At 41.4% G+C, this 60987-nt stretch overlaps 7 protein-coding genes across 8 annotated transcripts in view; all 7 read left to right on the top strand.

Annotated features, from left to right (window-relative positions):
• Positions 1-2365: 2365 nt before the first annotated feature.
• On the top strand, positions 2366-3621 carry LOC146567208 (uncharacterized). The gene is made up of 4 exons (XM_085285951.1): positions 2366-2603; positions 2790-2894; positions 2995-3096; positions 3221-3621. The coding sequence occupies exons 1-4, from the start codon at positions 2406-2408 to the stop codon at positions 3308-3310; spliced, it is 495 nt and encodes a 164-aa protein (XP_085142077.1). The 5' UTR covers positions 2366-2405; the 3' UTR covers positions 3311-3621.
• A 1100-nt stretch (positions 3622-4721) lies between these two features.
• LOC146567207 (uncharacterized) lies at positions 4722-7240 on the top strand. Its single transcript, XM_085286890.1, has 4 exons — positions 4722-4956; positions 5989-6099; positions 6183-6284; positions 6482-7240. The coding sequence occupies exons 1-4, from the start codon at positions 4765-4767 to the stop codon at positions 6566-6568; spliced, it is 492 nt and encodes a 163-aa protein (XP_085143016.1). The 5' UTR covers positions 4722-4764; the 3' UTR covers positions 6569-7240.
• Positions 7241-7574: 334 nt separating this feature from the next.
• LOC146567206 (uncharacterized) lies at positions 7575-11575 on the top strand. Its single transcript, XM_085285949.1, has 3 exons — positions 7575-7781; positions 9594-9758; positions 10021-11575. The coding sequence occupies exons 1-3, from the start codon at positions 7590-7592 to the stop codon at positions 10105-10107; spliced, it is 444 nt and encodes a 147-aa protein (XP_085142075.1). The 5' UTR covers positions 7575-7589; the 3' UTR covers positions 10108-11575.
• A 2394-nt stretch (positions 11576-13969) lies between these two features.
• LOC146567205 (uncharacterized) lies at positions 13970-17879 on the top strand. Its single transcript, XM_085286887.1, has 4 exons — positions 13970-14309; positions 17096-17206; positions 17304-17405; positions 17590-17879. The coding sequence occupies exons 1-4, from the start codon at positions 14010-14012 to the stop codon at positions 17671-17673; spliced, it is 597 nt and encodes a 198-aa protein (XP_085143013.1). The 5' UTR covers positions 13970-14009; the 3' UTR covers positions 17674-17879.
• A 141-nt stretch (positions 17880-18020) lies between these two features.
• LOC146567204 (B-type lectin plumieribetin-like) lies at positions 18021-19648 on the top strand. 2 transcript variants are annotated; one of them, XM_085286888.1, is made up of 3 exons: positions 18021-18824; positions 18979-19072; positions 19175-19648. In XM_085286888.1, exons 2-3 carry the CDS (start codon positions 18983-18985, stop codon positions 19436-19438), a joined length of 354 nt encoding a protein of 117 aa, XP_085143014.1. In that variant the 5' UTR covers positions 18021-18824; positions 18979-18982; the 3' UTR covers positions 19439-19648. The 2 variants fall into 2 exon arrangements, with proteins under 2 accessions (XP_085143014.1, XP_085143015.1); XM_085286889.1 differs by lacking the exon at positions 18021-18824 and having other exon boundaries at positions 18831-19072.
• Positions 19649-33674: 14026 nt separating this feature from the next.
• On the top strand, positions 33675-34794 carry LOC146567203 (B-type lectin plumieribetin-like). The gene is made up of 3 exons (XM_085286886.1): positions 33675-33765; positions 33868-33961; positions 34055-34794. The coding sequence occupies exons 2-3, from the start codon at positions 33872-33874 to the stop codon at positions 34316-34318; spliced, it is 354 nt and encodes a 117-aa protein (XP_085143012.1). The 5' UTR covers positions 33675-33765; positions 33868-33871; the 3' UTR covers positions 34319-34794.
• Positions 34795-57039: 22245 nt separating this feature from the next.
• The window catches only part of nrbp2b (nuclear receptor binding protein 2b), a 43142-nt gene continuing 39194 nt past the window's right edge, over positions 57040-60987 (top strand). Inside the window, exon 1 of the mRNA XM_085286885.1 lies at positions 57040-57733. Within this exon, the coding sequence (XP_085143011.1) occupies positions 57614-57733 (120 nt within the window). The 5' untranslated portion in view covers positions 57040-57613. The remainder of the gene's footprint in view (positions 57734-60987) is intronic.

The raw sequence follows: 60987 nt of genomic DNA, 5'->3' as shown, positions 1-60987 counted from the left end.
TTTGTATCATGTGTTTATAAAGAAACAATGGAAAGTTTGGAATCTTTTGTAAGACACATTTTCAAATTATAGCCAGTAACAAAAAATAAACATGTATAATAAAAAGTAATATAGTCTCCTCTTTCATAAGCCCACCAGAGGTTGCCACACACTGGTTCAGCTTTTACTCGTGACGGTCTGTAAACATGGACGACAGTGGCTGCATATGGAGGTTTATTTCCTTTATTTACACTGATGTTAAGGGCTTTGTGTTTATAATATGATCCAGAATATTCGAGCACGTTTAGTGGAAAGAGACAAATTATACTTGCACATAATTTTTCATTTTGGATACAGAAATAACAAAGCATGGAAAACCTGGATCTTTTCTTCCTGAGTCATTTTAATTGGTTACTGTCCAAAATAATAAATCACTGGGTTAAAGTGAGTAAACCTGCGTCTGATTCTGTTTGTTTCATGTGTTTCCAGGGATGTCCCACTGCCATTCAAACACATTTGGACTCTGACGTGTTCCTGTGTTTTAAAGGGACTTTTTATAATTACACAGAGAATTAAACTAAAACTTTAACCACCAGGGGGCAACATTTTATCAGTTGAGTGATCCCCGTTTAACGTCATCTTTTCTTTTTAGCCTAAAAATGTGTTGAAAGCTTACACAGGCCCACTGCATCATCTGGTGGTACAAATGGAAATTGCATGAAATCGCAGCCCAGGCCTCGTTTAACTTTAATTAGGTTCTTTACAATATAATGCACAAATCTGACTTTAAGCTCTCAAAACTATGGTGAACCTATTAACTAGTAAAATTCCTTTATATGGTCACTGAGTCATACAAAACAGCTGCGGCTGCCATGAGACAAATATCTGTTTTTGAATTTGCATCAATTCACATCTTTGCATATGGAGGTTTTGCAGGCATGTGACCCCTAACCATGTGACATTAACCTATTTGCCATTTTGGATGTGTTACAATCATGGTGACAATGTCAGGCCTAAGTCACATAGGCCTAACGACCAGTCTGCACTATGGTCTAAATGTCTAACCCCTGATTGGTCGGTAAAAATTTCCTTGCAGTTTCCTGCGATCGTCCATTGTTTCAATGGAAGATGATGACTTGTCTATGCTGAAGAAATGCTGAAGAATAATTATTATGCACATAGGTGTTTTAACATGAAAACACAGTGGATAGTTACAACAACATATGGTTAGAAAGGCTGGGACTGAATACCTGTCCACTGGGTTGCAGAGGTAGAAGAATCAGGCTTTGACACAGACAGCATCTCTTCTGTCTTCACTCATGAGCTCATCGGCTACCAAAGACAAGCAGCTAGAATGAGGAGTGAAATGGTGCAATGATGATAACATGGAGCAGAACTTGCAGGGAAAGTTTCCAGGTTTGAATCTGGCCATCTTCAAGCAGTTTATCAGCGAGCAGGATATTTTTACACATTTAGTATTTTTACATGTTATTCTCCGCTTTTTATTTGTATGGTTCTTAAAGTATCTGTTTTCAATTAATTTCAGTTCCTGACTTGATCTGAAATTTTAATAGACAGGGACTGAAGATGAGCTTTTTTTTACCTGTTATGTGAGGAAATTATAACACTCATTTCCACAGACTGTATATAAAGGATGGATGTATGCTTGCTGGTCTGAAATTGGTATCTAATGCAAAAGTACCTAAAACCTACATTCTTTTTAATTGCAACTGGGGGGGGGGGGGTGTGACTGCTGTGGCGCCATAAAGACTTTGACTGTTTTTTAAAAATGGCTGTTTGGATCCACTGAGCTCAATAGAAACCTTCCCAACGAGTTTGCAACTTCACTCACTTTTTCTAAAATGCTCAGATCAAAACCTTTGAAAATGGGCAAACAAGCCAGTAATATCACAATGGTTAGTCAATCCTTTATATACAGTCGGTGGTCAGTTCAGCTAATATTTACGACTAACATTTAAAATTATGCCAAGAATTATTATATTTGTTTTACATTATTTATAGTACAAAACTATAAAGTTGTTAAATAAAATGAGGACCAAGAATTGAACCCTGTGGAGCGCCAACAGATTTCCCTTCAGTAAAATAATGTAAATCAGTTTAGTATGTGTTCTCTTTGTTACTTTATCAATCCAACTTTATTTTGTGATTTTCTACATGAAATTCAGTACTACTTTATTATCATTGTGCTGATAGAAAACTAAAACTACTTTTTAAATGTCAAAAATCTTTCTGATAAAAGAAAGAAGTTGGGAGGATGCAGACATCTACTCTGGATCAACACTGAGGCATAATCAAAACAGAAACGCCTGTTTTTCTCCCTTGTAAGGGCAGGGTGTTCTTCTGTCTTTGAGTAAACAGTACAGAAGGGGGTGGTCTGTTGCTCTTTCCACATCACCCTCACTCTTATGGCCACAAGGAGAACAATGGCTGCTCTGTTGGTTTGGCTGTTCAGCGTCGGAGCTTTCTTCTTGTCCTCGAATGCACAGGAACTCCCTGAAACGTATAGGAAAGGAGTAGATCTGGCCTTAGCGAAGCTCCACTCTCTCGCTGGAATCCAAGATCATTATGTCTTCTTAAGAAGTGTCTCAAAGTCGGACTATGAGGTACTGAACAGCAAATCCAGTTTTATTGCTCAATTTTTATCATTTATTTTGTAAGACCTGGTTATTAGTTTATGGTTTATGGTGTATTTGGATTAAAATCATCAGGAAATGTGCTATAAGCAACAAAGAATATGATGCTTTCATGAACTAAAACTCATCTGGGTTGCTTTGCTTCTTTCTTCTCAGATGGGTTTTGATGTAAGCTTCTTCTATCACCACTTCTACCTTAAAGCCACCACTTGTGAAAAAGGGACCACTGACTCCTCAGCGTGTGAGCCTAGAAACGACAGAGTAAGTTTTTGGCAAGTTACTCGGCTCAGGACTGTGGAATGTGAGGATAATGGCCTGCCCTAACTTGTCTATGCTGTTTTGCTCTTCTGCATTCATGCAGCCGCTGATGGACTGTGCAGTCTGCTACAAAATGCACAGAGGAGAAATCGAACCAGACCCCAAACCGTATATTCACTGCCTCCGTAAACCGGCCATCACACAAGTCAGTATCTCCTGCTTTACCTTTAATACAGTCTCTCCCAAAGTTCTAACTGTGGCCTGTCATAAGTGATGAAACCGCACTGCAATGATAAACATGTTTATCTTTACTTGGTTATGAATGGCAGGCAATGACAGCAGGCAGACTGGAGCACTGCAATACACTGGGATACAGCAGCGGGTCAACAGTTCTTCTGGGATCAACAGGCAAAGAGTGAAAGTTTTGTTAGAAAACATGCAGCATTTAGTGTCTTTGCTTCTGAAAATATCTAAAAAAACTACAATCAGACAGGTAAATTCTTGTCAGTCTGCACTTAACCTTTCTGTAGTTTGGTAGATGTACGTATGATGTTTGCATCTTGTCTTTTGAAATGTTATTAAACTATTATTATATATTCTATTATTCACTCTGAGAGGCATTCATCATGTGAGGAACATATTTCATTCAAATGCAACCTTCCTAGCTCCCTTGCTAAGTAAATGTATGCATTCTTTTTATATTCTAATAAACTTTGAATCCAAAATTTTATCTGCTTTACTTCTATCTGATTATTTTTTAACTCTCTGAAAATGGGGGGGGGGGGGGGGGGGGGGGACTGTGTATAAAAATGGCTCTAATTCATAAACAGGTAATATAAAACTTTTATTAGAGCCTCTGAATTAAAGCTAGAAGTCTGTCCTTTGATCACATCTTACTTTTATTATTTTTAAAACCCACTGTGGTGGTAACAACAGGCAAAACTATAAATATAAATAAATGCATAAATAAATTATTCTGTCAGAACAGTGACGATTATTTCACTTTTTTCCACTCTATTGATCTGATGACATGTATTTAATCTTCTGAACTGTTCAACTAGTCATTATTCTTGATGTTAAAGTTTTGCATTTAAAACAGAGGATATTGGCAAGTTATTAAACCAGTACTTCTCAACCTTTTTAGCCCACGAGCCTTTGAAAGGTCCCTCAGTGGGGCCTCTTGTCACATGGTGTCATTTGTGGTCCAGAAAAGTTACTGGATAAAAGCAATCTAATCCCCATAAAATGTTTATAAACATTTGTTACTTCTCTCCTTTACTATATTATTATGAAGCCTCTTTGGGAACTCTGATCTATGTAGTATATACGGCTACAACAGTGTAATACCTGTGCATTTACTTTTTCTTTGGTTTAAGTAGAATGAAATGAGTTTTCTTTGCTGTGATAATTTGCTGCAATGTGTGTGACTAACAAATGTTTATGAGTTGTGGTTTCATTGAAATGAAGTTGTTACGTAAGCATCCCCAGGTGTTATGTAACCCCATCCCTGCAGAGAATGTTTCTGCTCCTAGAGCATAAAAGCTGAAGATGGTCGTCTTTAAATGTATCATTAGATTGTCAATGAGCTAATCCACAGCTTTAATCACACTTTAGATCGTATTCTGGATAAGTTAGTTATTGTAAGAACAAATTCTTATTATGACATTGACCATGTTTTCCATCTGAAAGTTTTAGTCTGTGGCCTCCTGGGTATTACAGGAAACTGGGGGATATAAACAGTGAGTGCAGCTGGTCTGTTGTTGATAGGTATGTTTAGTTTCACTTGTCATTCCTAAAGCCATAAAAGGACTTGTTTTGAACGCGGGTCTTTATTCTCCAAGCTGCCCTGCTCTCCTCCCAGACTCAGAGAAACATGGCTGCCGGCTTGCTGCTTTTGGTTTGTGCAGTTGCTGTGCTGTACTCCACCAAAGCTCAGGATTCTTACAATGGTCTGCCTGAAATCTACAAGAAAGGAGTGGATCTGGCAATAAAACAGCTCAGCACCCTCGATAAGGTCCAAAACCATTATCGCTTTTTGAGAACTGTGGAGAAGTTAGAACAGGAGGTAAGCATCATTTAGATTTGGCTGTCGACTCTTTTGAAAACTCTTGACCAGAATCAGTGTTATCAGTGTTTTTGCTTAACATTCTGTATAAAAACATCAGTATCAGATCTGTAATAGGGTGAGATAGCCTTGCTGATTGCAGCAACAGTCTTCTAAAGCTCTGCTGAAGAACATAAATGTTTCTAGCTAAAACTTAAAAGACAACATTGAATTATGTTAATAAAGAGAAAAATACTTTAAATTCTGCTTTCAGTGCTTTCAGCCGCAGTTCTCTGTGGCTCCGGAGAATTCAGGTTCAAACTTGTTTTCCTATCTCTATTGGATTATGTGAACTTTGAAACTTAAAACATTCACAAGCATTTAGATTTATGTGCAGAAAAACAAAACAGTTACAGTCTGCTCAAAAAATTAAAGGAACACTTTGAAAATGCAACAAATCTGAATGGGGCAAAAATCATGTTGGATTTTTAGACTGATATCAGGGGTATGAGTGGTGTACATGTGGCTGCATGTGTAAGGTAAGATGCAGGGTGCTTTGGGGGCCAAACAGACTAAACAAAACCAACAAAGAGTGTACAGATGTGAGACTGAGAGAGTAAGAAAGATAACTGAACTGCAGCAGATTTCATCCCCGGCTCCCCAGATCTGCTGATGACTTCAGCTGAGTATTGTTGCCAAGAAGACAGTGATGTTTGCTACGTATCTACAGACACTCATAATTACGCAGGGGCTCATACAGTAAACATGTATCTGTTTATCTGTTGATGCACGCCAAGGGGCACAGCTGCAGTAGATTTAGTAAGCCTGAAACATACTAAAGCTAAAGTGTTTCCTATTACTGTAGTCTTCTTGCTTGTTTACCACTTTCTCAGACTGTTTTTGCAATTTGGCCCATAATTGTTGCCTTCCTGTACATGACCTCTGCAGTGCTTTGCGTGAGCTGACTACTACAGAAAAATCAGCGATGAAACCTGCTAGGTTTTAGTCCATGTTGCAATTGCACCTCATAAAATTTACCTCTATTTCTTTCAGGATGTATTTCGTGTGAAATACTTGTTCCATCACGTTCACCTGAGACCCACCAAGTGTCCGAAAGGAACAACTGAGACTGACCCTCAGAGATGCCCCTTCAGGAATGATCGAGTGAGCGAATGCTAACATTAAAAAAAAAAAGTAGTTTATTGCCTATCAGAACTAAAGCTCTTTATGTTGTCATTGCTCCACAGCCTCTGATGGATTGTGCAATTTGCTTCAAAGCATTTGAAGACCAGATACAAGATGAACCCAATCCATATGTTCACTGTATCCAGAGACTGAGACTCACAGAGGTAATTTTACTCATGTGTTTAAAAAAATTCTTTTTTTTCCTTACATTTTATACTTTTTGCTGCATAAACCTTTTTTTTTTTTTTTTGCTGTTGATGGCTCAAAAACCTAGATTAGATCTGTATGGTCTGTGGTGTCTGTTTAGTTTTCTGAGTGTGAATAATCACCAGACATCTTTTTGTGTTCTATCTTTATTCAGGAGATGAAGCAAGCCAGGCTGCAGCACTACAGAGAGATGATCTACCACACGGGCTCTCCTACACTTTTGTCTCGTACTAGCGGCTAATAAGATCCTAATTGCAGCACAAATATATCCACAAAACTATAAAGGCAATCTTTAATTACCTTAGTTAAGAGGTTGCATGTATACTCATCTGTAGTGTCACTTTTTTAATATTCACTTACTCACTTGTGATAAACACGTGAAAGGAGGCTTCTTTCCTTTTAAACTAAATGTATTCCATGTGTTACATGAAATAAAAAGAGTAAAACAGCATTGTGTGTGCAATAAGTCACCCCTCTGTTGCATTACCCAACAACAATGCATGACTGTGTTGTTTATATTTGTTGGAAATTCAGATTCTTTACAGGCCAAATTTTATTTTCAAACAAGCAACAAGAAAGATAATTGCAGCAAAGGTAATTGCTGCAAATGTGCTTCAGCAGAATATTAAGCAAAGGCTGAGAGTACATAAGGTACATATTAGTACATACATTTGCAAAAATTTACATGCAAACTTTTTTCACTTTGTCATTTTTTTGTGTGGAATTTTGAAGTGGAAAATGTGTTCAATCCATTTTGGAATAACGCTGTAAAATGTGGAACAAGTGACGCACTGTGAATGTTTTCTGGATGCACTATACATGGATCAACGTTTGTTAAGTGTTCATAAGGCCTATGTTTGACTCTGAAATCTTCACGAGTTTTCATTTCATGGAAATAAAATATTTAAATGACCATCCCATTTGCTTTCCTGGCCCAAATACAACTGTTTTTTGGTGCAGGTGACAACAAAGAGCCATCCAATGAAGTCGAAACAAAAAAAATTTGTACTAATTACTGCTAAACTTTATATCCTGTCCTGGTGCCAAAAGCTTGTCACCACATGTTGGGCTTGTTTCCAGGATCTGGATTAGTGAACCAGGACTTAATTGTAATAATGCATTAGGATGTAGTCTAACTTCTCATTTGACAACCGTGGTCTTCTGTGATATTACCCACTGAGTGTGTTTTAATCTCCTATAATAGAACTTGGTTTGCACTCAGTGCTTGGTTTTCCCTGCTCTTCTCACGCATTTGGAGAAATATGGCTGCTGGCTTGCTGTTTTTGGTTTGTGCTGCGGCTGTGCTGTATTCTGCTGAAGCTTGGCGGCCTTACAATGGGCTGCCTGAAATCTACAAAAAAGGAGTCAATCTGGTACGGCAAGAGCTCACCACTCATTCTAAGATCCGACACCGTTATCAGTTTTTGAAAAGTGTGGACAAGTTAGAAACTGAGGTAAGCATCTTTTTGGTTTGGATGTTTGCTCTTTCACCAACTCTTCCCCTTTTTCTTTTATTTTCTAATGAAACCTGTAGCTGCCTCACTGATGGGGTGTGATAACCTTACCGACTGTGTCAACAGTCTCCTAAAGGTCTGCATAAGAACAGAAACAGCTAAAATTTAAAAGACAAATGTTAAATCCTAATGTTAAAGAGAGAGAAAAACACTTGAAATGTTGGTTTCAGGTAACACCGATTTGACGCACTTTCCTCTCTCTCTTCCTCTCTCCTTTTTTTTTTGCCAAATAGCAGCTGTACAGAAAAAGGTTTGATAAAACTGAAACTGTTGACAGTTTATGTTTAGATAATGAGGTGCAAAGACTGGAGTGCTATTTAACAGACTGATGTTTCCACACAGCTGTTCATTAGAATCAAAACTGATGTGTATTTGGTGAAAACTTGCAGGATTTCACGTTTCTTCCTGCAGATAATGAATGAGTTGCACAGCCACGACAGCATAATTAGACATTAAAGTTAAGAATAGCCAAAGGTGGCAAAAGTAGAGACATTCTTTGCTTAAGTAAAAATACAGAAAAAAATACTCCAGTAAAAGATTAAATACTGAATCAACTTCTTTACTAAAGTAAAAGTGAAAAGGTCCAGGCTCCGAAATGCACTCAAAGTAAAAAAGTAAATATCTATTTTGTGTTGCCTACATTGTAGAGGGTGAATTTGACTCTACATCTAAACAGGAAAATGAGTACAATAAGGGGTTAAAGTGGGATTCAGCAAGTGGGGGAAACCTAAAACTGGCTGTAGGGGCTCAGTGTGAGGAAAACCAATAATTTCTTAGTGTACAGACTGTGATCAGCTGACCTGCTGCTCTTTGTGGATTTACACAGCTGAGTTCAACAAGATATAAGCTTGATGAGCTATCTTGGCTGACTGCCATTTCCCACTTTAATACTGTTACTGTAGTATACTGTATATTGTCTTTATACTATAGACAGTGTTCAGTTGTTATTAAGGTGGAATTAAATGAATTAGTCTCTGAATCATTTGATGTAGTCGGACACTGACCATGAGCATCACAGCCTCTGTGCACCGGTCAAAATCACTGTTCTATATTTTGAGTTCACCACGGTGATATATTTTGGAATTTGGCCCTTGACTGTTTGTCTTCCTCTGCGTGATCTCTGCACATGAAGATTCATTTGGACTTTTATTCTCCCTCCTGGCATCCTGCACTTGGGTCCTCTTTCCAGAAACGGTCTCATATTTTAGGAGGTGGAGCCATATGGAGGCCACAGCCCCTGCAGATTAAAGTGTGACCACCACAAACAACCAAAGAAAAGCCCTGTAGGCTGTTAGTGGGCTGTGGGCATAGACCTGGAGTTACGTTGAGTAACAGTTTTTTTCTGGCAGATTTCTTTGTGGAACTTTTTCTCTGTGGTTGCATGAATTTGAATGTGTTTACCTTATAAAAACATTTCATTAATTTAAGCATTAATGTAAGCATGCATCCATTCTCTGGGTTGGACTCCTTTTTGCCTTCAGATGTGCTTTAAAACTTCATGGCATAGATTCAACAAGTTGCTTGAAACATTCCTCAGATATAGTGGTCCGTATTGCAGTGATGCGTCGACCACAAAATCCCAGTACACGAGTAGTTTCTTAAATAGACCAGCCTGTCTGGCACCAACAATCATGCCATGTTCAGTGTCACTTAATTCCCCTGTCTTCTTTCTGATGCTCAATTTGAACTTTGGCAGGTTTGCTTGACCATGTCTACCTGCCCAAATCCATTGACTTGCTGCTTTTCTTTCAGAGTGGATTTGACGGGAAATACATCTACCACCACTTTCTCCTGAAACCCACCATTGCTCCACAGCTTCTGATGGATTGTGTCATTTGCTACAAAGCAATAGCAAACCAGATAAAAGGCAAACCCGAGCCATACGTTCATTGCATCCAGAGACAGAGACTCACAGAGGTATTATTGCTCAAATGTAAATGTTTAAAAAGTGTCTTACATTTTATGTTCTTCTCCTACATTAATTTCCTAGATATTTGACCTGTTATCAAAAAAATGTTGCAATAAGTCAATCTTTTTGTCTCAAACTGCTCTTCTGATGGCCCCCAAACCATTGAGCCTGGTGAAATGGCTTCATCGGTTTGGAATAAAGTTGGATCTCTTTGTTTAGTTTCCTTTGTGTGAATAACCAAATGTGTTTATGTGTTCTTTCTTGATTCAGGAGATGAAGAAAACCAGGTTGGGTCACTACAGAAACATGATCTACTACAGTGGCGCTCCTACACTTTTCGCTTTGACTGCCAACTAAAAATAAATTCCTCATTGCAGCACAAATATATGGTTTTTTTTAGCTGTAAGAAAATATTTTAGTTACTAAGTTACCTTAGTTAAGTGGTTGCTTGCATACTCAACTGTAGTGTCACTTTGATTGCTACTATTTACTTACTAATGATAAATGTGTTGAAGATAATGATAATTGTATGCTTTCTCTACTACACAATGAAAAGAAAATCAGATGTGTGTGTTATTTACGAGACAGGGGAAGCTAATCTGAACATGAACGAGTGACTATCTAAATAAAACAGGACATAAGACACAGAGCAAGATGTGAAAATGTGATACAGGGAACAGACATGGAGACATGACTGACACAAAAGAATGAAACACAGAGAGATGATCAAGGGAACAGGAAGTGATAAACACAGGGACCAGGACTTGAGAGGGAAACAAGAAAACAAAAGACACAGGGCACGGAAAGACCAAACAGAGAAGAGACAAACTGGGCACAAAGAGGTGACTAACATAATCAAACAGGAACCAACAGCTAACTCAGAGGTATTAGGAAATACTAAACTCAAGACGAATTCATAGCTAGAACATGAAAATCTCTTGATTCCAAAGAGATGAATAATAAGTCCAGAGCAAACTCAAAACATTGGGTCAGCGACCAACAATGCATTAGTGTCTGCAAGATTTCCATGATGAGACCAAAATCCTTGTCATGGATAGCTGCCCTGGTTTGCACTGGTTTGGTGTTTAACTAATTAAGACTGCAGATACTGTAATAACAATAAATCCCAGTAAATCAGATTCCATAATAACTCAAATACTAACCCAGGTCAGGCTACCATTTCACTTACCTAAGCTGATCTGGCTCATGGCTGAATCCTGAAAGTTTTCACTTTTTAACATCATGCCATTATTTCAGCAATTAGGTAGAACAGAACAGTAAAATATATTTTTTTTAGAAAAAAGGTAAAAAACTGTCATGGTCCTGAGTCTGTGGACTCAGTGGTTTTGGTTTTAATTATTATTATCTTATGTTTCGGGTTAATTCTTAAGATTTTCTTGTTCTTAGGGTTTGGCTTCTGTTTTGAGCTCCGGTGTTCGATCCCTGTTCCCATGTCTGATGTCTTAGTGTTAAGCTCATGTCTGGGTGTAACTGTTATATTTCCTATTTTACTTTGATGGTTCCTTTCCTGTGTGTAGCTGTGTCTGGTTTTCCTTGCCCTTGTCTCTTCAGCTCTGATTCCCCCCGTCTCCCATTCCCTGATTGCTCCTGTGAATATTTAAGCCCTGTGTTTTCCTCTGCTTGTGACTGGTCCATCTGTGTTACCTCTGCGTGTTATCCTGCATATCTTTCTGCATATAATTTCTGCATTTTCTTCTGCGATTCATGGTTTCAGGTTTGTTTCTTTAGTTTTTGCCAGTTTAGGTTTATATTAGTTTCTGTCCTTCCCATCTTCGCTCAGTCTGTATTCTCACCATTTTGAAAATAAAGCTTACTCACATCAAAGCTAGTGCCTGCATTTGAGCCCTTCGTTCACCACTCTGCCACCGCAGCTGTGACAAAAACTGGAAACCCCCCCCCCCCCCCCCCCCCCAATTCTTTTACTTTAATTGCAAATACTAAGTGCTAATTTAACGAGGTTTAGCAGCAAAAACTTGAAGTAATCATCTTTGGTTTGACTTTATCAGCCTCTGACATCATTGTGGAGGAATTTTGGCCCTGTCTTCTTTACAGTGTTGCTTTGGGTCATTGAGGTTTTGTCATAAAACGGCTGTGTGCAGGCAGGAAAAGGACCCAAACCCAAATCTCGGACCCTTCAGCAGAGACAGGCAGCTGGAAGGGCGCTCCAGAATCCCTAGCTGACGTGGCACGAGTCTGGAGAGGTTCTCCTGAACCCCCAGCGAATGAGAAAGGTTGCTGGAGGGGCTCTTCTGGGCCTCCAGCAGGAACAGGCGGCGGCGTGGAAGCCACAGAGTGCTGAGCAGGTGACTGAGCAGCAATATTCTCTCTAATCTTTCATGTGTCTGAGCGAACACACAAACTCCCTGAGCGATCCCTTGGACCACTGTGAGCAACATTGGACGTGTGCACTGTGGTCATGCCAGCATCGAATCCATCCAAGTTACATGGTTTATTAAAATAATCAAATTACAGCATTTACATTTATGTTAGACTTTTAATTAAGTGCTTTAGCCCACTTACAATGAAAATGTAAAAAAATCTTGTTCATGACCTGTGTAGTATTTTAACACTATTGGAAGTAAAAATAACTTGAACTCCAATTTTGAAAAAACTTTTTTAAAAAAAAAAATAAAGCTCTGACTTATTATGAGTCTGTGGTCTGGGAGAGAGTCCAGTAACTCTCTGTTTGCAAAATACAGTAAATAATGACCAATGTTGGGCAATTAATTATATAGTTACTTCTTAAAAAAGTTACTGAGTTATGCAAACAAAGTTTTTTGCAGCGGATTACCTAAAAATGCAGCCAATGTGTTTTTTTTTAAATAAACATTTCAAACTATTTACAGAACAGTAAGGCCGTGATTGACAACGTGGTCAACAAGTGTTGCCCTAATTTCATTAGGAATCGGCCTATGTATTTGGCGTCTTCTCCCTCTTCCCCTGTTTTGTCCCCACCGCATCCTCACCCCTCTTCCACGATGCTGACCTTCCATTTCTGTGTCACAGAATCGTAGAAATGGTACACACTATGTCCTGCTCGGTTCATATATGCTTGCCAATTGAGGGTTCATGGGATTGATTGATGAGTGACTGTGAACAAGTGGCTTATCATTGATTACAACTGATACTTCACACACCTCCTCGTCAGTGAAAGCTGAAGTTCAGCATTTAAAAACTAATTCACCAATTTTGTATGCAATGATTGAAGACTATTAGTTTTATTGGGAACGACTATTCAGCATCTAAAAGTATAGTTCATTTTGACTGACATGACATAAGCGAATGATAATGTTGTCGACGGCAGAGAATTGTATGAAAGCAACTGATACATGTCCATGAGCATTTACAATTTGTTCAGAGGAAGGAGAAATTGCTACTATGATGTGCACAAATGACTAAATGTTGTGGAGGTTGCACTAATGGCTTTGAGAATTTTCATTCTGATCTGAGAAAAGCACCAAAGCGACTGAGAAAAACTGTAAAAACACAGAGAATATTTAATCCGTGAACTTGTTAAACCAGTGTTTCCCAACCTTTTTGGTCCATCAACCCTTGAAAGGTCTCTCAGTTAGATCTCTTGTCACATGATTTCTACTGTGGCCCAAAGAGGTTACTGGAGAAAAATAATGTAAAAATAATGTAATCCCCACAAAATGCTTACAAACTGCTGCTTTTTTTTCTCCTTAACTGTATTATCATGAAACCTTTTAAGGAACTATATTTATAAAGTGTGTAAAACTGGCTCTGCTACACTAACAAGGACATTTTTCTGTAATACCTGTGCATTCACTTTTTTTTTTTTTTTTTTGATTTAAGCAGAATTTTAAGTACTTTTCTTTGGAGTACTGAGCCTTTGATTTCTTTTGCCACCAATGTCCAACAAGGATCATCATGTTTTGAAGCCACCACAAGGCCTGTTTTGTGTTCTGCTGGCAGAAATAAAGGTTTTATTTTTTTGTTGGTAAAAACAAAGAGCCATCTAATGAAATGAAAATAAAACTTTTCATCTAATTACTGCTAACCTTTAGATTTGTCCTGGTGCTAAAAGCTTGGCACCACATGCTTAGCTTGTTTCCAGGATCTGAATCAGTGAACCATGGCTTGATTGTAATAATCTAAGTCCTCTTTTGGCACTGAGCATGTTTTCTGTTGGAAAGTTTTAAGCTATGACCTCCTGAGTGTTACAGGAAAGCGGGTGGGATATTAAGTAAATAGTGAGTACGGCTGCTGGTCTGTCAATGATCAATGTTTTTAGTTTCACTTGTGATTCCCAGAGCCATAATAGGACTTGTTTTGAACTCGGGTCTTTATTCTCTAAGCTGCTCTCCTCCCAGACTCAGAGAAAAATGGCTGCTGGCTTGCTGCTTTTGGTTTGTGCAGTTGCTGTGCTGTACTCTGCTGAAGCTCAGGATTCTTACAATGGTCTGCCTGAAATCTACAAGAAAGGAGTGGATCTGGCAATGCAACAGCTCAGCACCCACGCTAGGGTCCAACAGCATTATCGCTTTCTGAAAACTGTGGGGAAGTTAGAAACTGAGGTAAGCATCTTTTAGCTTTAGCTCTTTTACAAGCTCTTCGGGTTTTTTTGTTTCATAATGACACCCACTTTGAAAACATGTAGCGTCACTGATGGGGTGAGATAAAGACCACACTCTCCCAAATGTGTGCAGGATATTTTCAGCCTAAATTTAAAAGACAAACATTGAATTGTAATCTTAAAAAGAGAAAAAAACCCAAAAGTCTGCTTTCAGTTAACACTGACTTGGCACACTTTTCCTCTCTCTTGCTCCGGGAAATTCTGGCTCATACTTGTTTTCCTATCTGTACGCAAGATGTTAAATGTCAGGGAGGAAAATGTTTCCAGCAGAGAAAAAAACAGGATGAGGTGTGTCTCTGTGAGAATGTACACATTAAAGACTGCTTTCACTCCTTTCTTTTTCAAATATAAGGCCTTACAGAGGAGGTTTAGCTAAAACTGAAAGTGTTGAATGTGAAACTTTCAAACACTGGAGCCTTTCACAGTCTGCATACCAAAGTGTCCTTGTGCAAGATACAGAAACCCAGAGTTGCCCTATAAAGGATTCATTGTGGTGTGAATGTGTATGAATGTTAGGAAGAGGCATAGAATAAAACATGCTTTTTTGAATAGGTATTGTTGTATAGAGTGCTCTGAGTGCTCAAATAGAGTAAAAAAGCACAATTTAAGAAACAGCCCATTTACCATTTACAATCAAAAAAGATGTATATCTGGTAAAAAGTTGTAGGATTTCACATCAGGATGTACATGTGGGGACATGTGAATGGTGAGATGCAGGGTGCTATGGGGAGAGAGCGAGGCAGATAACTGAACTGGAGCTGGTTTTATCTCAGATCTGCTGATCACTTCAGCTGAGTATTGCTACTGTACCTGCACGTATACTGAAGAACAGAGAGATATTTGGTGGATATCTCCACACACTCATAATAAAGCTCTGGCTGTCACCAGCGTAAGTGCAATTTATCTGGTGATGTACTTTCAAGCCAAGAGGCTCAGCTGCAGTGGATTATCTGCTATTTCAGGCAAATATGTTCTTTATTCTCCAAACGTTGATGAAAACGAGCTTGTGCATAATAACCTGCAATAAACAGAAAATAAAATCAGTAGTTAGGTGTTGTTAGTTGCTTTAAATTACCCATATGCTACTATTTAGTACGCCAGTTTTCCATTTCACTTGTGTTTATAACACTCATCACGTCTTCCTCGTAGTCCTTGGTTCCCTTATGTTCCCTTTGGCCTACTTACTTGTTTATCAGTTTGCTGTTTTTGGAATTTAGTCCTTGATTGTTTGTCTTGTTCTGCATGACCTCTGCGCATGAAGATTTATTTGGACTTTTATTCTGCCCCCTGGCATCCTCACATGTGTCCTCTTTCCAGAAACTATCTCGTAATTTAGGAGGTGGAGCGAAGTGGAGGCCACAGCCCCTGCAGATTAAACTCTGACCATCACAAACAACCAAAGAAAAGCTCTGAAGCCTGTTAGTGGGCTGTGCACACTGAACTGGAATTACATCAAGAAACTACATTTCTAACAGATTTCTCTGTGGAACCTTTTCTCTGTGGCTGCTGTTCCCACACAAACACATTAAAGATTCAATTTATTGCATTTATTTTATGGGCTTTATCAGCCATTAGGGATGAGAAAGATGATAAGGATTTTGTTATCGAATCAATAATTTTGTTAGAATTATTGTTACCACTTATTGATTCTCATTGGGATGGCTCTATTTTGAGAGTCACCACAATTACTAGGCAGTATATTAAAGACATTACATTTGTGCAAATTAATTGCCTGCTGTGTAGTCGAACACAAAGCTGAAAACACAAAGCAAAAATGAAAAACAGCACACAGAGACTTTAAAACTATCAACTTTAGAAACATGAGCAGCTAGAAAAAGAGGCAGCTGACTGCTCATTGGTTTGTTACCTCTTGAAGTTCAGGGTCTGGCTGCTGGGCTGGGGTCGGCATTCAGTCAACTTTAAAATCACTCTGGGTTTTTGGCTAGCTTAACGTTAGCATCCTGTCTGGCTAGTTCAATGTTAGCATGCTGTGTGCAGATACTTGCAAAGAGCTGAAGTTGTCCTAGCAGTATAATGCAGCTGTTTCTGTCCAAGATGCAGTTTCCACTTAACCATCGTGCTTTCGACCTTTTCAATCCATCAATTCTCTTCCATTTATCCTTATCAGGGTTGCGGGGTTTCCAAGCTAGCATAGAGCAAGAGGAAGGTCAGCAGCCTAATGTTGGGCTAACACTGAAAGACAAACAAAACAACCCAACAACATTCACTAGGGCAATTTAGAGTCACCCAAACCCACTAACTGCATGTCTTTAAACAGTGGGAGAAAGCAAGAGTACCCGCAGAGAACCCACGCAGACATGGGGAGAATATGCAAAGTCCACACAGTGCATTGTCCTTTTGATACAAGACAGGATGGATCCATGGTCTCATCTAAATGTTGAGGTTGCAGGATAGTTTCTTTTTTTCAAACCAGTTGTTGTAAACCCTAGAGATGGTTGTGTTGGAAAATCCCAACAGATCTGCATTTTCCAAAATACTCAAAGCAGCCTGTCTGGCACCAACAACCATGCCAGATTTAGTTTCACTTAATTCCCCTTTCTAATGCTTTATTTGAACTTTAGTAGGTTGTCTCAGCAGTGTTTACATCAATTCAGTTGCTGCCATGTGATTGTCTGTTAAGATATTTGCATTGACAAATCAGCTGAACAGACGTATCAAACAACGTGTTTGTAGCTCCCCATAAAATTATCCTATGTTCTCTTTCAGGGTGGATTTGGTATGAGATACTTCTACCACCACTTCCACCTGAAACCCACCAGGTGTCCGAAAGGAACAACTGAGACTGACCCTCAGAGATGCCCCTACAGGAATGATCGAGTGAGCAAATGTGTTTTTAAAAAAGGAGTGTTAACTTTACCGTCTATCAAAGCATCAGCACCACTGTTATGCTCTTCATGTTGTCATTGCTCCACAGCCTCTGATGGATTGTGCAGTTTGCTACAAAACATCAGGAGAACAGATAGAAGCCCAACCCAACCCATACGTTCACTGTATCCAGAAACCGAGATTCACAGAGGTAGTATTACTCATGTGTAATAAGAACATTTTGGGTTGTTGTCCTTTTCTATGTTTTTGCTTTTGATGTTCTTCTGCTCTCTATTTTACTTTTAAAACTCTGGACATTTTTTAGCTTTCCGTGTAGTTTTCTATGTGTGAATAATATTCACACATTCATCTTTTTGTGTTCTTTCTTGATTCAGGAGATGAAGAAAGCCAGGGAGGATCACTACAAAAAAATGGTCTACCACAGTGGCGCTCCTACACTTTTGGCTGTGAAAGCATAGATTTCCCATTGCAGCTCAAATATATCCAGAAAGCTATAAGGAAAGAAATCTGTAGTAACCATTAGTTAACTGGTTAAATGCATACTCCACTTTAATTTTTATCATTCACTCACTCATTTGTGATAAACGTGTGAAAGAAGTGTTTTTTTCTTGTTGAACTCATTGCATTGCATGTGTGACATATAATAAAAAAGAGGTCAAACAGCTGTGTGTGTAATAAATTACCCAACCGTTGCATTACCCAGGAAACGTAACAATGCATTACTGTGTTGTTTAAACTTGTTAGAAATCCAGATTCTTTACAGGCCAAATTCCTCATCATAGAAACATGCCCACTAACAAAAAGACTGTCTCATCTAATAACCACTTTTTTGCAGGGCTTCTAAGGAACACAGCAACGTTAAGCTGGTTAAGACTGCAGATGTCACTGTAATAATACGTACAAGTAAATTTAATTCTACAATAACCTAAATACTATTTCACGTAATTAACATGATTTTTAAATTTGGCTCAAAGTTGAATTCTAAAAGCTTTAAAGGTTGTTTGAAAACCTTGAAGATTGTTTTTTTTCTTCACCTTTTAATATCCTGGTATTACTTGAACAACTGAGCAGAACAGAACCGGAAAATAAAAATGTAAAAAGGTAAGAATGACAGCCAGGTTTTTTTCCGTTAAACTGCACAGATTACATGTATTTTTTAATGTTATAGTCTTAAGAGAAAAGAGTGAGAAGACAGAAATGGAAATTCTTAACGTAGCTAACTCAAAGTACTACTTAAAATTACTCAAAGCACAGGGCTGCCTAGAAAAGGATTTGCCCTTACAGGACAAAACTTGTTGAAGAGGTACTTAGTAAAGACCCTGAAGGCATGACCTTGAATGCTGCATGCTGTATAATCACACTTTTCTATACAAAGATGTTGACGGATTTGCCAAGATGGAAAGGTCAGAACGATTAAAGTATAGTCTGTCAAATTTTAAATGTCAGACGAACAAAAGCGTAAAAAGGAGGGCTTAATGCCCCTTTCTCAGCCCCCTTTTCACTTTTTGTCACCGCCCTCATCTGTGGTATATAAAAATGTCAATTTTACCTCTCACACATCACCTCTCTGAATTTGCTGAACTCTCACTGGTCGAAGACATTCAAGCCTGTAAGTATACTTTAAAATAAATGCATTCTGTTAAATATCTGCAAATGAAGAGAAGTTTGCAATTGTTATCAAGTTTTTGGATAAAAACGAATGTAAGAAGAACAGGTTTCATTGATGTGCGCAAATAAAATTCTGACTTTGTTGTGTGTTGCAGGATCATGAGCAGGAACTTCTTGTCCAAAAATGATGAGCTCCGGAGGGGAGACTACCTGGTGTCCAACAACAAGCAGTACAAAGCTATATTTCAGGTGACTACTTCAAATTTTCTCAGTTCAGAAGCTCATAAAAGCCTTGTTTTCCAGTCATGCGTGCTGACAGTTATCTAATGTGTGATTTCTTTGTGGTTGCAGGGTGATGGCAATTTTGTCATCTATGGCTGGAAGCCTTTGTGGACTTCAGACACTGAAGGATCAGACGCCGTCCGTCTGTGCATGCAGGCTGACTGCAACCTGGTCATGTACAACAAGTGTGACACGCCTAAGTGGCACACAAACTCTGCCAACTCTGCCAAGTGCAACATGTGCCGTCTTCAACTGACCGATGACGGCAAACTGGTGGTGAACAGAGAGTGCGAAGAAATCTGGAGCTCTGAAAAGTCCAAAGGCATGAAGTGATGCTTGTGTGCGACCATCCTTTGACATAAACCTTCAGCGATGCTGTTAAAGCAACATATACCAGCGCATAAACAAGCCGTTCCTTTTTCTTTCTGGTTAGCTTTGCAAGATTCTGAATCTTAGCTCTGAATGTGCATTTTTTCTCTGTAAAGCACAAAGTATTGTAACCAAGTGGCAAAAAATAAAAATAAAATGAAAGGTATTTGACCAGCCTCTTGTTCCCTGTGTTTACATTCATGCCATTAAACAGATTTTCTTAAGTATTAATAAATAATAAAACTTTGAGGTATGTAGCTGATATCAAAACTAACACAGATTTTGTAGATGACTCTGGCCTGCATTGAATATTAAACATTCTTTCATTTTTCTTTCTTTTTCCCTGAATTAAGTATCTTCATGTTGTCGAGACCTAATAGCAACTGATATTTTTCCTTGGCCCAGTTCTTTTTTCAGTTTATATACTCTCCTTTGGCTCAGTTTACAAAACGAATACAGTACCTCATTTCATCTGTGGCTCCAAAACTGTAGACAAGCTGTTGCTTCACATCAGGACATTCCCACCCTTAGACTCTTTAACCTGTTTGAAACACATGTTTTCCTTTGTTAAAGTAAGTACTAATGCCACAAAGACTGGCTGTGAGCAGTGCAGAAATAACTACTTTGAGCTTTTATTTTAATTGGAGGTACGGAGTGCATAGTAATCATCTTCAGTCTCTTACATTATTGTGTGGGAATTTTGGCACCACTCTTGTTCACAATGTGGCTTCAGTCCATTGAGGTTTGAGGACATTTGTTAATGTAACGCTCTCTTAAGCTTCCACTACAGCATTTCAAACTTGGACTGGGCCATTGCAAACACCTTCATTCTTTCATTTTCAGTCATCCTGTTGGTGTTGTTGCTGCTGTGCTTGGGATCATTTTCACATGTGACAGTAGCAGGGGTGCAGGGGGGTAGTAGTTTAGCTATCAGACATCACATTTGAATCTAGAGTAATTAGGCATATAGAGCTTATGGTTGAATCAATGACTGCAAGGCACCCAGGTCTTGTAGGTGTAAAGCCAGCCTGCATCACCATCCCTCCACCACTGGGCAGCGCAGTTGTTATGAGGTGTTTGTGCTGATACACTGTTTGGTTTTCTCCAATAACTTTAGATGTCAGGGACCTGGGTCTGAGGGACCCAGAATCCATGAGCGACTTATATACAGTGGCTTGCAAAAGTATTCGGCCCCCTTGAACTTTCCCACATTTTGTCACAAACATGAATCAATTTTATTGGAATTCCACGTGAAAGACCAACACAAAGTGGTGTACACGTTAGAAGTGGAACAAAAATCATACATGATTCCAAACATTTTTTACAAATAAATAACTGAAAAGCAGGGCCGAATACTTTTGCAAGCCACTGTAGGTCAGAGGAGGGTAGCCAATTCCTTGTCGAGTGTTTCCAGGCACCGAGTGCAGATCTGATTTCAGTTTTAAATTCATAAACTTTAATTTTCATGCCACATTAAGCAAATATGATACACATGAAATTCAAAAAGCTGGGAGAAGAGAAAAAATGTCATGTTGGTGGGCTCCACATGGTCCAGAGGCACAAAGTGATGCTTCTGAAGTCATATATGAAACCATCTTTGCATGTAAACCGTCATGTATGGTGATAAAATGTATGTTTTTATTAAATATGTTCCATCTATTCGGGATGTTAAGGAGAACAAGTCCAGATTCAATTATGAATAAATAAACACAGAGTCAAAAACTTTTAAACAACCGTGTCTCTCACTCAGTGGAGCAGACTGATTCCTAACAAGAGGACCTGCAGTGTTGCTGGAAATGCTGAAAAGGACAAAATTTGGGTTTAAAAAAAAGAAACAGCAATAAAATGTATGTTAAGATGTTCTATAGGCAATAAGACACTGTCCTCTAACCCATCCAAAGCATATAAGCATAAAGGTATATACAGTCTCTGGTTGTCATGGTTTTTTTGTTAATTACATATACGTTATAGCACTGATTAAAGTGCGGATGTTGAAACCACTTGTGCACCACAGTCATTGTGAAACAAATGCTGCTTCTTTCCTGTGTTGAAGTCTTGTCTGTTGTTTCTTTGTCACTCTAAAAACTAGCACACATGAGGTGTCTGACAAGCATCTGCACTGACAGTTCATGAATCCACTAGGACGTCACTCGTGGTCAGAGTCCAAGAGTCTGAGTGTTTATGGTGCAGAGGAAGAATATGATTCAAATCAAAGGATTGTTATTTGCAGCTGCGAAGAGAGACCACAAGGTGTCGCTCTAATGCTTCTGTAGTTTATGTGAAACATTTGACATAAAAAGAAAATTACTACATTTGAAAATCCCCTTTTTCTGAATCACTTATCGAATCCAGAGTTGTGGTGAGACTGGAGCCTATGCAGGTGCCAGGAGGTGAACGGTAAGGTGCACCCTGGACAGGTTAGCAGTCTATTGCAGGAGTAACACTGAGACGCACAATCATTCATGCATGTGTTTGGATTGTGAGAGGAGGCTGAAGAGAAAACATGCAGGTACAGGGAGAACAGAACAACTCCACACAGAAAGGCTCAAACCCAGGACCTTCTTTCTGTGAGCTGACAGTGATAAACGCTGCACCGCCATGTTTCAAAACACATTCATACTGTTTTATAACCTACAATTTCTAAACGCTAACAACAGTGTTGTAGTTTTCTGCAACACACAGAAACACACAAACTCAGCTGCACTAAGAAATAAACATCATGTAATCCTGAGCTGCGTTCATAGGCAGGATATTTAAGGACATTTTGTGGCTTATCCTGGGAAGCGTTTCAAAACTGCCAAGATCCATTCTTGAATATTACTCAGCTTTGAGATTTCAGGGCCTGTTGTTTCATATTTTGCATTTTTAGTGAAATTGGAAAAGTTTGCTGTATGACTGGGAGAGCTTGACCCAAATTAAGGGTTCAGAAACAGGAGGGATAAACTGAAAAGCAGCTTTATTAACTTAAACTGAGAACAAATTATCCAGATTTTCAAAAGAGCCAGCCAAACAAAGAATATTCAAACAAAACATTCTGCGAGGACGGACAAGACAACAAGCAGACAGCAATTTTGGACTTAAATACACACAAGGCAATTAGGGAGAGAGGAAACAGCTGGGGAAAAGACACAAGTGAACAGAATCCAACAACACAACAGGACACAAAACTAAACAAACACCCTAAAAAAACAAAACAAAACAAAAAAAACAGGACTAAGACATATGAACTTGACAGAACTAAACAGGACAGACAGAAAGGGACACAAGGTAATGAGCGTTCTGAAACAGAATTGGTGCTCCCACTCCTTTATGCATTCCAAGGAAGAGGGAGGAAGTTACAAATTGATCATACCACACATCACGCGCCTCGCTATGAAACCTAACTGAACAATGGGTCTACTGTTTTACGGCCTTTGCGTTATCAGCACCTGTAAAGGGAGTTGTCTTCTCCAACTGCTGAGGCTGAAATAGGTTCATGTAGTTTTAGAAACTTTCACTGAAGTCTATCGCAGTGTCACAACTAAGCATATGCATATGCACTTAAATACTTTAAAGCAGGCGACATTGAAGGAAATTTAAAACTGCTGGCTAAGGGTAAACGTAAATTCAGTAAAATCATAATTCACGTTGGCAGTAATGACACCCGGTTGCGCCAATTGGAGGTCACTAAAATCAATATTGAATCGGTGTGCAACTTTGCCAAAACAATGTCGGACTCTGTAGTTTTCTCTGGTCCCTCCCCAATCAGACCAGGAGTGACATGTTTAGCCGCATGTTCTCCTTAAATTGCTGGCTGTCTGAGTGGTGTCCCAGAAACGATGTGGGCTTCATAGATAATTGGCAAACCTTCTGGAGGAAACCTGGTCTTGTTAGGAGAGACGGCATCCATCCCACTTTGGATGGAGCTGCTCTCATTTCTAGAAACATGGACAAATTTATTAAACCCCCCAAAATATGACTATCCAGAGTTGGGACCAGGAAGCAGAGTTGCAGCCTTACACGCCTCTCTGCAGCTTCTCTCCTCCTGCTACCCCCCCAAAAACCCATCTCAATAGAGACTGTGTCAGCTCCCAAAAAGACAAAAAACAAACTAAAAACCAGCAACAAACAACTTAAACATAAACAATCACAAAGAAAGAACAATACAGTATCAGCGGTAGCATCAGTGGCAGTAATTTTTCACACCAGCCTATTAATCAACCAAAGACCAAGACAGACTTTTAATTCATTTGAAAGCCTGATGCTTAGCCTTTTTCACCCCAGCTGTAAAACTCAGAAACCAGTCTTACTTGTTATCATCTATTGTCCACCTGGGCCTTACACAGAGTTTCTGTCTGTGTAAGGCAGAAACTCAGACTTTCTGTCTCAGACTTTTTATCTGATTTAGTTCTCAGCTCAGATAAAATAATTATTGTGGGTGATTTTAACATCCATGTAGATGCTAAAAATGACAGCCTCAACATGGCATTTAATCTGTTATTAGACTCAATTGGCTTCTCTCAAACTGTAAAAGAACCCACCCACCACTTTAATCACACTCTAGATCTTGTTTTATCATGTGGCATAGAAACTGAACATTTAACAGTGTTTCCTGAAAACCCTCTCCTGTCTGATCATTTCCTGATAACATTTACATTTACGATAATTGATTACACAGCGGTGGAGAACAGACTTCATTACAGTAGATGTCTTTCTGAAAGCGCTTTAACTACGTTTAAGAATACGTACGACTCTGGATACTGTAGCTCCGGTGAGAACTAAGGTCTCTAATCAGAAGTACCTGACTCCGTGGTATAATTCTCAAACACGTACCCTAAAGCAGATGACTCGTAAGCTGGAGAGGAAATGGCGTGTCACAAATTTAGAAGATCATCTTTTAGCCTGGAGAAATAGTTTGCTGCTTTATAAGAAAGCCCTCTGCAAAGCCAGAACATCTTACTATTCATCACTGATTGAAGAAAATAAGAACAACCCCAGGTTTCTCTTCAGCACTGTAGCCAGGCTGACAAAAAGTCAGAGCTCTTTTGAGCCAACAATCGTTAACTAGTAATGACTTCATGAACTTCTTCACAAATAAAATTTTAATTAGAGAAAATAAATTACTCAAAATCATCTCACAGATGTAATATTATCTACAGGTACTTTCAGTACCCTTGATATTCATTTAGACTCTTTTTCTCCAGTTGATCTTTCTGAGTTAACTTCAATAATTACTTCCTCCAAACCATCAACGTGTCTTTTAGACCCCATTCCTACAAAACTGCTCAAAGAAGTCCTGCCATTAATGAATGCTTCGATCTTAAATATGATCAACCTATCTCTAATAATCGGCTATGTACCACAGGCCTTCAAGCTAGCTGTAGTTAAACCTTTACTTAAAAAGCCATCTCTAGACCCAGCAGTCTTAGCTAATTATAGGCCAATCTCCAACCTTCCTGTCATATCAAAAATCCTTGAAAGAGTAGTTGTCAAACAGCTAACAGATCATCTGCAGAGGAATGGCTTATCTGAAGAGTTTCAGTCAGGTTTCAGAGCTCATCACAGCACAGAAACAGCTTTAGTGAAGGTTACAAATGATCTTCTTATGGCCTCTGACAGTGGACTTATCTCTGTGCTTGACCTGCTAGACCTCAGTGCAGCGTTCGATACTGTTGACCATAATATCCTATTAGAGCAATTAGAACATGCTGTAGGTATTACAGGTACTGCACTGCAGTGGTTTGTATCATATCTATCTAATAGACTCCAATTTGTACATGTAAATGGAGAGTCCTCTTCACACACTAAGGTCAATTATGGAGTTCCACAGGGTTCAGTGCTGGGTGCTAGCATACATTTTCACTGCTATGCTGATGACACCCAACGCTATCTATGCATGAAGCCAGATAACACACACCAATTAGTTAAACTGCAGGAATGTCTTAAAAGACATAAAGACCTGGATGGCTGCTAACTTTCTGCTTCTTAATTCAGATAAAACTGAGGTTATTGTAATAAACCCTGAAAATCTTAGAAATATGGTATCTAACCAGATTCTTACTCTGAATGGCATTACCTTGGCCTCCAGTAACGCTGTGAGGAGCCTTGGAGACATTTTTGACCAAGACATGTCCTTCAATGCGCATATTAAACAAATATGTAAGACTGCGTTCTTCCATTTGCGCAACATCTCTAGTGTGACGCTGCAGCAAGAGTACTGACAGGGACTAGAAAGAGAGAGCATATTTCTCCTGTTTTGGCTTCCCTTCATTGGCTTCCTGTTAAATCCATAATTGAATTCAAAATCCTGCTCCTCACATACAAGGTCTTAAATAATCAGTCCCCATCTTATCTTAATGACCTTGTAGTACCATATCACCCTATTAGAGCACTTCGCTCTCGCTCTGCAGGCCAACTTGTTGTTGTTTACTTGAGTATTTAAAAGTAGGATGGGAGGGAGAGCCTTCAGTTTTCAGGCCCCTCTTCTGTGGAACCAGCTTCCAGTTTGGATTTGGGAGACAGACACTATCTCTACTTTTAAGATTAGGCTTAAAACTTTCCTTTTTGCTAAAGCATATAGTTAGGGCTGGACCAGGTGACCCTGAATCCTCCCTTAGTTATGCTGCAATAGATGTAGGCTGCCGGGGATTCCCATGATGCATTGAGTTTTTCCTTTCCAGTCACCTTCCTCACTCACTATGTGTTAATAGACCTCTCTGCATTGAATCATATCTGTTATTAATCTCTGTCTCTCTTCCACAGCATGTCTTTATCCTGTCTTCCTTCTCTCACCCCAACTGGTCGCCCCTCCCTGAGCCTGGTTCTGCTGGTTCTTCCTGTTAAAAGGGAGTTTTTCCTTCCCACTGTCGCCAAAATTCTTGCCCATAGGGGGTCATGATTGTTGGGTTTTTCTCTGTATGTATTATTGTAGGGTCTACCTACAATATAAAGCGCCTTGAGATGACTGTTGTTGTGATTTAGCGCTATATAAATAAAATTGAATTGAATTAAGGAATTAAGGAAAAGCGTCTGGACTTCTTTAAGTTGCTTGAAGACGTTTCACCTTACATCCTAGAAGCTTCTTCAGTTCTAGGGTCAAATGGTGGAGAGTCCCAGATTTAAGCCCTGTGGGAGTGTCCCTCCAAGAGGGACAATGAGCCCCCTAATGATCTTCTAACTAATCACACGAGCCAAGGTATGAAAACAGGTGTAGGTCAAAAATCAGCCAAGGTTTCGGGTGAGCTCATTGTGAAACCTAACCTCACCGTATCATGTGATTTCCTGAAGTCAGATGGCCCAGGATGTGAGTGGCTCCGGAGTCTACAAGAAATTCCACCTTCTCACTACACACAGACATTGTATACATAGGCAGAGATTTATAGGCTTTGTTTGTTAAATGTACATAGTGCCCTTTGGATGGCATGAAATGCATTCTAAGTGTTCAATGGCTTCTTGCAACAGAGTCTGTGTGCATGTGGAGCATTTTTGCATGTCAGCATGAGCACTTGTTAGCAGCATCCCTTTTATCCCCTCACACACAACTCTCTGTATCTTTTAGTTACAACAGGTTTTTGTCCCACAGGCTGTTGCTGGGCAGAGAGCAACTCCCACTATCTTTTCCAAGGAAGTTCCTGGCACTGGTCATCTTGGGAATTTTGTACTTCTATGACCTACACAGTTAGCAGATAACATAGTCAAACATCGTTAAGCAAAGCTGAGCAGTTTTCACATACTTCATCCAAGCATGCAAAGGATATACAAAAATTCTAGAATGAGATTATAAACACCTACATCTAAATGTCTGACAATGTGAAAACTAGAATTTTCCCCACTGCACACCAAACCATCAGCAAACTTGATTTTGTAAGTTTTTGTTAGATTATTTTAAATTAACCACTCATGCTTTCACATCCATTTTTTCTGAACTTTCTACACCCAAAAGTTGCTCAACTAAATTTCTGTTTCCGATTAGTGGTGGCTAGTTTGCTTCCATGAACTGACTTACAGAAAATGTTTCTGGGTCATGATGAGATAACAGGGTTAGAATTAGACAGGGATGCATATGAGAACATTATGAGAAACGTGACAAACACTCAGGACTAGTCATGTACTGTGTGAGGCAGGCAGGATTGAGGACCCAAAATACAGACTCTCAGATAAGGCTAAACTTAATCCTCAGCTTTAATACTGGAAACCAAATGTACATAAAACAAAACTGGGAGGCATAGGAAAACTAAACAAACAGGCTGGCAGAACACAGCCCCCCCCCCCGACTGTTCGTTCTCCCTGTTTGAGGGAGACCGGGATGCAGGACAGAGGGAGACGCAGACACTAAATACAAGAGGAAATCAAGGCAAAGAGGAAACATCTGGGAAACACAGCTGGCAAAAATCTAACAGACGAGACAGGTGGATGCAAAACTGAAAATGACGCACACCAGACAGGAGACCATTACTGAAAGTAAAACATGAAGTACGAGGAACGCACACACCGAGGCGCAGACTGATGGAGCTCAAGGAACTAGAAATACTGAATAAACTCAAGAGTGTAAACAAACTGAACTAGGAAACATAAGATACACAGAAAACACAATGAATGACAAGACTCAAAATTCTATTAACAGAAAAGAAAAGTGGCTCAACCACCCAGGTTCCCTAACAGGACCATGGAAATTTTGGGGTTAGTATCGTGCCCAAGCATACTTGGCATGTAGACTGGGGAAGCCAAGGATCGAACCACCAACCTTCCGATCAGTAGCTGATCTGCTATATCACCTGAGTCATAGCCACCCCATTGTAGATGCTCGCCATCTGATGGAAAACGTGAGGTTGTATAGCTGTATATAAAAATGATCTGTCCTTGGAGATAGGCCTTCATTGAGTCCCAAACTAAAAGGCTAAAAATGTTCAGGGAAAGGTTTATGTCTAAAAGAATTTATTTGGTTATTCATAAATTCCAGAAAGGTATTATCTGTTAGTAGTGTGGGGTTAAAATGCCAACTCCTGTCTGTTCTAGGTAAGTCGTCATAGACAGAGTCAAAATTAGGGGGGCGTGGTCTGATATAACTATGGCATGGTATTCACAGGCACTCGCGATGCTAGTCAAATAGTTATCTAAGAAAAGGTCGCCTATCCTAGAAAAAGTGTGATGGACATTAGAGAAAAAAGAATACTCCCTGTCGGTCGGAAGAAGATGTCGCCAAATACCCCTACCCAATATGTAGAAAAAGCTGAATGAATACGCGAGGATGACTTACTCAGACAGGCCGGTTTTAATGAGGATCGATCCAGATGGTGCGGCCACGTCCAGACGCCTTCCTGACCCTCCGCTCCGACTATCCACTTTTCTTGTTTTTTACTTATTTTTTGCTCTGGTTTACATCCCAAAATCCTCTAGTCTTATAGTATACGACAGCGGATCACTTGTAAACATCGGTGACAAGGTTGCACATCTAATCTTGGACACTTTTAAACCTGACCCTTCCTGGCCGCCAGAGATTCTACGCGGCATGGAGAACAACAAAGGACGGGCCACTCATCCGAGGCGCAGAACAAAGAAGCGCCGGGGGAAACGCGCTGGCATTAGGAACAGACTGAGACAGCAGGTGCATCGCGCATGTACAATCCATGGAGAACAAGCTCGATGACCTAAGAGCAAGGGTCACCTTCCAACGTGACATGAGGGACTGCAACATTCTGTGCTTCACGGAGACATGGCTGTCCCCCACCGTGCCGGACCAGGCCGTAACGCCATCGGATTCATTTTTTGTGCTCCGCGCGGACAGAACGGCAGAGTCAAACAAAACCAAAGGTGGAGGAGTGTGTTTCATGGTAAACAGAAAGTGGTGTGATGCCAGGAGCATTTCTACTCTTTCCAGCGGCTGCTCGCCACATCTGGAGTTCCTGATCATTAAGTGCCGCCCTTTCTATCTGCCCCGTGAGTTCACCTCGGTCATCGCCACGGTGGTCTACATCCCACCCCAAGCGGACACAGGTATGGCTTTGTCCGAATTACATGATGTGCTGAGCTTGCTTCAAAACAAGGACCCGGGCGCAGCCCTCATTGTAGCAGGAGACTTTAACAAAGCGAACCTCAGACAAGTCATGCCAAACTTTTACCAGCATGTCTTGTGTCCAACGAGAGTGGATCGAATTTTGGATCACTGCTACACGCCATACAAGCAGGGCTACAAAGCTGTCTCACACCCGGCTTTTGGGAAGTCTGACCACAACGCCATCTTCCTCATTCCCCAGTATAAACAAAGCATACGGATGGAAGACGTAACCACGAGAGAGGTAAAACGGTGGACTGCCCAATCAGAAGCTACGCTACAGGACGCACTCAACGACGTCGACTGGGACATGTTCAGAGCATGCGCAGTCGACATCAACGAGTTTACGGAAGTAGCAGTATGCTTCGTCAATATGCTAGCGGAGGAGATTATCCCCACTGCGAGAGTCACCACATTCCCAAACCAGAAACCGTGGATGGACAGATCGATCCGCACTGCAGTAAACGCCAGGACCGCCTCCTACAACACGGGTCTCGCCACTGGCGATATGAGCGCCTACAATGCGGTCTCATACGGCGTGCGGCGCGCGGTGAGAGATGCCAAACGGCGGTACCGGGAACGTGTGGAATCCTGCTTCCACCAGGGCAACACACGGAGTATGTGGCACGGACTACGCACCATTACGGACTACAAAGCCAGGGACACTGCGCCGATCAACGCCGACTCTGCATTCACCAACGAGCTGAATCGGTTCTACGCCCGTTTCGAGGTTAGCCAGGCGGCTAATGCTATCTGCCGCCTGACTACCGAGGACAGTGACGTCATCAGCGAGAGACCGGTGACCAGTATCGCGGAGCATGACGTCCGAGTGGCATTGAGGAGAGTGAACACAAGGAAAGCAGCGGGGACCAGCTAGCAGGTGTGTTCACTTACATCTTCAACGAGTCCCTGGCGAAGTCTGTGGTCCCCACATGCTTCAAAAGATCCACCATCATCCCTGTGCCCAAGAACAGCAAACCCTCATCCCTGAACGATTACCGGCCAGTTGCACTGACCTCGGTAGTAATGAAGGTGTTTGAGAGGCTGCTGAAGAACATCATCTCCTCCTCCATCCCAGACACCACAGATCCGCTGCAGTTCGCCTACAGATCCAACAGATCCACAGAGGATGCCATCGCCCACGTCCTACACACCACTCTCAGCCACGTGGACAAGAAACAGGGTAACTATGTGCGAATGCTGTTTGTTGATTACAGTTCAGCGTTTAACATAATAGTGCCCTGCAGACTGTTCACAAAGCTCAGGGATCTGGGACTTAACAGCCGTCTGTGTGCATGGGTGTTGGACTTCCTCACTGGCAGAACTCAGGTGGTGAGGGTGGGTAGATGCGTCTCTAACAGCATCACCATCAACACAGGAGCACCTCAGGGATGTGTCCTCTGGTCACTGCTCTACTCCCGCTACACTTCAGACTGTGTGGCCACCCATGGCTCCAACACCATTGTGAAGTTTGCTGACGACAGTGGTGTTGGGTGCCATCTCCAACAACGATGAGGCGCCTACATGGATGAAGTGAAGAATCTGGCATCATGGTGCCAGGACAACCACCTCCAGCTGAATGTCGGCAAGACCAAGGAGCTGGTGGTGGACTTCAGAAGGGGTCAGCACAGAGACTACAAGCCCATTATCATCAATGGAGCTCCAGTGGAGAGGGTGCAGTCCTTCAAGTATCTTGGTGTCCACATCTCCTCAGACCTGACATGGGCTGCCCACATTCAGGTCCAGACCAAAAAGGCTAGGCAGCGCCTGTATCACCTACGACAACTGAGGAAGTTCAGGGTCTCTCCAAAGATCCTCAGGATTTTCTATACAGGCGCTGTGGAGAGCATCCTCACACAGAACATGACATCGTGGTTTGGGAACAGCTGTGTGAAGGACCAAAAAGCTCTCCAGAGAGTGATCCGTACAGCAGAACGCTGCTGCAGGATTGCTCTCCCCCCGCTTCAGGACACCTACACCAGGAGATGCCGGACTAGAGCAGCGCAGATACTGAAGGACCCGTCCCATCCTGGCAACAAACTGTTCCAACTTCTGCAATCTGGTAGAAGGTTCCGCATCATCCGGGCAAGGACAGAGAGACTCAAGAGGAGCTTCTATCCCCAAGCCATCCGGGCCCTAAACACACACACCCGCCCTCTCACATCATCTATAATTGACTGAGACAGGACTCTCTTCCAGACACTAAACCAAGGCACAATGTACATTTCAATTCCTTTAATTTTAAATATGTCTATATTGTCTATCCTGTAAAATAGTCAGATGTCTATTCATATTAATGTACAGAATTCACCTGCTTGCTGCTACTACTGCACATTCATTCACCCAATGTATATACTATATATTTATATAATGTTCTTCCTCTACCCCCCCCCCCCCCCCTCATTTTTCCACATGTCGAGGAGCGTGTCAGGCTACATTTCACTGTGTGTCATACTTGTATACTTGTATCGCTGTCTCAAGAGGGCACGCAGCATCCTACGGGACTGCACACACCCAGGACACCGGGTGTTTAAGCTGCTGCCGTCTGGCAGGAGGTTCAGGCTGCTGAGGTCCCGAACAAATAGACTCAAGGACAGCTTTTACAACAGGGCAATAGCCCTGATCAATGTAAATAGCTGACCTGACTGGATACCTCCCTGGACTTTTTAGGGGGAGGTAACAATGTTTAAAACGATAACAATAATATTTATATTTATAACAAGGTGCAATAATAATTAATGTGCAATAATAACAGTGTGCAATACACATACACTTATTCTTCTTTTTTATACTAAGTTAATATACTGTGTTGTGTTGTTTGTTACGTTGTGATGTGTCATATCGTGTCGTGTTGTGTTATATGTAGTGCCGACGTAGGACAGTTTTTCCAATTTCATTGTACTACTGTACTATGTATGACTGTGCAATGACAATAAAGAGTTATCTTATCTTATCTTATCTTATAACTATGCATGTGACAAATAAAGAAACTTGAACCCTTGAAAACAGGGTCAAACCAGCAGTTTAAGTCTCCGCCAAGTATCAAAGAGTACGAGCCTACGTCTGGTAAATTCGAAAAAAGATGTTTGAAAAACTTGGGATCATCTGTGTTAGGAGGATATGCATTGACCAAAACTACCTGTACGTTATACAACCTCCCTGAAACAATGACAAAACAACCATGTTGATCTGAAATAACATATTGTTTGAATGGAACCCTGGGGCTGATGAGAATTGATACTCCTCTGGCCTTGGCCTCAAAACATAAATGAAACTGCTGCCCCGCCCACCGAGACATAAGCCCTGAGTTAACCTCTGACATGGGTTTCTTGTAAAAGGGCAATGGAGGCATTTTCTTGTTTAATTTGAGCAAAAACCTTTCCTCTCTTAATAGGATGGTTTAACGTTCCAGCTGAGCAGATTTATGGGACTAATCATGTAAGATTATAGAAAGATAATGAAGGGATGCAAAAACAGAAAAGCATGAGAGAAGCCCAGAACAGAACATGGTATAACACCTGTTGTGGAAGTTTTCCATTTAAATAAAGCCTGCAGACGAGCGGTGAGCGGTAGCTAACATTCTTTAATCCAAACACACAAAGAACAGAAAACCAAGCTTGTGGAGAGCCTACATGACTGCGGGGCAGGTCAGCAGAGTCTCCCTGAGCCTAGCATGGCTCTCAGTTAAATACCTTCTCCAGGAACAAAAGGCAGTACACAGCTGTTTCACACCTTAAGGTTCACACTCCCTTGCTATACCTCCCAGAGTCCTCGAAGAGACAAAAGACTCTTCCTGTGGAGTTCCTGCTTCCCCCAACTTCCTTACTACACCTCCACCAGTTGTCTTACTGTATGAGTGTGAGACTTGTTAAAATCAAGTGGCACCAATGCATTATACAATAAAATAATGTGATTAATACACAAGTAAAAGAAATTCCTATACACACCCAATATGAGTTCTGTGGCTTGAAAAAAGAGACACTCCAACAACACATAAAACAAACCCCCCCCCCGATCCCCTCTCCCTCACCCCCAACCAAAGGACACACACACACACACACACACACACACACACACACACACACACACACACACACACACACACACACTTCTTAGGAAATGCAATCCCTTTACTGTAAAGGGCAGTGAGTGTGACTCCACCCCCGGTCAAGATTATATAAAGATGAAGTGATATGCTTTCAGTTTTAACTCTTCCCTTCTCTTCTGCTTGCAGACCGGCTGGTGTGAAATATTAAAACCTGTAAGTATTCTACGCATCTCTACTGACTGATTGATTCACACATTCCTGATACTTTTAAATGCATATTGTGGATACAAGCTCATCTATATTCTCTCCTTTTAGAATCATGAGCAGAAACTTCTTGTCCAAAAATGATGAGCTCCGCAGGGGAGACTACCTGGTGTCCAACAACAAGCAGTTCAAAGCTATATTTCAGGTGACTAAATGTTCTCAGTTCAGAAGCTCATAAAAGCCTTGTTTCCCAGTCATGCGTGCTGACAGTTATCTAACATATAATTTATGGCTACAGGATGATGGTAACTTTGTCATCTATGGCTGGAAGCCTTTGTGGGCTTCAGACACCTATGGATCAGACGCCGTCCGTCTGTGCATGCAGGCTGACTGCAACCTGGTCATGTACAACAAGTGTGACACGCCTAGGTGGCACACAAACTCTGCCAACTCTGCCAAGTGCAACATGTGCCGTCTTCAACTGACCGATGACGGCAAACTGGTGGTGAACAGAGAGTGCGAAGAAATCTGGAGCTCTGAAAAGTCCAAAGGCATGAAGTGATGCTTGTGTGCAACCATCCTTTGGCATAAACCTTCAGCGATGCTGTTAAAGCAACATATACCAGCGCATAAACAAGCTTTTCCTTTTTCTTTCTGGTTAGCTTTGATCAGACTCTGAATTTCAACCTGAATTGTAAACAAATGGCAAAAAATAAATAAAATGAAAGGTATTTGACCAACCTCTTGTGTTTATATTTTGGCCATTAAAGAGATTTTCTTAAGAATTAATATTGTTGCAAAGGTGTAGGAAGCAGTCTTAAAACTTTGAGGAGTGTTGCTGATATAAAACTAACACAGATTTTGTAAATTCCTCCACTGACCATTAGACACGTTTTCATTTTTATTTCTTCTTCCCTGAAAGTATCTTCATGTGGTCTAGCCTTGTTAGCATCTGATATTTTTCCTTGAGCCAGTTTTTTTTTTTTCAGTTTATGTTCTCTTTTGGCTTAGTTTTTAATAAAAGAGCATCTCAATTCATTGTGTAGATGACAATTATTTGTCCTGTTTTTATTCAGGTTTTCTAATTTTATGTTTCCTTTCTTAAACTCTGTAATTTCATCCTGTGTTGGGTGTTATTTAATTATTTTAGATGTACAGCATATTGGTCAACAGCTGTACTTTAAATGTGCTAGAGAAACAAACTTGACTCACTTTATGAGTGCGTCTGCGTCTTTGTGTGTCTGCATGTGTTGGACGTCACGTCTTTGCAGACACACAAAGACACACAGACACACCTCAGGAATTCGCATGATAAGGTGGGGCCAGGTTTCAAAAAGAGCTCACCCGAAACCCTGGCTGATTGGGACCCACACCCAGTTTCACACCTTGGCTCAGGCGATTAGAGGATCATCAGGGGGTCCTTTTGTCCCTCTGTGGGGGGACACTCCCACTAGGTTTAAATCTGGGACTCCCCACCATTTGACCGTAGAACTGAAGAAGCTTCTCGGATGAGAGGTGAAACGTCTTCAAGCAACTTAAAGAAGTCCAGACGCTAATTTCTTTCTCATCACATAAAAAGAAAAAAGAAAACAAAAATATTCAGGAATTAGAAAAAAACATCAAATCACTAGAAGAAGCCTACGCGTCCCACCAAGATCAGGAAACATTGAACAAAATACGCAAAACAAAACTAGAATTAAATGAGATAATTGATAAAAAAACAAAATTCTTAGTACAAAGACTACGCCTACAAAATTATGAACATGGTAATAAATCCGGTCAATTTCTAGCAAACCAGCTAAAAATAAATAAAGAAAAAACAACTATATGTGCTGTTCAAGATTCATCTGGGAACACAATATATGATCCGATACAAATAAACAACATTTTCAGGGATTTCTATAAAACTTTGTATTCACCACAAATAAACCCATCTAAAAAAGAAATTGATCAGTTTTTGGACAACATAACTCTTCCAAAATTATTGGACACTCAAGCAATGGCACTGGATTCACCACTGACACCAGGTGAACTCCAGGAAGCCCTGATAAGTATGCACAATAATAAGGCTCCAGGTCCAGATGGCTTTCCTGCAGAATTCTACAAAGAATTCTGGTCGATTCTAGCACCAGTTTTCTACAGAACGTTGTTGGAAATTAAAGAAAAGGGCAGACTTCCATCAAATATGAATTCTGCAAACATTAATCTCCTGCTAAAACAAGGCAAAGACCCTGTATATCCCTCAAGCTATCGTCCAATATCCCTTATAAATGTAGACCTTAAAATAATCTGCAAAGCTCTCTCAAAGAGACTGGAGAAAATAACCCCCCTCTTAATTCATCCTGACCAAACTGGTTTCATAAAAGGTAGGCACTCATCAACAAATACACGTAGATTACTTAATTTGATAGACTACTCATACAGTAAAAACCTAGAAACTACAATATTCTCTTTAGACGCAGAAAAAGCATTTGACAGAGTTAACTGGAAATTTCTATTTGCAACTTTACACAAATTTGGTTTTGGATCCTCTTTCATAAACTGGTTAAAAATATTATATAATTCCCCAACAGCTTGTGTTAGAACAAATGACCAGACATCCTCCAGCTTCTGTCTCTTGAGGGGCACCAGGCAGGGATGCCCACTCTCCCCTTCACTATTTGCAATTTTTATTGAACCACTAGCAGCAGCAATTAGACAGAATTGGCCTGAGGAGCCCGTCCAGTCTCAAGTCATGTTAGCTGGGGGTTCAGGTGAACCCAGCCAGCGTCCTGCCTCGTCGGCTGGAGGGCCTGAGGAGCCCGGCCAGCCTCAAGTGTCGTCTGCTGGGTGTCTAGGAGAACCCAGCCAGCCTCAAGTGTCGTCTGCTGGGGGTCTAGGAGAACCCAGCCAGCCTCAAGCCTCGTCTGCTGGAGGGCCCGAGGAGCCCGTCCAGCCTCAAGCCACGTCTGCTGGAGGGCCCGAGGAGCCCGTCCAGCCTCAAGCCACGTCTGCTGGAGGGCCCGAGGAGCCCGTCCAGCCTCAAGCCACGTCTGCTGGAGGGCCCGTGGAGCCCACCCAGCACATCCTCACATCTGCTGGTGGTCCTGGAGGACCCAGCCAGCACATCTCCACATCACCTCCTGCAGCATCACCGCCGTCAGGTTCCGCAGCCGTCCCGCTGCCGTCAGGTTCCGCAGCCGTCCCACTGCCGTCAGGTTCCGCAGCCGTCCTGCTGCCTTCTTCATCATCTTCGCCTGGTCCAGCCTCCGTGTCTTCATCATCTTCGCCTGGTCCAGCCTCCGTGTCTCCAGCCTCCGTGTCTCCAGCCTCTGCTTCGTCCTCGTCTGGTCCTGCCTCGTCTGGTCCTGCCTCGTCTGGTCCTGCCTCGTCTGGTCCTGTGGTTGCCACGCCGCCGTCGGTGCCAGCTCGACCCGTTCCGCCTCGCCTCTGCCGGCCGTTTTCCGGGCCTCTAAGATGGCGTCATGGCCTTCGGGGACTGCCTCCGGAAGGTGTTCGTCGCCGCCGCTGGCATCGCGGCCGTCCTCCGGACCTGCTCGGTGGCCGCCACTGCCTTCCACGTGGTCGGCCTCCGGAACTGTTTGCCCGCCGTTGCCGTGTGCACGGTCGGCCTCCAGAACTGCATTCGTGCCGCCGTTGCCGTCCGCACGGTCTGCCCCCGGACCTGCTTCCTCGCCGCCGTTGCCGCACGCACGGTCGGCCTCCGGAACTGTTTGCCCGTCGCCACCGTTGCCGTGTGCACGGTCGGCCTCCTGAACTGTTTGCCCGTCGCCGCCGTTGCCGTGTGCACGGTCGGCCTCCTGGTCTTGTTTTGTGTTGGCCTGTTTTTGGTTTATTCTGGTCTCTTGTGCTCCTTTTTTTTTTTTTTTTTTTTTTTTTTTGTTTCGGGCCCTCCTTCCTGGACCCCCTCCGCCCGCCCTGGCTTGGTGCTTTGTGCTTTTTTTGTTTGGGGCTGTCGGGAGCCAGCCCTTAGAGGGGGGGTACTGTCACGGTTCTGGGTCCGTCGGACCCAGTAGTTTGAGTTTTATTATGTTTTGGTTTTAGTTTGCATCAGGGATTGTTTTCTTGTTCTCTTGTAGTGTTGATTATGATGATGTTTATTATTTGAGTTTCATGTTTCTGTGGTGTTTAGGATTTGTTCTTCAGTTGTGTCTGCTTAGTATTTGTCTAGCTCCATGTGCCATTTTCTGTCTGTCTCTCTCTCTATGTCGAGTTTGTGTCTTAGTGTGATGGTTGCTTGTTCCTGTTTTATTGTGATGGTCTGCGTCTCATGTGAGTGTGTTCAGTTTTACCTTTGTCTCGTCTTGTTGATTATTCCCAGCTGTGTCCACCACCTGTGTGTAATTCCTCTGTGATTCTGTGTATTTAAGTCATGTCTGCCGTCATTGTAGTTGCTAGTCCGTCTGTGTTTCCACCCCGCTTCATCTGTGTGTTTCCCTGCAGTCTACCATCATCTGTTTCCGCCCGCTCTCATTCATGTCCAGGTTCGTGTTCTATAGTTAGTTTGTTCCCAGTTTAGTTTAGTCATTGCTCCGTTCGCCGTTTGTCCATTTCCTTTTTGTGTTTAATAAACCACCCTCACACCCATACAAGTGCCTGCGTTTGGATCCTCCTTTATTTTCCACACGGCTCATCTCACTCGCCGTGACAAGAATTCAGTAATTAAGGGCATAAAATGCAAGAACGTGGAACATAAAATCAGCCTTTATGCGGATGATGTGTTACTCTTTCTCCAAAATTCACAAACCAATGTCTCTGGGGTGATTGAATTGATAAACTCTTTTGCAAGAATATCAGATTACTCAATTAACTGGTCAAAATCTACAGTCCTACCGATTAATTGCTCCTTCCATAATTCCTCTTCTACACCACTGCAATTGGGAAATATAAAATATTTAGGTATTAATGTTTCTCCCAAGCTTGCAGATCTAACTAAATTAAACCATATCCCACTTTTAAAGAAGGTAGAAGATGATCTGGCTAGATGGAAATGTCTACCCATATCACTCATGGGAAGGGTTGCCGCTATAAAAATGATGGTCTTACCAAAAATAAATTATTTATTCTCAATGATCCCAACTAAACCGCCACAAGATTGGTTCAGATCTCTAGATTCATGTATGTCCAAATTCCTTTGGAAAAATAAACCCCCACGTATAAGCTTAAAAACACTACAAAAGACCAAGGATAAAGGAGGACTAGAACTGCCTAACTTTCAGCACTACTTCTTAGCCAACAGGCTTCAGTTTATCTCAGGATGGCTAAAATACACCCTCTTAGATGAACCTTGGCTAGATGTAGAACAAGCACTCTGCAATAATCTAGAGATCTCAGACCTACCATTTATCAGCTCAAACATCCAACGACATGAATGCTTTAAAAGCATCAACATCAGCTCTTCTCTGACAGCATGGTGGGAGTTTCTAAAATTGACGGCGTCTTCATTAATCCCATGCAAACGTACACCTATCTGGAACAACCCTGACATATTACAAAACAATAATATGATAAACTTTTCAGATTGGAGTGATAAAGGAATCAAATATTTAGAACATATACTAGAAGGAACAGAATTTATTTCATTTGACGGACTAGTTACACAATATGGGATCAACAAGAAAAGATTTTTAGAATATCAACAAATTAAATCCATAGTAAAAAAGAAATTTAAACCGGGTCAAGTTGAACTACAAACACCACCAAGTGTGGTTCAATTTCTTACTCTTAAACCCCCCAAATTACTATCCAAAATATACAGAATGGTTTCTAAAACAGATGAATCAATATAACTTCCTATTGCAAAATGGGAAGCGGATTTATCAGTTAACTTAGACCTAAACTTCTGGTCTCAGATTTGCTTAAAAACCTTTCATCTAATTAGAAATCCCAGTCTTCAATTAATTCAATACAGAATATTACATAGAGTGCACTATACAGGTCATCGGATGTTCAAGATGGGCTTTACGTCTACCAACAACTGCTCACACTGCCAAACCAATTCACCGGACAATTATATCCACGCTCTTTGGTTCTGTCCACCAGTTCAGAAGTTTTGGCGCGAGATATGTGAAGACTTATCGAAGTGTCTGAAATGTAACATTCCAACTTCCCCCTTAGTGTGTTTGTTGGGCAGCTTAGATAATGTCACTTCAGAAAAGAATATCGCCCATATGGTTTTCACTGCCCTATGCATAGCCAAGAAAACAGTCCTCATGAACTGGAAAAATAAAAATAATCTTAATTCTAACCAATATAGAAATTATCTATTAGATTACATTAGTCTTGATACAGCCTCTGCCACCACATCAGATCAATTGCTCTGGGCTCCTTTGATCAGCTCCATCACCTAGTGGGGGTGGGGGGTCATAGTTTGGTCCCGCCTTCACTGTTGTGATTGGTGTGGGGGTAGGGACAGGCTTAGGGCGTCGGGGGGTTCCCCGGAGGCATCTTCCTTGGGGGGCTCAACCCGGGGTAGCGGTCATGTCTGGTTAGGGGCTCTGTTGGCTCTCCGGTGACTGTTTCCTCGCGGCTGCGTGCAGCGGGGCTAGGGGAGGGTCTGTGCTGACGGACGTGGGTTACTGACCTGGTAGCCTGGCTGCCCCTGGGTGGGTCCGGGATGGGCGTGAGGTTCTGGGGGCGCTCCGTCTCTGGGCTGGGACCCGGACCGGGCCTCGGGGGCTTGGGTCCTGGTTGGTGTGTTGCCGGGGTTGTGGGCGGGTGGGTGCATGGGGGCCCAGCCCTGGAGCAGGGTGCCGCCGGTGCGTCGAGCCACCTGGGGGGCTCTTCAACTGGTGGGGGAGATTGTCATATCTTGCAGGAGCTTTCCTCTCCTCAGGAGCTCCCTCTGCAGGAGGGGGAGATACAGGAGAGGTGGAGGAAGATCTCAGCCTGGGTGTTTATTGTCTTATGTAGTCTGGAAGATGAGTGGATGGTGGGGTGGGTGCAGTTTTCTCTGTGGTGGGGTTGGGTGGACTGTCCCGGGCTCTGTGGGGCCGGGCGGCGCTGCTGCACTGGGCCCGGTCTGGATGGGCCTGGGCCCCCTTTCCCTGGCGGGTCGCGGAGTATGGGGGTGCCTACTGGGGTCAGCGGGGGAGCTGGCCCCAGGGAGGGGTCACTTGCCTCTCCCTTCCTTCCCTCCCCATCTCCAGCTGCCTCCCTCATCCCGCTCCACCACAACCACCCACACATGCAGGGCCTTGGAGTAGGGGTATGTCACCAGGGTGCAGAGGAGGCTACCCCCCCCCCCCCCCCCCCCCCCCCTCTGTCCCCTTCTGGCTGCCTCTGCCTCAATTTTATCCCACAACTTAGACATTCACATTACTCACACTCTCATTACACATACATATAGGATCTTGGGGGTGGGCACGATACACGGAGTCCAAAGTACCATCAGGGTGTACACCTCACCCCTGGCATCGTTGCCCACCTCTCAATTTTAAATACACGTAGACATTGAGGGCTAGCAGGAGGGACCATGCGCTTACCTGCTGCTCTCTGGCAGGTAGCTCCATGCCCTCCTGGGTTTTAAATGCACCTTAGAACACACATGCATCAACATTACAATGAGCGGGTGGAGGGAGGTTCGGAGTCTTCTCTCACCCCCGTTCTCTGCGACCTGCTGGAGCAGGGGGGCTAGGACTAGGAGGAGGAGTTGGCCGTCCGACTGCGGTCTGGAGTGTGGAGCCTTCCTGCTGCTGCGGAGTCGGGGCGGTCTGCCTCCCCCCACCGCAGGGAAAAGGGAAACACCACCTGGGTCTGGGTGCAGTTCCCCCCTCCAGGGGCGGGGGCACCTAGACCCGGTTTGTAGAGTACGCTTGGGGAGTGTGATCGTGTGTACAACGTCTCTTTATGTCTGTCTCCACGTTGGTTGAGTGTGGAGTAAGTGCATATGAGAGCATGAGGGTGGGAATGGATGTTTGTATCTGTGTGTGCCTGTATGTCTGTGTCTATATGTCAGGTTGGGTGTCAGGCGCCACCTCTCTGGGGACATCTCAGGCCCTCCAAGGTTTGGAGGCCTATCTCCCCCTACCACCACTTCCCCTGCCAGTGGCGGACCCCCTCAGACATCGGTGCGTTGGTGGTTCTTTGTGTCCGGGGATGGGCGTCCAGGTACACACCGGCTCACTCCTTGGCGGCCGCTTATCGGGGCCTGGAGCCTGGGGCTCGCTCGGGCCACTTCGGAGGTGGGGTGCCCCTGGCCTCTCGGCCTGGGGCTCGGTCACTCAGGCGCAGCTGGCTGCCGGCGGAGCTCACGGGCGCGTCACTGCAACTCCCCCTGGCTTCTGCTCCGCGGCTGCTGAGTGAGCCCTCATCTGGGACTCTCCTCAGCTCTTTCTGGGACAGTGGCGCAGCTGCCCCTCTGTTGGTCTTCCTTGGTCTCTTGTGTTCTGCGGGCCTCTGGATGTCTGGAGTTTTGATCTCCTCCACACCTGCTTCACACCCTGGAGGACGGGGCTGTGGCCCCCCCACACCCTCTAGCAGATTATTACATGAAGGAACCTTTTAAAAAAACAAAAAACAAGCGCGTCCATGCTCACAGGTGTACACACGGGTGATCACACCCACAAACTACACCCTTTTTGGCTCCTACCTCAAAGCACACTGTGTTCTGTTGATCTTATGTGCTGCACAATAATGTTTAACATTTAGTATTTACTGTCATATTCCCATATATCATTGTGATGTTGTTTATTCTATTACTCTTGTTCTCTTCTGCTTGCTTTCTTTTTTCTTTCTCAGCAGGTGATCCACGTGATTGATATATGCATTTTTTTTTCTCTGCCCGTTCTGTTGGTTTTTGTCTTTTGCCCTTCTCCCCCGTCCCTCTTCTCAGCTGTTTCTCTTTCCCTCTTTCTTTCTCCCCTTCTTTCCCCCAGTCAAGTCTGTCCCGTATTCAGTAAGTGAAAATAAAATAAACAATAAAAGGTGAATCAAATGGACCATTACGGCAAGGCTGGGATGGTCAGTTTGGTAAAGTAAATCCGTTGGGCATCTTTCTTTGCCTTTAGACAACAATTCTGAGGGCAAAAGAGCCAAACGGGACAGGCCAAAAAAAAAAAAAAAAAAAAAGAAGTCCAGGCGCTTTTCTTTGCAAGTTCCTTTAACTGATTCTGAGAGTGTTTTTGTCTCCAGATTTTACAGGTTTAAAGTCTCATCATTAATATATCTGTTGAATACATTTGACATTAGCCCAGCACATGCTGTGCCCTGACACATATTTTTATTTTTCACAGTTTTCTCGTCTCAAGTAGTCCCACACAATTCAGAAACACTGTGGAAACACCATTCAAACGTTAACTGCAGGTAAGTCACTGCACTGATGGTCTCATTGTCTTTTGCTTCCTGCTCCTTTATGCTCCATCCTCATTGGTTTCCCCCCGATGTTTGATTTCTTCCGCCTGCATTTTGTCCCTCAGTCATGTTTGTATGTGGAGTTTATGGCTCATATCAAACTGTGTATAGACCATGTAAACAGACCAGTCTAACCCCGCTGTGGTTTTTAAGTATCAAGTAAAAATTACTTATCCTTTTCAGGATAAGTGCTAGAGCCTATCCCAGCTAGTTTAATAACATGTATTTTGTAATTGCCAGAGTGCATCAGAGGGACAGCTCAGGATGAGCGATTTGTAGAGAAAGTTTGAGAGCCAAGACTGAGATAGTTTGAACATGTGGAGAGGAGGGATAGGGGATATACAGGACAAAAGGTCATGCAGAGGGTTGGTGTGACAGAGGAGGATAGCATTCACATGGTGATGCAGAGGCAGATGATTTCCTGTGGTGAGTGAGCAGCTGAAAAAAGAGGAACGATAAAAGAAGAAGAACAGGGACAGGTTTCCCAATGTTTTGCATCATCCCTCTCTTTAACAAGACTTTAACCCAGTAAAGCCAAGTGCATCATATTTGATACATGAGTTTTTGAGACTTCAACATCATCAGTGATTTTTTTCTCGTAAAACAAAACATAGAAATTCTACAACACATTTTTAGCAACTGAAAAACATGCAAACATGATACACATGAAATTCAAAAAGCTGGGAGAAGAGAAAAAATGTCATTTTGGTGGGCTCCAAGTGATGCTTCTGAAGTCATATATGAAACCATCTTTGCTAGTAAACCATCATGTATGATGATAAAATTGTCACGGTCTCGCTGGCAGACCGTGGGGATGTGGGGAAAGGAGGACCCAAAATGCAGGACTCTACAGTACAACAGTGTTTATTTACAGTGGTGACAATCCGAACAACAATAAATTCCCCCGTGCGATCCCAACTCCCGTTCCGTGTCTTCTCCTTTATCCCGTGCTCCGTGCTCTGTCTCCGTTCCCTGTGTACTCTCTGTGTGCTGCCTCCTGGTCGCCACAATTCCTCCTGAGGAAACACGCATACCAAAGGCAGCCGTGAGTACAAAACCTAACAGTAGACTTGCACTAACCTTGCACAATACACTTAAGACTGACGGGAAGTCACTCAACGATCCAGCGTCGAGGAGCTCTCAGCCACACTGTTTTGAAGCTCCTCTGACGAGGCTTGATCGGCGCCAGGTGTGTGTGGATTCCTGGGTGGGACCGGTCAGCTGGCAGGGCCACACCCACCAGGCCTAAAAGTGCCTGCCACGACAGCACCCTCACATACACAAGCACACACCCCTAAACACCTGACAGTACACCAACACGGAAAAACAGGACAGCAGACACAACCATAATAACAACAACCACAATAATGATAATAATAATAATAATAATAATAATAATAATAACTACAATAGTAGTCCACACTGCTCACGGACCCCGAATCCCTGGAACTGGGTCCGTGACAAAAATGTGTGTTTTTATTAAATATGTTCCATCTATTCGGGATGTTAAGGAGAACAAGTCCAGATTTAATTATGAGAAAATAAACACAGTCAAAAACTTTTAAACAACCGTGTCTTTCCCTCAGTGGAGCAGACTGATTCCTAACAAGAGGACCTGCAGTGTTGTTGGAAATGCTGACAAAAGGACAAAAAATCGGGTTTTAAAAAAGAAACAGCAATAAAATGTATGTTAAGATGTTCTCTAGGCAATAAGACACTGTCCTCTAACCCATCCAGAGCATATAAGCATAAAGTTATATACAGCCTCTGGTTGTCATGGTTTTTTTTGTTAATTACATATACGTTATAGCACTAACTGATTAACGTGCGGATGCTGAAACCACTTGTGCACCACAGTCATTGCGAAACAAATGCTGCTTCTTTCCTGTGTTGAAGTCTTGTCTGTTGTTTCTTTGTCACACTAAAAACTAGCACACATTGATTGATTGATTGGTAATTTATTTCAACTTGTGAACAATATACAAGTACATTTAGAAAAGAAAATAAGAGAGAAAAAAATACTATACAAATTACATACAAAAAAACATTCTGATTAATTTACATGTTGAAAGGGAGTGGGAAGAAGTATACACTTATTTAATCCCACCCCTTTGCCATAAATTATCAGTTAATGTTTAGTCAGCTTCCTTACTGATATAATTTGTGATAAAAATAGTGAACAGATTTCTGATATACTATATACTATAATATCACATCATGAGTTTTTTGTTTGTTTGTTTTTAAATAGAGACATTCACTTAATTTAAATATTTTCCTTTTCTTTATAGTTCGAGAAGATCATATTTTTATAACTCTTTTTGAACAGTTTTATGTTTGGACATTGCTTTAATTCCATATTCAGTTTGTTCCATAGTTTCACTCCTTGAACAGAAACACAAAAGCCTTTTCTTGTAGTACGTACCTTCATTGTTTTGAAGTTACAAAAACCCCTTAAATTATAACTTCCTTCTTTCAAAAAAAACATACTCTGAATATTACCTGGCAGTTCTTTATTTTTTGCTTTGAATAGAATTTGTGCTGTTTGGAATTTCACTATATCGTCAATTTTCAATATTTCAGACTGCAAAAATAGTGAGTTTGTATGTTCCCTATAACCTGCATTGTGGATGATTCGAATTGCTTTTTTTTGAAGAGTAAAAAGTGAATGTAATGTGGTTTTATAGTTATTGCCCCAGACCTCTGCACAATAGCTTAAGTATGGTGAAACCAGTGAACAGTAGAGAATATGAAGTGATGTTCTGTCGAATACCTGTTTTGCCTTGTTTAGTACTGCAATGCTTCGTGATACTTTGGAATGAATATATCTTACGTGAGCTCTCCAGTTAAGTTTGTCATCTATTATTACCCCCAGAAATTTATTTTCCCTGACTCTTTCAATATCAACACCATTTATTTGAATCTTTGCATTTGTATTTAAACTACTATTTCCAAATAACATCAGTTTAGATTTATTCAAATTTAATGATAATTTATTTTTATCAAGCCAGAACTTCACTTTACTTATTTCATTAGTCATATCCTCCAATAAATTCTGCAGATCATCACCAGAGCAAAAAATGTTTGTATCGTCAGCAAAGAGAACCATTTTTAATACTTTGGACACTTTACAGATGTCGTTAATGTACAAGTTGAAGAATTTTGGACCTAAAACTGACCCTTGGGGTACACCACAAGCAATGTCCATACATAAGGAGCAACCACCATTTATTTTCACAAACTGCTTTCTGTCACTTAAATAACTCCGGACCCAATCTAAAACTACCCCTCTGACACCATAAAGTTCCAGTTTTCTTATTAATATATCATGATCTATAGAGTCAAATGCCTTTGTCAAGTCTATGAATAACCCAGCCACATATTGCTTTTTGTCTATGGAATTTGTGATGTATTCTATTGAATCTAATAGTGCCGATGATGTTGATCTGCTTGATCTGAATCCGTACTGACTCTCAGTGAGTAGTTTATGTTTATCTATAAGTTTTTCCAGTCTGTTTTTAAACAGTTTTTCAAGAACTTTTGAGAATTGAGGTAGTAAAGAGACAGGCCTGTAGTTTGTGAAATGGTGTTTGTTTCCCGATTTGTATAGAGGTATAACTTTTGCTATTTTCATTCTGTCTGGAAATCGACCAGTTTGAAATGATAAATTACAGATGTATGTAAATGGTTTTATAATAGCCTCAATGACTCTTTTAACCACTATCATATCAATATCATTACAATCCAAAGATTTGTGATTTTTACATTTTTTGACAATTTCAAGAACTTCATTTTCATCAACGGCTGTGAGAAACATATAATATGGATTTCTGTCAATCAGTGTATCGGGTTTTTCCTGTGCTTTCCCAGGATGAGTGATTGTTCTTGCTAAATTTGGTCCAGCAGTTACAAAGAATTCATTGAGACTATTTGCCACAACATCCATATTGTATTCTTCATGGTCATTACAAATGAAATACTTGGGATAGTTCTTTTGTCCAGTCCCACATTTTATAACACTGTTCAGGATTTCCCATAATCTTTTATTATTATTTCTATTTATATCTAATTGCTTCTTATAGTATTCCTTTTTACTATATCTAAGTATATTAGTTAACCTATTTTTATATCTTTTGTATCTGATTTCAGCATCTTTAGTTCTCGTTCTTAAGAACTCTCTGTATAGAGCATTTTTCTTTATACATGCATTTTGCAGACCTTTTGTTATCCATGGACAGTCCATATATTTCTGTTTCCTACTATATTGCTTTATTGGACAGTTGGTATTGTACAGTAATGTAAATATTCTAAGGAATTCATTATAAGCACTATTAACGTCCCGTTCCTGATATACTTCACCCCAGTTTTCTTTCAGTAAATCTTTTTTAAATGCATTCATTCTTTCTTCTGTTCTTACTCGTCTGTACTCTTTTTTACTGTCCATTTTATTGATCTTGTAATTCCTATCACAGATTGTAAAAATTCGAAGATGGTCACTTATGTCGTTAATCAGGAGTCCACTTACAGTCTTATTTTCAATGTCATGAGGCTTGTCAGACACATGAGGTGTCTGACAAGCATCTGCACTGACAGTTCATGAATCCACTAGGACGTCACTCGTGGTCAGAGTCCAAGAGTCTGAGTGTTTATGGTGCAGAGGAAGAATATGATTCAAATCAAAGGATTATTATTTGCAGCTGCGAAGAGAGACCACAAGGTGTCGCTCTAATGCTTCTGTAGTTTATGTTCATGTGAAAATTTTCACATAAAAAACATTTGAAAATCTCCTTTTTTTTCCTCTGAATCACTTATCGAATCCAGAGTTGTGGTGAGACTGGAGCCTATGCAGGTGCCAGGAGGTGAACGGTAAGGTGCACCCTGGACAAGTTAGCAGTCTAACAGGACTGTGCATGTCCAAACACAGTCATGCATGTGTTTGGACTGTGAGACGAGCCTAGAGTACCTAAAGAGAACCCACGCAGGTACAGGGAGAACAGGCCAACTCCACACAGAAAGGCTCCAGCTGGCTGGCAGATTCAAACCCAGGACCTTTCTGTGAGTTGACAGTGATAAACGCTGCACCGCCATGTTTCAAAACACATTCATACTGTTTTATTACCTGCAATTTCTAAACGCTAACAACAATATTATAGTTTTCTACAACACACAGAAACACACAAACTCAACTACACTAAGAAATAAACATCATGTAATCCTGAGCTGCGTTCATAGGCAGGATATTTAAGGACATTATGGATATATTGCGACTTCTCATGGGAAGCGTTTCAAAACTGAAGAGATCCATTCTTGTTTATTATTCAGCTTTGACAGTTTGGGGCGTTTTGTTTCATATTTTTGCATTTCAAAATTTATTATTTATATAAATGATATTTGTAAGGCATCTGATAAATTAAAATTTGTATTATTTGCACTAAACAAAAAACTAAACAAACACACTAAATAAACAAGACTAAGACGTGTGAACTTGACAGAACCAAACAAGACATGACTGAGGAAACAGAAAGGGAGGCAGGAACAACCAGGGTTTCATAAACCAGACTGCAACAGAGACATGCTGCCATCAGAAAGCATAAAAAAACAGAACACAAAAGAAGACCTACGTCAAAGACTCGTAGGACTTTACTGCAACACATGAACATCAAACCAGCAGATTGTTCTCACACAGAAAGCTCCGAGTTTCACAGAGAAAAGAAATATGAAGAATCTGCATTACATCACACAACAATCATTCTAACAAACTCTCCAGGTTACTGCACGTCCCATCTACATGCTGTCACGATCTCCTGGTCGATGCACCCGTTTCTCTCCATCTCCCCCTGTCTGTGCGTGTCCTTGTATCTTTCTGGCTTCCTGCTCCTTTGGTGTCACACCTGTGAGTCACTGTTGATTATGCACTTGGTTCCAGTCGGCTCATTACGAGCGATCTATTCAAAACACCAGGTCGTTGCACCACACGTGACACCCACTGATGTGAAGGAAGGCACCTGTGCACGGCAGAGAGGTCAGATAAAGGTGTCTGAGAGCAAAGTTAGGCGAAAAATAGCTTTAGAGGAGACGGAGTAGCCATCTGGACATCACTTACCCAGTGTTTTGTGTTCTGTGTTATTATTAATGTTTGATTTAAACATGGTTTATCATTACTAGTCTTTTGGGTTGTGGTTCATTTCTAGCTCTAGTTCTTCTTTGTTTTGTGATTTCTAGTTCTTGGGTTTTGTTCCCGTGCCCCTCATGTTTAGTGTAGGTTTAGTTCTGTCTTCATGTTTATTTATATGTTCACCTGAAATGGTTTTCACTTCTCAGGTGAGCATTGTCAGGGTTCATTTGTAGAATTTCTTCCCTTCTTAATGGGGTTGGGACCATCAGTTGTGTTGTGCAGAATTTAAGTTGGTGCACAGCTTACAGCCCATATTATGGCAAGAACCAATCAGCGAAGTAAAGAGAAATGAACTGAAGGTCAGTCAGTCCTGAAAATTGCTGAAACTTTGAGTTTACCAGTGCAGTCGTAAAAACCATCAAGCATTACGACAAAATCGGCTCACATGAGGACGGCCCAGGAAAGGATGACCAAGAGTCACCTCTGCTGCTGAGGATAAATTCACTCGAGTCACCAGCCTCAGAAATCGCAGGTTAACAGCACCTCAGGTTAGAGCCCAGATAAATGCAACACATAGTTCCAGAAGCAGACACATCTCTACATGAACTGTTCAGAGGAGACTGTGTGAATCAGGCCTTTATGGTCAAATAGCTGCTAAGAAACCACAACTAAGGAAAAGCAACAAGCAGAAGAGATTTGTCTGATTAGTCCAAATTTGAGATCTGTGGCTTCACCTGCTGTGTCTTTGTGTGATGCAGAAAAGGTGGATGGATGCTCTCTACATGCATGGTTCCCACTGTGAAGCATGGAGGAGGAGGTGTGATGATGGTGACACTGTTGGGGATTTATTCAAAACTGAAGGCACATTGAACCAGCATCATGTTGCGACTTGCCATCTCATCCGGTTTGCATTCAGTTGGGCCATCATTTATGTTTTCAACAGGACAATGACCCCAAACACACCTCCAGGCTAAGGACTATTTGACCAAGATGGAGGATTGATGGAGTGCTGCGCCAGATGGACTAGCCTCCACAGTCATGCGATGTAAACCCAGTCGAGATGGTTTGGGATGAGATGGACCGCGAGGGAACGCAAAAGGGCCAACAAGTGTTCAGCATCTCTGGGAGCTCCTGTTGAAAAACCATTTCAGGTGACGACCTCATAAGGCTCATCAAAAGAAAAAAGAAAGCAGTAATCAAAGCAAAGTGTTTGAGTTATGTCACACTTTTATGTTTTCTACATAATTCCATGTGCATTCATTTATAGTTTTAATGCTTTCATTATAACAAAAACTAAAGGCTACAAAAACACTTAAGAAAACATGAAGTTAAATAAACAAGTCTATGGGCACCAAACAAAGAACCTCAAATCTCAGAAAGCCACAGTCACACCCCGATTATGACAATGAATTTCCTCATAAACTTTATTTTGAGAAACAGAAACGTTTTTTTTAAATTGCTGAACTCTTTGCCCACACAGTCTTTCACAGAGTGATGTACCCCTCCCTGTCCTTACTTCTGAAAGGCTCTGCCTTTCTGTGATGCTCTTTTTATTCCCCAGTTACTACTAACTGAGATCTTCCATTGTTTTGTTAGCATTACATTCTGTTGGCCCCAAGCTTTTAGTAATATGTTGCAAGCATCAAATTCATAACAAGCAAAAATATTTATCAGTTTTGACCCAAGCCTGAACCTGAAATAACTGGCAGAAAACTGAGCAACTTTTTTTTTCAATTTATTGCTCACACTAGCACTGCATGTATCTTATTTTATACATCAAGTTTTCCCATGAATAAAAATCACACTGATGATGCAGAGGTCTCAAAAACTCATACATTAAATATCAAACCTATACTTGGTGTTACAGGATTAGGTAATTTCTGCGAATAATTACATTTTTTCTTATTGTTTAATTATTGTTTAACCTTTTTTTGTTACTTTTGAATTTCAGATATGCACAAAAGAAAGAAGGGTAACTAACCAAACCAACAATAATTACATCAGCCTCGAATAGTCTGGATTGCTTTGTCTTTACAGTTTGTTTCGGTGACATCAGTATTTCTGTCCTCACTCTGTCATTGATACATAAACACAGTCCCATTCTTCCATTTTTCTTCTCATGAAAGTCTTTTCTCATGAGTCAGTTGCACCATAACAGAAATTACATTCACTGTTTTCAGTCATTCGTCTTGCGTCGGTGGGTAAAGTGCCACCCTATTTTTATTTGTTAGCTCTGTGGTAATCGGTCTCAGGGCAATCACACAGAGACAAGCAAGCGTTCATGGTCACGTTCACACCTACAGGCAATTTAGAATAACCAGTTAACCTAACCCTACACTTGTCTCTGTACTGAAAGCCCATGCAGATGTTAAGAGAACATGCAAACTCCACATAAAAAGGACCTTATTGCTGTCAGGTGATAGCACTAACTCCTGCGCCACCATGCTGCCCTCATCATATTTTATTTTCATCAAAATGCAAACCTTGTAGCTTTTTTATGTTCCCTGATGATGCATTAAACAGTAATTACTTTCTCATAACTATAATAAAACGCCTTTCCAGACTTTTAGAAAAGTGCAGAACCAGTCAAAAAGTAGGCCTCAAGATGTAGGACAGGGGGACAAGGAATAAACTCACTTTAGTCCTGAATATACAGGGGAGCAGAGACTAAGAAAAAACACATGAAGGCCCTTTGCAGCGAGGATATATTTAGAACAGATTTTCACAGTTGGTAAACAAGGCGAGCCGTTTAAATATTGCCGCATTCATGCTGGCGCTGCTCCTGCCCTTGTTGCTGCTGCCATTTATGAAAGACCATTTTGTGTCCTAGATGTGGTTGGTCTAGACATCTCCATTGTCTGCTCTACGCTGCTCCATGTGCCAAGAGTAAATCTCATTAAGAGTGAGAGGGACTGGCGGAACGGGGGCTCGCTCACAGGCTCGGCAGCTAAAAATAGAGAAAGAGGGTGATTATACTCCACAAATCTGTGATTACACATGAACTGGTAAGTGGTGATGCAAATCTACAGGACTGATCCCGTCCAAAAACTTGAGTATGCAGGCAATGAAGCAAACATTTGATATTTATTTTCCTCATTAAATGCAAACACTAAGAAGTGATGCAGACTTAACTGTGAAAATTTAACTCCTGCACAGACAGTGTCTCTGTGATTCAAATCAGGACCACTAGATGGCAAACTAGGTTTATACTAAAAAATGTTCCCATGAGGTAATAAGCAGCTCAGCTCCATACATAGAAACAGAGACTGAGTACCGTATTCTTTCTGGATTTGGCTCAAAGGACGTAAAACTGCACAGCAGCACTGTTACAGGTTTAGTTTTGAGGGATGTGGTGATTTTAATTTGAAAGAGGAGTGCTGTCAGCTTCAATTCGTCCTGCTGTGTGTTTGGCATTTCCTATTGTGTGAGTTTTCATACTGTCAGTGGTGTTAAAAGGGCATGGATGTCATTTAAAATTAATGAATTCATAGCTTAAAAGAACTGGCGTTGCATACAACTGTAGAAATGCAGCCCTAATTGCAAAAAGGTTTGGATGCTGCGTAATAAAAACAGAATACAATGATTTGCAAATGTCATAAACCTGCATTTACAATAGAATATACAAAACATATCAAACATTTTATTGTTTCATCAGAGAAAATTTTGATTTTGAATTTGATGACAGCAAAACATTTCAAAATTTGAAACAGGGGCAATGAAAAGCTAGAAAAATAGAAGCTGCTAATTGGAAACAGATTAGTAACATGATGGTTTAAAAGGGTCATCTTAGAGAGGCAAAGATTGATTAATCTGAAAACACTACATCTTTATAAATAACAGAACAATTTCAGAAATATGTTCCTCAGCATAAGATTGTGAAACCTTTAAAGATCTCATTATCTACAGTGTATATTATCAAAGGATCCTGAGAATCTGGAGAAATCTGTGTGCAAAGGCACAAGATGAAAAATCAGTAATGCATGCCTGAGATCTTCAGGCCCTCGAGTGGCAAAACATTAAAAACAAGCATGAATCTGTCGTGGAAATCAATGCATGGGCTCAGGAACACTTAAAGAAATCACTGTTTGAGAATCCAGTTCAATGTAAGTTCAAGCTCTTTCATATAAAGTAGAAACTACGTGTGAACATGCTCCAGAAATACAGTGTTTGAAAAACATGTCGTGAAGAGGAAGACTCAGAATATCAGGAGGGTGAGCAGTTTATTTAGGCTGAAGAGTAAAATCCAAACGGGAAGTGAAAATCTTTGATTGACAGAACATAATGCATGAGGCGAGAGACCATCAAAGTAAAACAGGAAGCATAAACACAGTCGGACTCTAAGACTCATGAACTTGACACAGACAAAAGGTAAACAAACACTGGGCCATGACAGACAACAACAGGGGACGCTAGGAAGGACCCACACAGACACTGGACTAAAATGAACAGGACACAAGAAGGAACTAATTAAGTCAAGAGATTAAGAACTAGAATCATGAATAACTAAACTAGGAAACGCTGGAAAAAAGCAATGAGATAAAAGAACTTAAACAAAAACGATTCAAGACCACAGAAGCTAGGACTACTGGGAAAAACCTAGAAAGCATGACACTGCCGTCTTCTCTGGGCCAAAGTTAGTTTATGATGGATTCAGAGAACGTGTAAAAGAGTTCGGTAGTCAGATCGTTCACTTTTCTGGACTGGAGAGGAAACGGACCATCTGACTCAGTTTATATATAGTTCATATGCTTCCATCCAGACAGCGTCTTTAACAGGGAAAGCCATGATATTGTTATGGTTTAGCCCCTGCAGGTGGGGACTGGTTGATCAATGGGCTAAATATGTTTTAAGGATCAATAAAGAGAGAATGTTTTATTAGATCTTTTAATGTTGACCTTTATCCACTTGTGTAGGATGCGATGCATAAACTTTGTGTTGGCTGTTGAAGTGGGACATGCCAGAGTTCAGAGGTTTATGCCGACAGTGCATAAATTCAAAATCTCCTACTTTTCCTTTTCTTTCTGTTCTTTGATCCTAAAAAAACCCCCAAGGTGGAAATAATCAAATAACCATCGTCTCCTACAGTTTCTATGCGTGCACGTTAATATGATGCAGTTTCATTTAACAAATCTTTCTCTGAGTGTGAGCCGTTTGTGCAGAGAGTAAACAAAAGAACAATCAACTCTTGAGACGGCTTTGACCCTCTGTAGCTGGAACAAGCCTCCTCACTAGATATGCATGACCAAAGATTACCCAGGAATCAGAATGTTATGGGGGCCCTATAGGGGTTAAAGCTGTGGTGCACTGCTAAGGAGTTTGATCATCTTGAGCAGGATCTTGAGCACTTGTGTTTATTTAAAAAAAAAAATCATCCCATTGCTGTAAATAATGATTTTCTTCTCCAGTTTCCTGTAATTTTCCTCAGATTCATTGTTCACATATTTCTCTTCTATGGGAAAGTCTGATATTTATTATCATTGTTTCGAAATAGTCTTGCATGCATCATCCTGCTGGTTCTGTCCCTCTGTGGTCTCTGCTGTACTGCACCGTCCTTCCTGTGGGAGGGTTTAATTGTAGCTTAGCCAAGAGCACCTTCTGCTTTCTAATTTCTGCCATATAAAACTACAGTCCACTCCCAACATTCAGGCCTTGCTTGATTACAAATAAGAAGAAAACAGCACCTCAGCCTCAGGCTGTAATTTAATAGAGAAATGTTCAAAGCCTGTAACTTTGCCGAGTCTTTAAACAGAAACTTTCCTTCTTATAGATCAAAAGCTTCATTCTCTTTTTTTAAAAATTAGGTAATAAAAGCACAACAAGCTGCGGGAGCTGCTGTGGTTTCTGGTTTTGTTTCATTTGTCTGGGGCTGAGTCCAAATTTAGTTTTGGTTGCTGGTTTAGGTTTAAGCTGTTAAAAAAACAAAAACAAAACCTGCATGAAGAAGATATATAAATTCAAACCGCAATGGGACTTGGCAAAACAAAGCAACATATCACACAAACAATGTGTTTGTTGAATTGATACACATGATAAAAACATGTTTCAAATATTTCCACAGTGAGTCTCGCTCACTCTGATTGGGCTTTCGACCAATCAGAAGGAAGCTGCGTGGATGGGTCATTGGACAGACCCACTGAGCAGAACATCTGTTGCTTGGAAAACAGCTACAAATATGTGCGGTGACAACAAAAGTGAAGCAAAACAATCACCAGCAGACAAAATCTTTTCTTTCTGTCTCTCTGAGATCATTTGGGGGAGCGCTTGCCTGTCACTGCCATCGAAAACTTCAGCATATGAATGTTTACAAAGAATTTGATAATGTTGATTGAAATGCACTGGCATTTAAATCATTTAAATTTTCAGACTTAATTATGCATGTTTGATTGTGATCAACAGATTCTCCTGCTATAAAATACAGCTGGGGGTCGATTTAATGATGTTTCAATCATTTCAAATTAAGACTGGCCCCAATCACAGCAAAGCTACAAAACAACATTGTGAATATGTTGCATTAAGTTATAAAAACATTACATGATGTAGAATAATAACTCTGCCCTGACTTACATTAGTCAAATACTTTGTACTTAGATCTTTCTGAGAAATTATTGTGGTTGCGTTGTTGCCATAGTTTTGTGTCCGTGGGGTTTTTGTGATATTTGGGGGATTTTCCAGTTTCATTGCCTTTCTGGAAGTTTGAGTTCTGTTTAAGGATTATAATTATCAGTTTACTAGCTTTAGAGTTGATTGATTTTTAATTTTTTGTATTTTATTTTGTGTGTGCGTGTGTGTTTTATTTGATTGCAGCCCTCCTTGTGTATCTCTAAATTGAGTATTAACGTCTTGTCTCAGTCAGATACTTCCTGTTTTAATGTTCGTTCTCTCTTAAGATCTTGGTCAGACTGCGTGTTTGTCTTATTTTTTTATTCTGGTTTGTTTTTTCGACTCTTGGATTTTTTTGGGGGGGATTTTTAATGAAAGGTTTGTCTTTTGGTTCCTTTTACCTGTGAATCTCACATTTCAGTTTTGTTTTTTTGTTTTTGCCAGCCCTGGACACATTCAGTGTTGGGCAATCAGCAGTATTCTCACAATGTCTGAAGCTACTGTTGCTTCCATCCAATAATTTTGTTAACTGTTTCTCCAGCCCCAGCTGTCAAAGGCTGTCGCCAGTTTGAACCTATCCTCTTTCTTGTACCCAACGGTGCTAGCCACTGCTCCACTGTGCCACCTTAATGCCATGTTTCAAACATGGCAAATTATGACCTAATGCAACATTACCATTAAGTGATGCTGAAAGGGGCCGCTCCCGCTTTGCTCTATTTATATCCTGTACAAAAAGCTGCCGTGTTGGAAGCTCATTTTAAATCTTGCAGAAGTTTCAGATAATGAAGGCAGCGTATGTACCAAAGCTCTGTGCTAAAAACTTAGGCTTGATACTGCTCTAAACCCTCAGTTTATGATAGTTTTTTCTGCTCTTGTGTCTGTTTGATGTCATAGTGAGCTTAGGCACACAACCCCGCCCACCTGCTGTTTAAGCCTTTGTCAGGGGAAACCTATTAAAAGAGTCCAAGGTAAAATATGGAGCTGAAACGCGATAATAGCCCACCTTCTGTCACATGCACCTCACTCGGGCCTCTCAGTGCGACAGTCTTCAAACTGGCTGAAATATCATAGACTCGAGTAACTTTCGTGCATATCGATTCTAGAAGTTTGCTTTTCACCCGGCTACCGGTTTCCATGCATACATGAATATATAGTGCGCGCATAGCGGCCACTTTACGGTATTTTGCTCCATCCCTCTGCGCGCAGTGCCTGGCAGGAGCCCACAGCTTCAGATCCTGCAACGCCGACAATGACGCGTGTGGGAGATGGTCGACAAAACTGAGTCTCCTCCATAAAGCAGACGACGTCTGCGGTGGGAAATGAGTGCACTGGACTCAGAGGGAATTCTTTGGCTTCGCCGATCGAGCTTCGCTTGATTGTAAATGGACAGATTGGCAGGAGAGCATTTCGCAACCTCTTTTATATGCAGCCTATAGGGCGCATGAAGTCTGGGGATATATTTTCCACCCCGTTTAGTCCGGCCAGACGCTCATTGCATGCACTTGTGTTTTTTGTTTTTTTTGTTTTATCAAAGGAGGGTGTTGGATTCCTTTTAACTGCCTGAGGATTGCAAACACACCGGTTTGTTTCTGCAAGATGTTTTGAGCGCCAAGAGGGTTAGAGAGAGAGAGGGAGAGACGTTGGCTGGCTGTTGGAGGGGGTTCTTACTGCGCACACAAGCGGCTCGCCTCCTCTACCCCACAACAACAACAAAAACACACAGAGGCGATAGTGAAGGAGCGAGGGAACGCGGAGAAGTGTTGGTGTTGAAATCTGGAAATATACGGCGCTAAAATGACGATGTCCGTCCCGGAGAGGAAGTCAGGATCGGAGGGAAAGGAGGAGGAGAGCGAGGATGAGAGCGAGATCCTGGAGGAGAGCCCCTGCGGCCGCTGGCAGAAACGGAAAGAGCAGGTTGGTCGGTGTGCATGAAGGATACGTGTGAGTGAGCACGTTTCTGCGCACAGCAAAGGATCTGCTCCCCGATCGGGCGGTAAATCAATTGAGCTGATCTCTCTGGCCATGCTGGACCCACCGTGTTATGCAATGTTTGAGCCCGGCCGAGGTGGTATTGCCCAATGCTGTTTGGCACCATCCCAGCAGCATAAATCTCACACAGTGACATATTTGTTGATCAGATTATAGTCCACAGAGTCCATTTGAGCCGGTCTGGGTGGCAGGAGGAGTTTCACAGAAAAACTGTAGCCAGATTTCTGCTCCTGTGCAGGATCTGCACAAACATTCAAATCCACATCTGGTTTTATTATTGCACACTTAGAAATATCGTTGACATCCATGTATTTGCAGATGTTTCACGAAGACGACAAACTGGAATTGCTTGTTCAATTAGACCCATTGATTAGTCAGCCCAAAGAGAATTACTGGACAAATTAGTTGCATGCTTAAATGTCAATAATTTTCTGGCCTCTTGTTTGTGAGAATCTGTTGCTTTTCTTTTAAATTGAATGTATTTGTGTTTTTGAGCTCTGAGCTATAGTCATCTCTAAATATGACGACTAAGGAAAAATTCTTACAAAGTTTATAAAGAATTCAATGGGCAGTTGTAGCCTCCAAAATCTTTTTTTAATACTTAGTATTATTTTCTGGTGTTTGTTCTGTGATATCTCCAAACGTATCTGCAACAGTGTCCACATAATTGGTGAGACTGGTCCTTTAATTCAGGCTCTGTTTCTGTGCAGTGGTGCGGGCGCTGAATTAAAGGAGCAATCTGACAGATTTGAGTATGCAGACTTTTTTGGCCCTTTGCCTGTAAAATGCTGATTTAGTTTATTCCAAAACAAAATGCTGCAACTAAGAGAGTTGCGTGCCAAAAACACGAATGGATTAAAAAAGTGGCTGCAGAGTAATTTTCAGTCAGTTAACCAATCTATGAATTATTACATTTTTAATATAAATTTAACAGTGGTGTCAAATTTAGCGCCTGGGGGCTGGAAATAGCCTGGCAAAGAGTCCAGTCGGAAAATGTGAGAATTGCAAAGGAGGGGAAAAATTCTGACTTTTAACTGCATTTTCAGACGCGTGGCCACTAAAGTTTACTAAGTAATATATAAACCATTAAATGACAGAAACTTTTATGGTTAGTATGTCATTAGATAACAGGAAGGTTCCTGTTTTGACAGTTGATGGCACATTTTCTGTGCTTTCACAGTAAATGTCTTTTAATTGCAGGAAAAACTCTGGATAATAAGCTGCCTGTGTGATTTTTATAATTATGCATTCATTTCTTAAAGTGTAATCCCAAAGAGGCGTGTTGACGGGTGTTTTACATTTACTACAACAACTCAGAGGCGTTGTTGAAAGTGCACTTCCTTTTCTTAAAATATCTCGGGGTGCTCGTCATTACCTACACATTTTATAACTGGATGGTTTGTAGCTCATTTACACTAAAAGGAAGGGAAACAATTTGCAGGTCATTTTTGTTTTTGTATTATGTGTTATTATGCAATCATTTTGATTGGGCTGGTCCTCTTGAGATCAGACTGGGCTGGATATTTGGCCACCCAGAAACCGCCCGGGTGGGTCAAACGTGTATTTTCCTGATTGCTGGAGGTTGCTGCTGGGTTGCAAACACAGAGTCCTGGACTGAAAACGTACTTGCAGTTGCTTTGGTTGCTAGCAGAAGTAAAAGTTGCACCTTTTGAAGCATTTTTGTCACTGTGGTAAAAGCCCAACTTTTACTTTAACTGTGACCAGTGTAAATTTCCACTTTGCAGCACTTTTTTTGCAGGTTCATTACTGCTTAAGTAAGTAGTTGGCAAGTGTTTGCATACGAGTCTGAGCGACTGGTCGACCAGCCTCGAGGCCTGTATGAGTGACTCCTCTAAGTGCTCTTTAATGAATGACATTAGTGTCATCATGTGTTCACTATATAACTGCTTCTGTTTAAAAATGTGACATGGGTGAAGGAGGGAGGTGCATAACTGTAACAGCATCGAGAGCAGATTCACAAATCCATGAGTCGTTCTTTAGCAGGAAAACTTTCGCTTAATTTACAGCAAGTTGGACAAGTTGAAGCTTATAGCAAATAGTCAGCTGCAACTTTGAACATTGTGAATTTTCATTCATTTGATCAAACAGGTGCTGATTCTCTGTGTTAAACATGCAGATTTGAATGTTTTTCTTAAATTTATGTTTCTGTGTTTGCTGTTTGAGGCTTCGTGCTGAAAAAATACCAATAAACCCAAAACCATTTAACCCATTTCTCCCAAGATGGCTTAAAAGATGATGACAGCTCTTAGCTGCAGTGTTCTTGTCCTTGTGAGCATCAGCACTTCAGCTTCATTAGCAAAAGTAAATAAACCGTTGGCCTCACTCGAAGCGCCCTCTCCCTCATGTGGTCTCCATGTTTGTTCCAGTATGTGTGACATTCCCAGCTCTCCACATCGGAAACGTGTCCGCACGCACGCTGTGTAAGCCAAACAACCGCCAAGATGCTCAGTCATTATCAGAGAGAAGAAACAGTTCAGCATCGTGAATCTGTGGGTGTCGCCTCTGCTAACGGCTCCAGATAAGACTCAGAATTTAAGTTGAAGGTTATCTCTGGTTCGCACACAGGCTCCTCGGCATGCACAAACCACCTGACCTCGCTGCATTCTCACTACCATCAAGTGTTTTTCATGCTAGAACACACACACATATACATAAACCCTACCCCACCCTAGTGATTTTCCACCCATTGATTACCCATCTGTGTGTTTTTCTGAGCCACCCCCACTGTCACTTTTTCATTTGCCCCACACTGAGAGCATCAGTCTCTCATGGCTGGTAGTAGAAACCCACATGAGAATACTTTTCTTATGTAGCTATGCATGCTAATAATGTAATGTATTATATCTTATCGATTGATTTGTTTTAATTGTAGATTACACTATCAATTTCTATTTATTTATTTCTGTTTTATCTCAGAAAAGTGGAAAAATACCAGACTGCATAAAACTCACAGCCTCCACCCACACTCCAGCCTTTGTTTAGTTTCTTTGTGCTATTCTGAACAGAAGAAAATTGGATCAACCCCAGATGTCTGTAAGTCTGGGACAGGATCTGCTCTGCTGCTGAGTTACACCTGAATCACCCAGTAAATACAGGACGACAGGCTTAAACACTTGAACTCGCTGGTGTCCGCGCATCTTCTGGTTCAGACAAATTAA

Source organism: Mchenga conophoros, linkage group LG9 (genome assembly GCF_057382185.1).
Source record: "Mchenga conophoros isolate Kocher_MC1m ecotype Shallow Benthic linkage group LG9, M_conophoros_male_GT1.1, whole genome shotgun sequence".
Taxonomy (NCBI): Eukaryota; Metazoa; Chordata; class Actinopteri; order Cichliformes; family Cichlidae; genus Mchenga; species Mchenga conophoros.
Note: the sequence above shows the minus strand (reverse complement) of the source record. Positions and strands in the feature narration are given on the sequence as shown.

Bases quoted from the DNA above. Each gene is read 5' to 3' on its own strand.
- LOC146567203 (XM_085286886.1), top strand. From the start codon at position 33,872: ATGAGCAGAAACTTCTTGTCCAAAAATGATGAGCTCCGCAGGGGAGAC. The intron at 33,962-34,054 runs GTGACTAAATGT...TTATGGCTACAG, and splicing joins AGTTCAAAGCTATATTTCAG to GATGATGGTAACTTTGTCAT.
- LOC146567204 (XM_085286888.1), top strand. From the start codon at position 18,983: ATGAGCAGGAACTTCTTGTCCAAAAATGATGAGCTCCGGAGGGGAGAC. The intron at 19,073-19,174 runs GTGACTACTTCA...TTGTGGTTGCAG, and splicing joins AGTACAAAGCTATATTTCAG to GGTGATGGCAATTTTGTCAT.
- LOC146567205 (XM_085286887.1), top strand. From the start codon at position 14,010: ATGATCAATGTTTTTAGTTTCACTTGTGATTCCCAGAGCCATAATAGG. The intron at 14,310-17,095 runs GTAAGCATCTTT...GTTCTCTTTCAG, and splicing joins TGGGGAAGTTAGAAACTGAG to GGTGGATTTGGTATGAGATA. The intron at 17,406-17,589 runs GTAGTATTACTC...TTCTTGATTCAG, and splicing joins AGAAACCGAGATTCACAGAG to GAGATGAAGAAAGCCAGGGA.
- LOC146567206 (XM_085285949.1), top strand. From the start codon at position 7,590: ATGGCTGCTGGCTTGCTGTTTTTGGTTTGTGCTGCGGCTGTGCTGTAT. The intron at 7,782-9,593 runs GTAAGCATCTTT...CTTTTCTTTCAG, and splicing joins TGGACAAGTTAGAAACTGAG to AGTGGATTTGACGGGAAATA. The intron at 9,759-10,020 runs GTATTATTGCTC...TTCTTGATTCAG, and splicing joins AGAGACAGAGACTCACAGAG to GAGATGAAGAAAACCAGGTT.
- LOC146567207 (XM_085286890.1), top strand. From the start codon at position 4,765: ATGGCTGCCGGCTTGCTGCTTTTGGTTTGTGCAGTTGCTGTGCTGTAC. The intron at 6,100-6,182 runs GTGAGCGAATGC...ATTGCTCCACAG, and splicing joins GCCCCTTCAGGAATGATCGA to CCTCTGATGGATTGTGCAAT. The intron at 6,285-6,481 runs GTAATTTTACTC...ATCTTTATTCAG, and splicing joins AGAGACTGAGACTCACAGAG to GAGATGAAGCAAGCCAGGCT.
- LOC146567208 (XM_085285951.1), top strand. From the start codon at position 2,406: ATGGCCACAAGGAGAACAATGGCTGCTCTGTTGGTTTGGCTGTTCAGC. The intron at 2,895-2,994 runs GTAAGTTTTTGG...GCATTCATGCAG, and splicing joins GTGAGCCTAGAAACGACAGA to CCGCTGATGGACTGTGCAGT. The intron at 3,097-3,220 runs GTCAGTATCTCC...TATGAATGGCAG, and splicing joins GTAAACCGGCCATCACACAA to GCAATGACAGCAGGCAGACT.